This window comes from Trachymyrmex cornetzi, unplaced genomic scaffold, assembly GCF_001594075.2.
Source record: "Trachymyrmex cornetzi isolate Tcor2-1 unplaced genomic scaffold, Tcor1.1 scaffold262, whole genome shotgun sequence".
NCBI lineage: Eukaryota > Metazoa > Arthropoda > Insecta > Hymenoptera > Formicidae > Trachymyrmex > Trachymyrmex cornetzi.
The window spans coordinates 497172-569260 of NW_017297292.1; the positions used below are offsets into that span (position 1 = coordinate 497172).

A 72089-nucleotide genomic window follows, 5' to 3' on the forward strand; every position below is an offset into this window, starting at 1 on the left:
ACGTAATCAGTGGCGATTGGAATCTCCTCGCACTTCAAAAGTTATCACTCGTATTCCTCTGTTACGAGCAGTTGATTTTTATTAGTGCGCAATACCTAACGATCCACCCCTTACGTGTATTGCTCGCGGATCTTCTGCCACGCAGTTTCCTGGTATTAATGATCGATAGTCGCATAATAAGATGTTCTATCTCGTAACAATGCGACCTCCGTGTTATTACAGTATGTGCATATTATGTCGCGTCCCACTGAAATGCGACAGATAATTTACAACATAACTTTAAAGCAATTGCACCACGCGTGTATCATCACTGTCACTTTATCTTTCTGAGCTGCTATGTAATATGTTGCGACATAGTTCTCGTATACCTTTCATAATCAGATCAGCTGTATTAGTTAATAAGCTTAGGCACACGTCACTTTGTTTTTGCCATAAAGTACTATATAATTCGAAATAAAATATACCTTTTAATGTCTGTCAAATTCATAAAAGTATGTAAAATTTATGTAAACAATAGTATTGTTAATATCCTTTCAAAAATAAATTCGATAATAAATATTGTAATTGGGACTACAAAATGATCAATTTATTGTATTTTTAGAAATATTTTATATTTTTCAAATATTTTGTATTGTTTTTTTTTTTAACGAATCCGGTCAGAATTCGGGCCATCGAGTAATTTTAGTAAAGCGCAGAAATTCTCGCAAATTGAGTAATTATAACTTGTGGGTGGCTTATATTGTATATTTAACTTTTCACTCATTTCAACGGGAGTTTTCAAATAAACTCGAGCGCTCGATTAAAATGTTAATCAATTAAAAGGTTTTCGATAAATATAAAAAGAGTTTTATGCATAAAAGAATAGGAGTACATAATAAAAAATATTTTCGGTCACGTTACTTCAATTAAGTGAAACGTCAATTATTCATCGGAAACCTTTATTAATCTTGTAAATTTTTATTCATATAGTTTATGTGTCTATCACATTTTGTCAATAATTTTCTATACTGGAAAAGCAGGGCATACTGCTGCCTATATAACACAAAAGGGATAAACATGTATTTTTCCATCATGTTTATGTCGTTTATCGTGTATAAGAGGGATAAACTATATATTTACAAATATATACGATACGTTATCCTTGCGTGTAATGTCGGACGGATAGCACCGTTGTTACCTTTGGTATACAAAACGGAAACATCAACGTTGACGATTCGGGAAAGGAAAAGTCTAATTGTGCCAGGTACATACAAAAGCGATCAGTCACCAGTTGTCATGGTGGTCGCTATAGTTTTCTTTCAGAACGCTGCAGCGTGCGCGGATAACGCGGCGTACTCGTGTAGATGGTCTTGGGTCTCATGTCCTTGACCGCCGTAGACTCCGCCTGAATGATCATTCTTCCCGGTAGTGTGTACTACTGCGTGAAATCCCTCCTTGTCCGCGTGATAGGTGACGACCCGGAGGCTACCACCTGGATCCTTCACGGTATACTCCCCGGTCACGCCGTGTCCTGCGTGAAAGAAATAGCCTTCAAGAGGTAGAAAGGAGTTTCTTGATGCAGTTCGAGATTGTGGATAATCGTGACAGGAGGTAGAAAAATGGTTAAATCTTCTTCGTTTGATGTTATTATATTTTTACTTTCTTCGCTCGCAATCTGCCTCTTTTTTGTCCAACCCAAGTTTTTTACTATTCAAGCTTTTAAAAAATATGGAAAAATTCAGGGTAATTTTTTAACTTCCCTATTACATTATCAAATAGTTTTTTAACCCAAATGTTAAAGCTTGTATTCAATAAAAGTTGAAATTTTAGCAAAAATGAGGTAAAAGTAAAAATTTGTTAAAATATGTATAACGTAGCAATAAGGGAACTGGATTCCACTCTCTTTTATTTCGAAGTTTGGAAGTGAAATTTCGCTCGTGCCAAAAAAAATTCAGATTGCAGACGGGAGGTTAATAATAACTTTTTATGTTATCAATAATTATTTTATAGAAAAATTCTGTTTAACGAAACAAATTTTTCTAATGACTAAAATAATTCCAGAATTAGAGCAACCTATATATAAATATTATTTATTAATTTCTATTATTTCTTTGCTTTTTCAATTGTTATGCATAAGAATAAAAATTTAAATTTATTTTAAAACTATTTTATTAGAATCGCGCGCAATGTTTAGTTATCTCAATATATTATATATATAATTTTAAATAATTCCACTTTTACGTAGTTATGCAAAATGTTAAATAAAATGTTTGAATCTTTGCATACGTATCTTTTGATTAATTCAAAACTAATTTTTTAGAATGAAGGTTTAATAAGGAACGCTCTTCTCTCATAATTTTTTAAATATTTATATTACGTACCGTGACATATTTAAAACTCAAAAAATTCTGTTCGAATAAAATTTGCTTAAAGCGCAGATGAAAACCTTTTTTATTTATTTGAATTTTCGAAGCGTAATTCCCGAAATGTTTTTCAGTCGCTTGTAGTTAAAAAATTGAAAGCTTTCTTTCACTAAAGAAGAATTGATTCCAACTTGATTAAGGAATACATTTGTAAAGTTTGTTCTATTTTGAGGTAAGTTTATATTTCGACACGGCACGCTTGTACAGTATCGTACCGATGTGCCGTTGAAGTCAGTTTACAATTCGAGTCAACTTCACAACTCAAGTAAGAAAACGTAGTTCCAACTGAAGAGTTGACACGAATGTACACACACTCACACCCATACACGTACGCATAAGCATTCGCGCATACTTGCTCGTGTATTCTCGATGTGTCGGAGGGTGCGCTCGTGGACAGTCTTCGCAGAAATGCAATTTTCTTTTCACCCATGGCAATTTTTGCCAACGTCAGCGGAACGTCGTGCTGGCGCCGGTGGAAATCGGATAAACGACCGTAGCCACAGGTAGCCAGCCATTCGAGGACTCGGCTCGTCGCGTTGTCGTCCCGCGAAAGTCACGGAAGCATAAAAGTGACTCGTCCTTTTTCACTTACCATCACTGGACTCCTTCTGGCCGTGAAAGTCGCCAGTATGATGATCCTCGACGCCGTATGAGAATTCGTACTTTGGCTTCGCCACATAGTCAACCGTGTAACCGTCGTGATGGGGAAGCTCGTGGTGGCCCAAAAAGTTGTGCTCGCTGAGATGGTCCAAAGGTACGTGTGGCACTTTCACCTCGTATTCAGGTCCCTGTACTGGCCCTTGAAAATGCATGTACGAGCTAGCCACCGAGACATGATGATGGTCCAGCGGTATCACGCCGGCGATTGATCGATCGACCAGGGCGAGGCCAATGGTTAGTGCGACGGTGACCTGCGACACAAGAAGTTCATGTCGATGGTGTCGTGTTGTCCGGGAACTCACCTCTGGACACGGCGGAAGGGGCTTTCGATGCTCTGGTAGTTATCGATCATGATTGTAAATAGCGCGCGTTATGAACCGAAGAGTTCATTTACATGAGCGCTGGATATATTTACCCGTCTTCGTAATTTTCCTGGTCCATTGCGATTTTCTTATTTATGGGGAAAAAGCTTCTTTTAGAAAAAATTTTGTTGCAAAATAAAATCGATTGACGGGAAGGAATTGCCGAGCGAAGGAAGATGTGATTTAAACATTTTTATGTGTTCCAATGTCAGATACTTTTTTCGTGCGCCTGTATAAACAGTCAAACAAGGTGGAATATTTCAAGCTGGTAAAATATGTTGGATGAGTCAAAATTGCACGGAAATGTAACCGTGATCTATACGATCGATGTCGCTTGTGTATACAAAACACACTCGATCCCATGATGAAACTCTAGACATTTACAATATACGTCGACATCGAGTAGCGATGGCCGGGTCATCGACCTCTCGTTTTTAATTACGGGGATCCCGACAGCTCGGTCGTCAATGTTCAAACCAACGTAAACCAATACGATGGAGGAAGTGATTCGATTGAAAGAGCGAAATGAACGTACGATTCATCGGGAAAAGTTTCTTCGTCTTTGCTCGTACACAAAAAGAACGAGTTTGCTGAAATATCTAAAAATTTAGCTGTACAAATTTGCATAAAGTAATTATGTAAAAAGACGTTCAAGCTAATTATCAGAATGTTAAAACTTTTGACAGCATTGCTTATTATGTTTGAATTATTTACATAATTATTTTGATGGTCCAGCAAAACTACTTTTAAATCTGTATCTAGTTTGTAGTTTTTAGATACTTCAAAATCGTTCTTTCGGTATAAATGGCGTAATACATTTTATATAATTAATTAAAAATTAAGAGATTAATTAAATTAATCCTAATTTTTTTAACATTATTACATGAAAAGTACGATTTTATGTTAAAAGACCTGACATTGTGCTGGATACAGATCTGAAAATAATTTTGTTGGACCATCATAATAATTTTTTTAGGGAACCTGAGCGTGATGACAATGCTGCAACAAGTTTTAACGTTCCAGCAACTACATAGCTTGAGGCGTTTGAGTGTCCTGCATAATTACAATATTTTGGTAGTCCAAACAGAATTACTTTCAGATTTATATCTAGCTAAACTTTTAGATATTTTAGTGAAACTGATTTCTGCTTTATCAGCTTCCGCGACTAAAAATTAAAGTTTTTCACTTGATATTAAAATCTTTTAACTTGTAATTATAAATTGATGTAATCAGCAGATTGTTATATTATCTCTTCGAGCAAGATTGAACACGCAACGTAAAACGATAAACATAATATATTGTAAATTATTCAAAATTGATACTTGATTGAAAATATTGACTATGTTACTAGCAATAAGATACAAGCATAAATTATCATTTTATTTTATGTAAATTTTGTCAAAACTAATGCAACATGCAGACACTGTTTTATCATAATGATTATATATGTAAAATGCACGTGGAGAAGTACAGTTTGCGTTATTGCATATATAAGTATACGCTCAAGTTAGGAATATAGTAGAATATATGCGAAAAGAGATAGAATATGTGCATGTTAAAATGTACTATGTAAGGTTTTACATGCACTCGTCGAGTTATGAGAAACTTCACAATATCATGTATACTTAATGTAACATTATCAAAAAGTCATATATAAATGTTACATTATAATTCGCTCAAAATTTGTAGCATATAATAAACAAGTTGAATATAATAAACAATTTTACACAATTATCATCAGAATAATAACTTAATTTAAAAGCTTTAGTGACTCTTAATATCAGTTTTTCTCACAATAGAAGTAAAACGCGAGTTCGTTAAAATATATAAGCAGAAAATGTATTCACTGGTATACGTATACACACACATGTACGTAAGAAAATAATAGAAGCTCTTAGCTATAATAAAACAACTAACATAAGACCTCTGAGGTTGAGAAGACTTCAAGATTAGCCAAGCACAAAAGAACGAGCGCTTAATACAATTAAAGAGAAACGTTTGTTAAAAGTCAGCGTGCACTTTTTAATTTTCATGAAGTTCAACCCCAGAATCCTTACCTATCTCTTGAGCACGCCCAGCTCCGCTGTGAAACGGACACTATATCTTTTGCAAAAACTTACGCTCGTGGCAATCCAGCTGAACGAACTAATTACATCGAGTAGACTTAATGTCAAGGAACACTTTAATCCCATTTTACATTCACGACATTGCTTAGGTCTCCGAGAAAACCGCGTTGAGCTTATACCTTCCCAGTGTCGAATTATTTACTTCCTTCCAAGCACGTATTACCGGGCCAATTATGCGTGCTTAATTAATGGCAATTTAGAATCCATCGCCCTCCACCTTTATTCCCTTCTTAACCCTTTATATTTCACTCTCTCCTTCTGCTTTCTTTTTTCTTTTCCTCTCCTTCTATCTCTTTCTATATCTGTTTCTATCTTTTCGTCTCTGTGTCGCGGAGCTGTTCTTTAACGAGCACTTTCTCTGATCCGCGTCACGTTTCCTTCCGTCGCGACGAGTTTCGACACTCTACCTTGAAAGTCATCTTCACCATTACGATATTTGAGGCGGCCAAGTGAGAACTGCAACTTACCAGCGTATTTTCTAAGCTTTTATACCGGCACGTTCTGCATACACGTCGCTGCGCATACACGCGTGTGCACATCCGCGCCCGGTTCCGGTTCCGATTGCTTATGCAGATGTCCATGTGAAGATGTACTTCCGAGACAGTCAGATAAATATGGTACGAAGAGAACATGCTACTATTAATAAACGAGGAAGTAACTAACAAACAAACTGTGGTAATAAGATTAAGCGCACTAGAGAGCTTCACTTACATTTTAGTCTGTAATGGACGGTATCAAAATAAATAGAAAAGACAGTATTAAAAAAAAATAAAGTATCCCACTAATTTGAATACTATAACAATATCTACAAATATATAAATTAATATATAGAAGCAAAACAAAAATAACTAGATACTTACATTAAAGATAGATTTTTGACTGTAAAAACTTAGAATTATATTTACTAAAAATCTGATTTAAAAAGAAAAACATATTTTTAATGTATAAAAAAAATGCAAACTTCAAATCCAATTATAAATAACTCACAGTTATATAATTGGATTTTAAAAGAATCATTTCGATTTTTAAAAATTCTGAAATATATATGAGGGTAAGTTATTTATAATTATTTATCGTTTGTATTTTTAATGTTTATTATTTTACATATTAAAGACAGATATTTATTTTAAGTTAGATTATTTGTAAACATAATTTTAAATTTTTATGGTATTTTATAAAGATCTCTCTTTAATATAAGTACCTACATATTTTACTTTATTTTTACATTATAATATTAATTTTTAACATTATAAAAATACTATGGCAAAATGATTATAGAACGAAAATGAATATTAAAATATTACAATTTTTTAAATATGATGAACAAAAATTATTTGAATAACATTTTTTTAAGAATCTATTTTAGTTTCTTGCGTATATGTGTTGTTTACAGTAAGTAAAATTGTACTGACAGTCCTGCACAAGCATTCCACTTTGCAAGAGTCGATGCGAGTTCCAAATGGCGTTTCACGATGACTCGCGATGTCATAAAACCGATTACGTATTAATAGACAGCACATCTTCGCGTAGCGTGCATTGAAAAATGATCCAAGAGATCGCATTAAATCGCTTCCTTCCTCTCAGCTGGCATCGCGAATGGCTTCCTTCTTCCTGTGAAATACGTACTACAACCGTGAGCTTTCCTCAAGACGCGATACCTAACGTGTTGAGAGAATCTATTTTTGTTTGTGAATACTTATAGATTTTTATTAAATCATGTAAACCTGTTCTCAAAGTATTGCCAATAATTATTTAGAAGATACAAAGCGCATTAATAATATTCACATTTACGAAGCATCCATATTTGCACATGATGCGATATAAATTAAGTAATTAAATTGAATTGCGTAACTGCATATATATGCCTACCTGCAAATGATCATCAATACTGTAATTACATTCGTATAAAATTGTTATTATAGAACGCATTTTAATTATATTCTTATCAATTTTTGAAATTTGTTAATATTCCACATATAAAATGAATTGTATACCTAAATATTATATTCAATACCATTAATAATTTGCGAGAAAGTTGCACGTTACTAAAAGTTATACTAATATTAATTTAAATTTATTTTGTTAACTAAATATAACAACGGTGCGTGTATTGTATTTGCGTGCTGCTCTTGTGCTGCAATATTTTTTGAAAAAGAGTAAATATTGATTGTGCATAAGAGTATTACGTTAGTTTTCTGCTTCGAATATTCAAAAGATTTATTGAGGTTGTATCGCCACATTTTTGGTGCTATATTTTTTAATTCTTATATAAGTCAACTTATTAATTAATTATTTTATAAACAAGAATCATTCTTTTATTTCTTTCTGAATTAGTCTTATCATTCTGAATTATTCTTAAATCAATATTGACGAGACGATGCGCTTCTTATCGAGATTATCCGGCTCGATCGAAAACAGGAGCTCCATAAAAGACGCGTTCGCTCGAATAAAAAGCAATTCTTAAGCGCAATTGTCCATTCGCATAAGATTTTATTGCTGTCTGTTGCGTCTGAAATATAATAGCGACAAAATGAATAGTGAATGAAATAAGATACAATGGCGATTTGCCGAAAAGTTTAAATTTTTTTTACTATAATGTAATAATTCTCGACGATTAGTCTTCTAGTTAATTTATCTGTCTAGTTTATGAATTATCAAGGAAAGAGTTAAAAGACAAAGACTTGCGTGCTTTGTAACAATTCGCATTTTATATTTAAAGAACGACACTGACGTTAAGCTTAAGCAGCTGACACAGAATTTTTTTCTTTACTGCAGTTTAAAACGCGAGATACGCGGCTTTCACGAAGGAGAGCCAACCGGAAGTTAGCTAGCGCTCGATGGAAACGTCTCTCCGCCTTCTTTGTCGTGACGAAGAAATGTCGGGTTGATATATCTGTAAAAATTCTCTTTACCTTCTCTCATCATTGCGCACGATACGCGAAACGCGCAATTAATATTAAATTCATGCGTAACTGCTTTTTGCTTTAATTCTGTGGCAGGTCTCCCGATTAGCGCCGATGATTAGCATATTCGCTAAAGTGTAGTGAATTATACGGTATCACGTATACATGCGAAAACATCCATGCGATTCGTCTATTTGAAATAACAAGCGGCGCTATGTATCTATAATATGATAAATCTGGTGCAACAACTGAACGTAAATGCGACCATGCGATTAACAAGCTACCGTTTATACAATATAACGCACGGATTAATAATATAAGTATTACTATAATATATTATTATCGTAAATGCTCATTACTCGCGACATATAATTTGATCGGTGGGATTTATGGCAGCGTCCAATAAGGTAGGATAGACATTAACGATCGACCTCGCCACATTTGATAACCCGATTAATGGACTACGGCTATGATAATGAACGTGAAGGGAAATACAGCCGCCAGTGCTCGCCATACGCACCGCTAATTGGATTTTCTTTGTGAAGAAATTCTGCGGATGTACGTAGTAAAGAGCTCCACTATTAGCCCGGTTCGATAACCCTTTGAAACGACACAAACGGCTGTTTCGATGATGAGAACGACGACGAGTGTGCGATTGCGAGTCCGCTATTCTTTAGCGAATATAAATGTGTTCAATTATGAGCGCGCATGCATAGGCAAATGGTCTCGTATCTCTCTACATCAAACGATTAAATGTATCGTTATCGCATCTGTGCTAGCTCTCTGCATATTTCTCCATACTATTGTGGCTGTCTGAAGTGGAAGCACTTCAAGGCATGGCAAGTCGAATGAGATGTTATGTATGCATATAACAATAATCAACTAAACCAGAACCGTGAAACAATGACGTGATATCGTCATGGAGAACGTCCCGCTGCTGCGCGTCTTATATACCGGAAAGCATTAAATTGTTTTTTATCTTCATCTTGAAAATTGAAGAAGATTACATTGCAAGTATATTAGATGTCATTCCCAAGTAATTTATTATACCTACGAATAATAAATTGAACGTGCCACTCGTTATATCTTCGTGCAACCAAGTTTTCAATGTACGAAAATAATATGACAGAAGTAATAAATAAATTGAAGTTCAAACTCATTAACGTGAGAATTGAGCGATTGATGGTGTGCGAGTATTGTAGCTAGCCGACATGTCAGCATAAATAATTTAGCACATACTACAATTTGCGATTTCAGGTATAACCGGTATAACATTTGTAAACGTCGCGTCGCCAGCTGTATTATGCTTTCGTTCCGCACGTGATATGCGTCAGAAGGTGAATGAGACTCGATTAAACTAATTGGCGTTTCCATCGCGCATATTGAGAGATGTACTTTGCCATTTATGAGCAATCAATTTAATGGGATATCTAATTATTGTAATGCAACTCTTAACTGTACTGGGGTATTTATGATAATTACATTCATCAAATAGACACTTCTCTGCAGGCAACATCTCTAACACTTCAAATTAATTAGGGAATCTGTGAAAAGTATAATAAATGATATCCGATGCTTAAGACGTTTTTAGGTTTTTTTTTTATTTTATTCGATCACTTATATATGTCTAGCTTTTGATATGGTCTTATGCTTGACCTTTGCGACTTTTATATACGAACCTAATTACTTTAACGTTTTGGTATGAATTTGAATTTTATTTAGTTAACATTTATCGATTATCTAATTATATGTTGTTAAATTATTTCTTTATATATTAGTTGAAAAGACTTAATAATGAGTACATGAAAAGAACGGTTAAACTATCTAAAAATTTAGTTTGATAAATTTGAAATGATTTTGTTGGACCATCAAAATAATTATGTAGAATGATAAGCGTTAGTGACAATGCTGCAAAAACTTTAACATTCTAGCAACCAGTTTGAATGTCCTACTTAATTATTTTGAAGCTCCAAATAAAATTATATATATTTTCAGATCTGTGTATCTAGTTAAATTTTTAGATGCATCAGCAAAACCATTCTTCTTGTTTATGAAACGTTTTTATTCTTAAAATATGCATATGTCGTATGAATAAACTATTAATTTATTTTTAATATCTATAACACACTGTGCTCGTTTCTTAACTTACATGATATATTTTATTAATGCTACATTCCCACTTTAAAATTTAGAAATGTCAATGATCTCGTTCTTGTAGCACGTGCGTGACTCTTTTTCTCCTTTTCGCCGTATCAGTTAAAGATTAATTATAATTCTAATTGCAACCGTACAATTTGCCCGTGATAACTTTCTTTGAATTTCGCGTGTTGTTTCAACCCATTCATTAAATCGTGTATCGCACGAAATCCCCTCGTCAAAATTCCGCGAATCGAAATAGTTTGGTGAGCAAAGTATCGCGCGTTATATGAAAAGATCAATCGTATATGTGGTCCGAGCTGTAAAAGCTGCGATGTGTGCAACTTCGTATCCCCAGATCGTAAATCAAGAAGCTCGATCCCGACGCAGGTATGATTTCAGGAGGTGATAAGGGGCTTCCGGGGCTGAGAGAAAGAAGACCTACCTCGCAGAGGGAAACCTGTTCAGAGGGAAACCTGAGTCTCCCACATTCGCGGATTCGTTTAATCGCGAAGCGCTCGGTCGCAGTTCCGACAACCCGTGCACGAAGGATCTGACCTAGATCGGCTGAATCTACTGCAATTTACACTTGACGCGTTTGCTGACAGTGGAGAGGAAAGGTGGTCAGTAGACGACTCTTCCGTCGGTAGGCTATCCCGCGCTGTCGGTTCTCGAGGGTTCATTCCTCAAACACGAGCGACGATTCAAATATCTTCGAGGCGCATGTATTTCGCAATACAATACACACATTGCAAATGCACTGAGATAAATAAATTAGAGATTTATATTGTAGTACAACAAAGAAATAATAAGTTAATGACTAGACTGCGGAAGTTTATGCAAAATACTTAACTGAACGTTTTGCATAAAATGCATATTTTGCAATTTTGTAAATTTACAGATGGCAATCTCAATCTTTTTACTTCACTTTTTAATAACTCTTTAACAAACAACGATTGACCACTAAAACTGTCCGATAGTTAATATTCAGTTAAGTATTTTGCATAAAGTTCCGCAGTCTATTAATGACTAATAAATAAATACGAATGATATATCATATTATAATAACACACCATTATCATAAAGCTAACAAATTACAATGCTAAATGCAAAGAACGATTTTGCTGAAATGTCTAAAAATTTAGCTAGACACAGATCTGAAAATAATTTTGTTGGGTTATCAAAATAATTATAAGACTAATAAATAAATACGAATGATATATCATATTATAATGACACACCATTATCATAAAGCTAACAAATTACAATGCTAAATGCAAAGAACGATTTTGCTGAAGTGTCTAAAAATTTAGCTAGACACAGATCTGAAAATAATTTTGTTGGGTTATCAAAATAATTATATAGGACGCTCAAACTGGTTGTTAGAATGTCAAAACTTTTTTCAGTATCATTCATCGAGCTTGAGTGTCCTACATATTTATTTGGTGTCCAATAAAATTATTTTCAGACTACATCTATTTAAACTTTTAGGTAATTAAAAAATTTATTTTTTGTAGCTCTAAATAGATTGAGACGATCTTAATTATTAATTAGTTGAAAAATACAAAACTTTAATTTTAATATAATTTAAATTTAAAGTTCCATTTATTTCAACAAATTTATTTCGAGGAAAGAGAAAGAGAAAAATTATTAATAAAGATAAAGATTGAAAGATACATATTAAATTATTTTAAATACGATTCCACGGTATAATAATAACGACCAATGGAAAATATAAAAAATTAAAATATCCTTTAGGCTTTAGGTTCACCGAAATCAAACAAAAGACGAGACTGCACCCGAGAGTAAAAACTCTCGAATAAAAAACAATAGTAAACGTCGGTGATAAGCTCGTAAAAATGTATTTACGTGGATTACGTGAATTCCAACCAAGAAGCGAAGTTTTTACTCTCGGGTGCAGACGGCGAGGTCGCACTGGACGAGATCACGAGTCAGAAGCAGCTTGCTTTCCAGCGCTTATTGCGCCCCAGTCGTCAGAAGCTCAATTAAAATTCCCACGGAAATTTCTCATTCGCTCGGGATACTTATCCCGACGGGCGACCGTAGCCCGACGTAGTACGACATGCTAACATCGCGGAATTTCTCCGGGCTATTTTTCTCCCGGTGCAATTTCAACGGCGTACTGTACGTATCACTCGGAAACGGGCACGTGGGTTAACGGCTAACGATAAGGCTAACGTAATTCTGTCCGCCCTTTGCGCGAGATATCGCGGTCGTAGTCGGGGTGGTTTAGAGCTCTGCTTCGTCTGAAGTGCCGAGTGTTCGGCGATTAATCTCAGGTACAGAATGTCCGGCGACTATGAAGCTTTTAATTTTTACGTTTTGTCACGTACCGCCTGTTGAGAGCGCGCCCGAATTAATTTCCCGACCGCGAGTACTGCTTTACAAATTACTAAGATGTACACAATCACTGAATAATTCTTCTCTTATCTCATTTCTGCGGAGATGAAGCTATATACGCAACACTCATTGATACTGCTATTTTCTTCTGTTATATGTGTCGAATGTCGCAAATTCATCAAATATATTTGCTTGAATAAACTGACAATTGTTAATAAAAATAAGTAATTAAAAGATTACATAAGGAAATATTAAGTTTTTTATAAGACAATAAAGATTTTATTTTAGTAACACCTAAAGAAAGCTTTGGATTGATAATTGAGTGTGGAATCGTTAGGTATACTTATCGTTAATGATAATTTTTTTTAGGTCATTTTTACGCTCGATCAAACGTTAACAGCCCTAAACGGTAACAAAAACACGGACAGAGAGGAGAGCTTTCAACAAGTTCGCGATACAAAAGCGATGAGATCTTAACGAGCATCCCCGCGTAGTTAATCAATCTTCATTCCGGTACTTAATTACTCACAAACTTACTCACACGGCGCGCGAAAAGGCGTATCGAGTGTTGTTTCCATTACGGTAACAAAGCCCTCAAATAATCGACAATTAAGATAACACTCGTATATCGCCATAGATGATCTTCTCACTCGCTGAAATGTTATTAAATGCGCAATTTAAGCGTATCAAAACGTTGACCATCTCTCTGATTTATGGCTTTTTATTGCACGCTTATAAAAACCAGCAAATGATATAAATCTCACGTTAAAGAATTTCATTCTTAACAATTTATCTTTTATTTATTATCGTATTCAAATTATCTTATTCAAATATTGATATATTAATCAATTGACTATGTAAATCTTTAGTACAATCTGCCCTCTATTTGTCTCACTTTTTCTCTCATTTATGAATTTTCTCATCAATTTGAAATTAATATTTTTCTTAATTAAAACACGAAGCGATGAGAAAGATTTTCTTTATTGGAATATTAGATAGTATAATTTCCTTTTCATATATACCATATTCCAATGCGATAATAACGCTTTTTTTTTATTAAACAATACAAATATTCGAATAAAATAAATTCTCTTTATATAGGTATATAGGGTGTTAAAAAAACCATTCAGCACTATTTATTTGAGAATTACAGATCCAATAAAATGATCTCCCTAATAATAATACTCATCCAATCGTAATCGGCTGGTTGATGTCGGCTCGGTTAATTCCCGATGAAATTTTTTATTATGGAACGTGTATGGAAATTAAATCGTAACATTCAGAACGTGGTTTGTAAACACTGAGGTAAATCTTCACGTTGCATACGACATGTAGAAGCGAATAAGTCAGTTATGATACTAACATACAAAATTATTTATATCTTAGGAATTCAACCTAGAATGAATTTTTGACCTATGTTCACTAAGGCTTTTTTACCCAGTATGATGTATACTATCTACCATATAAATACGGAATAATTTTGTTTGTACACCCTGGAAAATAATAGGACGGTATATTCTTTATCATACAGATTTCATAAGTTTATTAACGCGATAGCCACGTGTTCCTGCGAATAATTAATACATCGGCGTGCTGTCAACGTTCCTTCACGGGTTGGTAGTGCTGCTACGTAAATCAAAGTTCGAGACTCTAATACACTTGCACTTGTCACGCTTGCTTGCTCAAGCGCAACACCTTTGCTCTGTGTGTAAAGCGGCACTTGTCACGATCTTAAGACCTGTTGATCGAACGAAATCAAGTTTCTCGTCCCGAACAATGTTCTACATGTGCTTAGGTGATACGCAACTAACGTTCTTCAATGAACTTGACCGTGCAACTAACCTTTCTGAAGCAGCCTTTCAGCTCTTGATTAGTCATATCTAAGGATATGCGTGAGAAAAATGTCCGGTTGGATTGGAATTCTGGTTGAAAATGGACAAATCAGAATTTTCTGATTAAATCTACTAGAATTCTAATTGAAATAACCGAAATTCTAATTAATATAATCAAAATCTTCTGATCCGTTCATTTTTAACCTGACATCTTACTCAGTGCGTTACGTTAAACCTTTTATTATTTTATTTTCCGATTTTATCGTTAGTGAGTGATGTCATATTTGCATCGCTTGCTTGTATTAATGCTTTGTATTGATGCAAAAAATATTTTATTCATATTTTATTCAAAATATTTTGTTTATATATATATTTTGTATAGACTCAAAGCTTGTTGCATATGCAACAAGTCATTGATGCTTTCAAACGTGCTGAACATCCATGCAATTTTATATCGATTAACTCATAGAAATGTAGCCGACGTTTTATGCATTTCGTGCTATTAATTGCAGTTGTTCCGTTTCACAGTTACTTATCGATTATAACAAGTAGCACGTATAAATTCCATATATACGTTCGAAAATAACTAACTGTGTACGAACGCGACACATATAAATATTTAAAAAACATATCTATCTTCGGAAAAATATCGTGCACTTACACATTCTGGAAAGATTACTTATTTCTTTGTTTCAGCAAGTAATGAACTGATATTTTATGTACAGAAAGAAAATTTCTTTAATTATGAAATACATCAACAGAAATATAGCATTTATTTATTCACTACATTTAATATATTTCTTTTCTTGCAGGCTTCGAGTCTTAATTAATACTTCAATCCATAAAAATCCCGTTGAAATTTATAAATTATTAATATATAAATTTATATATATATATAGTATGTTAATTATTCTGTAATATGAAGATCCTGAAATCTCTATGGATTTATCAATAAATTACTATTTCGTGCGAAATAGCACGAAACTATCGGAATGACCAGTACCTACTTGCGTCAATAACCAGTTTCTCATTAATGGCAAAATCAAGCCACAATTACTCCAGCCATGATTAGTGCGCGAGAAAGATAAATAGCTTCGTAAACACGTCGCGACAGCCTGTGCTAGCACTGCTCTATTCATGGTTATTAATGATCGAGATTAGAATTTTATATGACTTGATGTATCATGCGTAATTTCCCTTTCACACGTTTCAACATGGTAATACGCATGTTTCTAATATATATCAGCGCATTTATCGTCCTTATCGCATCGTGCGGCGCGAAAAATTGTATTACACGTGCTGCGAACTGTCGCATCGTGATTCATTTCTCGCAACGTTGTCTCGCGAGATTATCAACGAAAATTTATTCGGTCAATGAGCGTGTGATCAATTACACTTTTAATCTCGTTACTCGTAATAAACGGCTAAGTCATTCGTTGTATTAACGCGAACATCCGTCGAAGTAATATAAATAATTATACGTGTATAACACAGGCATGTGAACATTACACGTATCAATATATGGATAATACGTATTTGATGCCATTGTAAGTAGAGTTTAATGTCACAAATTATATCCTCTTATGAGCTGATCGAGAGAAGCAGTGTAATTTCTCTTAAAATATGAAGATTTAATTTTACAATATTGACATACTTAACTGTTTTATTAATACAACATTTTTATTTTTACTGCATAATGTGTCAAAATTATTCTTAGGTCGATATTCGTAGTCATAACTCATTGTTCTTATTTTAAGACCGTCTTAAAATTTGTCTTGATATTTTAAGACCGTCTTAAAATTTGTCTTGAGAGATGCTAATACAGCTCTGTAATTAGTTTATGACTATGATGGTTAAATATAAGAATCGACTATAAATATCTCAGAGTTAAATATAATTATCGACATCCAACAATAATCTTTCAAAGTACAAGAACGAAAAATTACTTTTATTTCTACTTTATCGTATCATTCAAAGTTGCGATTCTTTAGAAAAATTTTTATTCATATATATTAGGAGTAGAGCCATTTAAAAATTGATTGATATTACATAATGATACATGAGCGTATAATGCTAATCTTCGAGCATTTAACATGATCGATTTTTCTCATCAATGAGATAACCGCGTATGTCTCTGACTTCGGCACTTAAGGCAATAATAGCCCGCAGCACTTTGCCGAAGTGAAGGATCAAAGCCTTTGTAATTCTATACGACGCTACATGAAAGCAATCCTGCTTGAACGTGTTCCTTGAGAGATCCCGCGCGTGCCACATACCCGCAAGCGGTCAAGTCGAGAACCCCAAAAGAGAGTTCGTCTATCCAGCGTGTACCAATGCAAAAGGAATTTGCGATTAACCCGCCCGCATAGATGAGTTTGTACGGAGGTTAGTAATTGTTAAGCTTTAGTGGCGATATCATTTGTGATCGTGAACAATACTATGTTTAAAGATAATGTGTTGGCGTATATATTATGTGCACATAAAATGGTACGTAAATACATGATGTATTTGTATACCTACATAATGGTGCTTAAGGCTAATACTATGATAAGCCAATAAAGCAAATTCATTACACGTTTACTTGTCAAAATTTATTAATCCTTAACTAAACCTATGAAAACTGTACCTAAATTTTAAAGGACTTGTAGTACAAAAGACAAATAAATTTTCGTTTTCGGCAATTAATAGGAAAAATTCAAAATTTTTTTTACCTATAGTTTAAAATATAATATCGATCATCAGATATCTAAAATTTTTGCTTCGGGTACAAACGACTTGCTGTAATCGAGGGTTAAGAATGTTATCATGATTGAAAGAAAGAAAGAAAAAGAAATAGGAAAACTGTATATTAAAATTAGTCAAATTAATTAGTATAATTTACTTATTATTTTTTAGTATATACTTACATTAAATTTTAATCTAAAGTCACAGGTTTGATTTATCTCAGATCGTTTTAACATTACAGATGAGGTAACCTATTATTTTCTTTTAGTATATTTTTAAAACGTGTCAAAATAAGTCTAAATCAATAATCCAGTTTTATCATAAAAGTGTAAACGTTTCAGAGTCAATTTTTAATTATATATATATTTTTTTGTCTTATAAAACGCGACTTCCATGTTTATTGTGACTAACTTGATAATAAAAAAAAACAAAAGATAACAGCAATACATAAGTCGGAACGCGAAAATCGCGGTTTAGTTCGCTTCGCATTATGTTCTCAGGATCGTCGTCGTTAAAGGAAATAATGTGCGAATTTCGCTGACAATGAGATGGAAGACGACAAAACGAGCGGATTTCCATTTCGTGTGCTTACATCTTGTTCGCTTTTAATTAAAGCTGTTTCTGCCGCCGCTGAGAATTCTTTATCATGTCGTCGTATATTCGTCGTACGCGATGTGAAGAATAAATCGCGACGTGAAGAAGCAAATAGGGAACTCGTAAAAATTGCGGGGAATAATCGCCACAATTAATGCAACTTCCGTGGAATCGTGCGCGTTTAACTTGTACAAGCCATATTTTCTCTTTAATCGTTTTATACGACAGAATTCCTCGTTAATAAAGCAAACGATCCCTGCCTCGCACGTTACAATTGTAATTATCGTAATAGATCGCAACGGCAATATTACATTATATGCGGCGAATTATTCCGACGTGGTTTTAAACGAGCTTCGATAAAGCTGTTGCAGGTTCATCCCTCTCGGCGTCGTGCTCTCAAAAAATTATACGTTCCTTTGTCCGATTTAGCGGACAGAAGAAGATACATTAATCGAGAAAGATATTCTCTTTATTCATGTAGTTAATTAATTGAATGAAATTCAGATCATCATAATAAATTCAAAGATGAACGGCTTTGCAAAATCTATGAACACGCAGGTAGGAGATAATATGTATGAATTCGCAGCATCATTTTGTGATACACTGTGCTAACTTGTAGTTGCCGGAATCCTCGTTTGCATTTTAACGCATCCCAGTGAGAAATGACTCATCGAATCGACATCGATACGATGATGTCGACATTAATTCGGCGTCTAATTGACGGTCCTTTCTCGCTGGTGTACTGCTTAACAAAAGTTTCTATATAGATAGAAGGAATCCAAAAAATGAATTCGAATTTTTATAATCGTTTGATTATTTCGCTTCTTCTAATTTTATTTTTAATCTCAAAAATTTTAACTACGGATATTTTTATTTACGAATACAAATGTATGGTCTCGCTTACAGCAATGTTAACAGCAAATATTATATATAAGTACAATGAAAATTGACCACAGATTATAAATATTTAGTTTAAGTATTAAATTATAAATATTAAATTATATTTCACATTTCCCAAGATTGTCCGTTATTCACATTCAATTGCTGTTCTTTTTAGTTCTTCTTCATAAATATTATTTTCCTTCAATTACTCTCATATATATTTTTATTCGTTCTCGAGCTTGTAAGTTTCAGTGGTTGTTTCTCGTTCTACTGATTCTCAGATTGTTCTTTTCTCTCATGTTTTCTTTAGTCTATTATTCTTACATTTTTCTTCAGATGATCTTTCTTTTGTGCTAATTCCCCTTCCTCTGTAATTTTTTATCTATGATAAAAATAATTACATTTATATCTTTATTTATTTTTTAAGGAAAATTAAATGAGATCAGTATTAATAATGTGTTATCAGAATATGTAATTATTCTACTTGTGTGTGTGTGTGAAATCCTATTAGAATTTTAGAATTTATTCATTTTTTTGATATAATAAAGATTATTTGTTATATAATATCATAATGCAATAAATACATTGAGAAAAAATTACTAAACTTTAATAAATATTTCTTTAAATAGTTCTATTGTAATCTTTACTAAATGTAAACACATAGATATTTATTAGATATAAGAACCATTTGTGTGTGTATCTGATTCGACTATTATTTTTTTCATTTATCTAAATATTTATTTATCGTAAGTGAATATTCTAGGACTATTCAAAGAAATGTTAATTAAAATTTAATAAATTGTTTCTCAGTGTATAAAACTAATCCAAATATGGAATGAAATAACAGAAATAACAATATTACCATAATTAATAGAATGCTTGTTATCGAAACGTAGTCAAGTCGTAAATTGGAGCAAGTGAGTTATGTTTGTGACGATGTGCACTAAATGTTATCGCACGCAGTTAAGATCCTCGCTATTGTGTTGTAATGCAACTCGATGTTTAACGAGAACAAGCGTAAGCACTATCTAAAGCAGATGGAGATCTGTATCCTCTTATGCGGTGCGGCATGATATATTGTGTAGAATCCACTCGTGGTTTTCCCCTCTGATTAAATCTCTGATTGCTGACGATTTAGCTGAAGCTGCGTAATGACGAGCAGGTAATCAGTCCCATCTCCCAAGTGGAGGAGGAGTTAAGTAATTTGCGAAAATAACGCCGACGGTAAGCGAAGCGCGCCATCGAATGGCGGCTGGCTAGGTGCCTGATTAAACTTTCGCTATCCAGCCTATTCGAGGTGTCTTGATTAAATTCGCACCGCGGGTAAGGACCTCACTTTCAGGCCTACGAGAGCGGTTTTCTCGACGTGCCAAGCCCTCGAAGGGAACAAATCTGCGTACCCGAATCCCAGAATCCGAATCTGCAGCGAATCTCGCATCCCGTCTGGCAAACTGAGTTACGTAATCCGCGTATTGCGGAAAATTACGCGTCAAGCCGTGTTATGGCTTTTAAGGTAAACAGGCACTAAACTCCGAAATATAGCGGTACGCCATGCAAAACGGCACATAAAATACATTTGTTATATAAACAATGCATGCGTGAAATTGCGTTATGCTTCGATGCTTAAAGTCGGAACGAAAGATGAAATAAATGATACCAAGGTGTGTACTATACGTACAAATATAAATAAATATATATTTACTTATATGTGTGTGTATATATATTGAAGCATGTATGCATAACTAATATAAAATAAAAATATTTATACTGAATGCAAATATCCAAATTGAATATTTTGTTTTAAAATTTTACAATGTATGTTTATATACTTATAACTTTGTATAGTCATAATAAAAACATTATAAAATGCAATATTTGATAAAATACAAATTTTAATATCAACAATTATATTTACTAAATTATTTGAAATTTTTTGCAAGTTTATAATTTAAGTAATACTGTATAATACTATACTGTTATACTATATATAGTAAATATAACGTCCGATTTAACAAAGCATTGCGAACTGTATTTCAAATAGACTACCTACTCAGCAGTAACTCAAATATTTGTGACCTGGATTAGATAAAAAAAAAGCAATCAAACCATAATGAAAAGTTCCTTCGTACAAATTTTGGATAAAACCAATTGTTTCTGATAAATACAATGGTATTTAATTTAATTAATTAAAAGCTTTTAGTACAAATAATTATTTTAAATATAAAAGCCATACACAATCGTTATGCGTTGTTCAATAAAAAAGTACATGAATAATATAATATGTATCAAAAAGTCGAAAAGCCAATATGTCCAATATATCCGCGGGCGCAAGTTCTCCTAAAATAAATCAATATTGACAGCATAGCCACACTAAAATCGTCAGCATATCGTACAAAATTCGCACACCGTATATGCCTATATTACATTGGTAAAAATACAAATATTTATATATGTATATGATAAATAACCTATTGTGTATGTTGTATGATTCATTGTAAAGTTATTTAAACGTATACATTTAATTTATAAATTGCATATCTCTACTATTAACCTAAAATTATAATTTTATGTATCTTTTTAATCATAACTAAATATGACTTGCACAAACTAAAACATAGGGCCGTATTGTCGAAATGTATCGTATACGAAAATGCTATAATACATGTATTTATATAGATTTCCCTAGTATTTTCGTATGTGATATTTTCCGAGAATAAAGCCCTTGATGTTATAATCCGCTACTATTTGTGTCATACAAAATCATACAGCAGAGAGCTAAATGTGCTACTTCCGACGCCTGTCAAAATGCGAATAATGTTTTGTAGTTTGAAACTTGTTATGAATGCAGCACAGATCTGTGTAATTCTTCCGCTAAAAATGCAATATGAACTATCACAATAATAACCTAAGAATTGGTTACATTATTATGAAACAATTCGATGATTCTTATAAATTATTTTTATAATTATCTTGCAGCTCATTATATCATAATATTCTCAAAAAGCTACTAACATTGTTAAAATATATATTTCTGTTTTTATAGGTATTATCTAACCTACATGATTACACATATATAGTAAAAACGTGTTAAAACTCAACTTTAACTATTATAATACAAATATTAAGCAAAGCATCACATATATTCAAAATTTCTATATCTTTTTTGAAAATAATAAAAATTAAATTGTGTAATTAAACATTCTAAATTTTCTATCTTATATCTATATATTTCAATTTTGTTCTCTCTTAATCATACATGGAGAGAATTTTCTCTTAGAATTTAGCCTGAAAATCATGATAATAGTGGGACAATATAGTATTTCAAAGAATTGTATATGAGTTTCTTTAATTTACTAATATGTGTCATAATAAGATATGTAATATATTTTATTAATTTTACTAAAGGATATAGTAAAATTTCAACATTTTAAAATATGTTACGCAGTTTATAATTCTTTATTATTTTAAAAGAATAGATGCTAAGTAGTCATGAATATATAAAATAGCTTATACAATTTTTACCATACAGCATGATATTTTTGGTAATTTAGTCGCTTATAAGTTTACCATGTAACATAGTAATTGATCGATTATAATCGATATTTATCGGTTATTTTCGTTATCGAGTGTGCCTCTAGCTACGCTAGAACTTACTCACTTCGAAACATTTTACAATCTGTATTATAATTTTTACTACATCATTTATAAAAAGTCTCGTGTATATTTCAAAAAATCTATCGTTACTGATAATATTTCATTATTATCAAGTTGTCCCAAGCTTATTACCAAACATAATGAAATTTGTAATGAATTTTGGGATAAAAAATAACGAAAAATTCTCTCCGTGTAAAATCTTTGGTTTATCTCATAATCCGGATCTCGCAGTCCTCATTTATAATATTATTTGATTTTTCTCCCATTGTGTTCCTTAGTCGTTCCAATAAAATAAAATCTATGCAAACTCGTATTTGCGAAATTCAATTTTGTACACCATGGCATGAAAAATAAATACCGAGTTGCACAATCAACGTTGTTAATCGCTTAATTACCAGCAGGCGAGGGCGACCCGTTGATCCGATATTGGAAACGCGTAATATTTCGCGAAATAAAAAGTGGATTACGCAATTGTATCGTTAAATATTTAATTGTGCCAGTCGTCGAAGTATTATAACGCGAAAGCGAAAAATTACTTAATTTGCAATTGTAACAATTTGCAATCGAACTACGACAAACGTAATCTATAAGCCTGCGATTAGCGATCTGAAGTTCGATATTTAATTAAACTTGAGATAAGGCTTATTGAACTCGTAATACGATACGAAGTGAAGTGAAAGATAGACTTATTGGCAAGCAGCTATCAATGTATTGCTGCTTCATATATATGACTTATTGTTAGCATTTGTAGCCTGGATGTTGCATTGCCAATTACCTACTTCGGTATTTTGTTTTTTCTGTTTTATTGTAAATATATATTGAAAAAAATGCAGTATTTTTCATATGATCATACTTTAATTTAAAAAATTAAAAGATAAACAGAATAAAATAATTCTAAATTATTTAGTGAAATATAAAAAAACTGTGCAATGATCTTTTAATTATTCATGTTATATTGAATATATTATTAAGCATATTGTATTTCTCATTTTTTTAATTATTTCTATGACATATTGTAGACTTGATTAAAAGAAAACACTAAAGTTATTTATTCATTTGTATTCACTCTTCTGGTTCCGACATCTTTTTAGCTTCCGGAAGCGCGCGTGGAAGTTTAATTGCGGTTCTTTGAATCTCATCATATGCTAACCATCTCTTTTCGCGGTCCGTAGAGCGTGACTCTGCGCAAAGTACGAAATTCGATTTAAAGTTGAACACGATAGACGGACGAGGCAGTGGCGAACGAAAGTATTCGCGGTGGGGCTTCTGTTCTCGGTAATATCCCAACGGATTTTTAGACGGCGTAGCCATAAAAGGTTTTGATGTCTCGATCAATCACCTCATCCGACTGATATTGGACGAACCGCGGCAAGCGCCAGCATCAATCTTTGATTATCCATCCTCTAACGCTCACGCTCGATTTCCCTTTGTTTTTATTTGTTATCGCAAGGACGATGTATGAATTTGCCATTATATTATATTTATGTCATGTAACGTCTTTGAACCTTAACATACGGAATTCTTTCAAGTAGAGAAAGATTAAGTGGTATCGGATTAGGTTTTTTCGGGACTTTTGTATAAATGGCCAGCAGACCTATAGAGATTCAATTGCGTATACAACTTTAGCCTTAATTTTATAGTAATTATTACTCTAATTAATTATATACACATGTGTGTACTATAAAAAATTGTAACGAACGGATATAATTATCAATAATATCCATCCTCTCTTCCGAGCATTATGTTAAGAAATTTTTTACGAACGAAACGCAATATATATTTTATTATAGCATTTCGTATTTCATGTCTAGCGATAATGAGAATAAGACAATGTGACATGTATTTTGAGCATAAACAATGGTCATTAGCATGGGATCTTTATTGCAATCTTTACGGGTTTTGACGCTGTAAACGTCTTTATGACAATCCTTGTTATTATAAGCGAATACATATTCGGAATTAACCTGGTAATCCCCGGTTTTCGTTGCCATCCTTATCCTTCCAAATGGGTTTCGCTTCGTATCCATGGCGATGTCGGAACAGAAGAGCCTTATCGGCTGCAGCAAACATTAATGCAGCTGCCTGAGTCACGCTTGAACTCGAAAATATTTCACAAGCCGTGGCATTAAGATAACGAGAACAACGATTTACATATTACATCGTGATATTAAATGAAACGTGTCATGCCTGCTTATGTACGAAAGCGACACTTACTACCGATTGTGAGGAATTTGCATAATGCGAGTTAGAGTATACCTTCGATACTAATTTCAGATATTTTTCTACGAGATAACGATTGTATGGTGATTACTGTTATTTTGTTGCAATTACATATTCTACATAATAACTTCTATTTTCAAAAATTACAATAAGAATATATCACACTTTTGTTTTCTTAACATTCGTCTTTATATCCATTTTTAGTATTCAAAAGTAATCAAAGGTTACTTTAATATTTATTATAATCTATGATGGTAAATTCAAGGAAAATTAAATAATAAATGCAATAATAATCATAATTGTATTATACATTATGCTGAATTCAGTAATTGAAGATGGACAATAACATGCATGTGCAAATTAGACGATATTTTCTTTCCTATATCAACTGTTATTTTTTGATAATTTGCAATCGCTGCATAAATGCATCTATAATTGCGGAATAAATCTTTTTGCAATATTCCTAGAAATATATTTGTTAAATTGCGTTGCATTTAACTTAAAAACACGGATTAGATTACAAAAATCTGATTCTTTCATCAGACATAAATACATCATACATAAATTTTGAAGCTTTTATTCTCGTTGAACGAATAAATAATTGTATAAATTTTATTAATATTTTTGAGTTTTGTAAAATTTATTTTATATCCGTGAACGTTTCATTTTTTAATACATTTTTCTCGATATACTTTCACATTAATATAATTGTGATGAGTGTTATACGTTTTCACACTAAATGTTTTTGTTGTATAATTCACATTACTTAACGTATTTATTTCTCGAATATTTTATTTATCGTATCAGTTCTTCGGCCATTCCAATAATATCGATGACTTTACCGGCTCATATGTCGCGCAAATAAAAACTTCGATGATACAACTATTGCTATTACGAGTATCATTTGGAGAGTCGCGTAACATTATTCATTGCGACGCATAAAGAAACGCGAGCTCGCTGTATATATATAGAAAAAAGCAACGCGTTATCGTATTTCAGTGGAACTCGAGCGCTGCTTTTTTGAATTTGATATACACTGCGGTAGCGGGATGCGTGTCAAATTGCTTCCACTTCGTCGTGACATGAAATTTTAGTGAGGCCTTTTCCCTAACGTCAGATGCTGCGCACACTGCGATAAAGCCGCTTTTACGGTGATCCGGTTCCTCACCGACAAAATTTTACATAGCGCGTCAAACTCACGATGCCCATCAAAATACGCCACATTATGCCGTTCTCATTCGCGAATAGAGGAAGTGTAGCAAAAAGTCCTCCCCCCGCGCTTCACCGTTTCTCCCCGTCGTGTCGAATTTATTTCGGGTTCTTGTAATACCGGCGGATCTTCTGAAGGAATTTTCCGTGCTTTATTCCGATCAACATATGAAGTGAATCCGCGTGATAGAAATTTAAAAAAAAGTTAACCATTAATGGAACTCGTCTGCTTGAACTATTATTGGATAAAGACTGATATATCTCATGAAATATCTTATGTAATACCTATTAATAATCAGGCTAATCTTTATCATTATTGATACTAAATTATTATTTAGTTCAAAGTACTTTTAAAATAGTCTTGTCAAACTGCGAGTTTGAAGTATAATACAATCAAATCATTATTACTGAGAGTATAATAGTGGAATACCATCACTATTTTCGGCTTTATGTGATCAGATTAGAATCTTTTAAATCTCTCGATTACTGTTTCAATGCCTACGTTGCATCAATTTTAAAATGTCCAAACGAACTAACGTTTATAATTAAATTAAAATGCTAAAAACATACACGCCCATGTTTCTCATTCAAATCGTGATTCCAAATCGAATCTACGAGTAAAATTGTTTTCAGAGCACTGCTAAGAACAACTCTACTAGAGAAAATAGACAATTTTGTTATTGAAACGTGACCGACAACTGTCGACTTCTATAATTTTCTATAATTTTCTTATAGTTTACCTCCGGTTTTGTAACAACTTTGCTGATGCCCTACTTTGTGTATATTTTGTGTATTCTGTACACAAATGCGCAATTAAATTAAATTGAATTAACTTAAAAGTGAAAATTTACGTATTTTGATTACTTCATGAAACCTTAATTTATAAACAAAATTTTATCTCAATTATTAAAGATGTAATTTTATCTTTTTGCAGTTATTAAAGTAATGGTCTTTAGGTACATCTATTTTATATCTATTACAATAAAGAATATTTTTGCATAAGCTTTGGTTCAATAAATAATTCAAGAAACGTTTTTAGTTTAAACACAATAAATTAAAATAAAATAATATACGGACACACACACAATGAGAGCTTAACACAGCGCGGGAGTTGATGCGCAATTTATAAAAACCATATTAAAATATTTACATAATGTATTAAAAACAATATAGTATTAAAAATATTGCCTTCCAATACACACTTATTCGATACGTTTCGGTTCGCTTCAAACCATCTTCAGCCAATTCTTATAACATTAATAAATATGTCGAAGAAAAACAATACGTTGGAAGTTGAAATTCTGCTTTATGTGAGATCGAGGATGAGTATCTCCCTTATACTGTCTGGTTGAGAGTAGCTCATTTTGTCTCTTCGCTGTTTAGCCAAATGACTAACTGCCGTGTACAAAAGACATAGTTATCATTGAACGATGTAACAAATTCAATGTTCTTTTTAGTTTTTAGTTTATTCTGAATGTATCGAAAATTTGTCACATACCTCAAATTGCTGGTGACAACCAACCACGCGAGGTATCTCTAAGAATTCCGCGGCGATCGATTAACGAACTTCGATCGATACCAAACTCTCTAGGTTCGTTAACTTAGACAAAACTCGCCGGACGGCTTCCCTGATGTTCCGATCCTCTGTTACAGGTAAAGTTCGTAACTACGTGTGCGTAGATTGCAGCAGCGCCGTAAATAACGACGTTGTCGTTGAAGCACGTACTCGCGAAACAAAAGATTGGCTAACATGAGCGAATAAAAATAGAAAAAATTGAATTTACAGGCTTTTATAGTCTCTAGCACTTAATAAAAATGCGACTATGAAACGGGCTTTACATAAATATTTTCTTGACTTTAAAAGAAAGTGAACTCTATATTCTTCAAGTAAACATTAAATATTACACACGACGATGTGCATCAAAATTGATTTCTACTGCAAAGAACAGAATATTGAAAGCGAAGTTATTTTATGGAACGTTATATATTTTGTATTGACAAGTCGGTTAGCATGCGACTTGTTTTGATGACGTATAACGCGCCGTTACAACCTGCGTATCCACTGTGTTATCATTCGCGCGGCACATAGTACTCGAACAAGCAGGTATAGTATTCGCGAACCGTTTTGCATACCATCTCTCGAAACGTGATAATTCTTTATGAATAATTAATGATTATCATACCAATACGATCAGGTAACTTTTATGATTTGTAAGCGTTGCACTAACTCCTTATCGAAGGAAATATAATATCTCTCGCAATTTGTCTTTAAGTAAAACTGAACCAAAGTGATAAAGAATAAAAATTATAATTTATTGTTTTATGATTTTACCGAATGATAATTCTCTCTTTAAAAAACGTTTCTCGTATTTTATACTTTAACATGTATAAATGAGTGTGTGATTATTCACTATTTTCTATTGAATATTTGAATGTCCAGAGATACGAAATAATAAATCGGAATAAGAAAATGTCGAATTTAGTAACACAGGTTATGGAAAATTTGTTACTTAATAATATTAATAATGTGTGTGTGTGTGTGTGTATTTTGTCTATTAAAATAAAAAAATTAAGTAGTTATTCAGTATTGGTCATTTTAAAATATTTTTCTGACTTATTTCTTACTTAATATTTTAAATAAGTTTTTGAAATCTAAGGTACGACGTTTCGTATTATTTGTCGCAAATGCGTTTCCAAAAGAAATGTGAAGAAGAGCGGCACGCGTCACGGCTACCTGCTTGTACGAGCCTCAGTAAGGGAATGACTGCGCGATAACTTCGCATAAACGTGACGCGTCGCGCCGCCCGACCCGCCCGCCTCTCCGCGCCAAAACAATTCCAAAGGCCGATCATCTTATTGACGAAATATTAACGTATGCTTCAAAATAAATAAAATAATCTATTCGTTACATTTTCAATAATGGATGTATCTTGCAAAATTACGTATTCAAAATATATTTTATGTATGATATTTTCATTGAATATTTTCGAACATCGAGTCAACTATTAAATCAGTTTTAAATTATCGTTTAAAATCGTTTAGCGTGGTATAAAGCATTTCAATAAAAAATGTTAAAAAAATAAAACGTAATGTGTAACGATTTGAGATAAATCGCGAGTTAGCACGTCATATTCGTTAGACGCGATTATGCGATTGCATTGAGAAAAATGTTTGGTTGAAAATGGACAAATCAGAAGATTCTTATTAAATCAATTAGAATTCCGGTTATCTCTCTCAACTGGAATTTTAGTAGAATTAATCAGAAAATTTTCTATAATAGAAGATTTTCTGATTAAAAATCTACTAAAATACTACTATTAGAAAATTTTTTTATTAATCTATTAAAATTCTAATTGAGATAACCGGAATTCTGATTGATATAATTAGAATTTTCTGATGTGTCAATTTTCAACTCAACTTTTTTCTCAATGTACATAGCATATTTTACATACTTTTCAGTAAAAATTAAGGATTATTAAATCCTTAGTACACACGATTGGGCCATTCGTGTTCTTTTCTTTAAAACACTAAGAGCGCTAGCTGAATAATAATTTATATTGTTTCCTCTTTTTTTAAATACACAACTTTAATAAATATTTTCTAAAGATGTTAAAGTATACGAAAGAACCAAATAATTTTTATATACTTGTAAAAATGATGAAAATTAATGGGACACGAATGACTTGTGTATAGTAAAGGAAACTCATCGTGTAAACATGTATGTATTTTTATATATAAATATATGTATAACGCACTTAATCTTGTACGATTTATCCATCTATATAAATTGTAACTTGATTTTACATAAATTAAAACAAAATAACATAATAAAATCCAGTATTATTTCAATATTTCATCGCAGAACAGAAATCATAGATTACCAATTTACATTATAATTGAAAACTCATCTATTTCATATTATACTTTCAAAATAAGATTTTAAAGCATTATTTAAAAATTAAAAAATGTTGATGTGTTATTTAATTCTTATTTATTAAATTATTAAATTATTTTATTAAATACATATTTAATATAAAGCACTGACAGTTTGTTTCGACATAAAAATTCATAAAATTGTATATCGCGTGATATTGACAGTAACATTAATTGCAAAAGATTTATCATGTCATTCATTCTGAATATTTCGCATTATTCTCATTTTATTCGTGACGAATAAATAAAAAAGTACATTACAATAAAAAAATTTAGACATTTTTTAATTGTTTACGTTTCTCGCAATCAGAAAAACAAAACACCTCAATTATTATGTTACTACACGGAGAAAATTTTATATTAAGTTTTAATACAATATTTTAAATTACACTTTATTATGTCTTGTATTTTCGATGGACCCTCACAACATGATTCCGACTTAACTTTTACTATGGTAATACTAATTTTTATCACATAAATAAAGTAATTTTTATTAAAAACCAGTGCGCTTAAGCCATATTCTAACATGAAAACAGTTAATTTTTACTATGGTACGCAAACAAAATTTGCTAGGTATATATTTTTTATTTATCTTTACAATACTAACTTTCATTCAACAAGATTTGATGTTGTAATAAAAAATTTTTATTATGAAAATATAATTTTTACTATGAAAAAGTGTAAAAATTACGTTGTATTATTGTTTTTAAAAAAATAGCTATAGCATTTAAACTTGTAATTTACATGAAGACCGAAGCTACTATCACATTATAGTAATTTTAAATATAAAATTTTCTCCGTGTATGCTTTGCAATATGTCTTTACATTTAAGTCTACACAATGTAATTTTTCTTGCTGTATTGCTTGCGTTTTAGTAAGTATCATAACGTTTTTTACTGGCAGAACTGGTGCGCACAACACACTCAGTACACATTAAAACTGTTATACACTAACTTAATCTGAATGTAAAAGTGGGATATCTCAATTAATAAAATAACCCAATGTATTTTTTATCAAATACCACAATAAAATATATTGAAGATTTCGTGGTTTAATTCGTTTTTATATTTTTATTGAACGTGCATCTTTGCGTCGATTTGTGTACAACGGCTTTAATGTGCACTGAGCGCGCGCATCGGTTCTGCCAGTGAAAAACGCTATTAGTATTGCCTCACATAGAATGTAGAATTTCTAATAATGAACCAAAACGCACGCATTTCAGCAGGAAAAAATGCATCATGTGCCGTAAGCTTTATTCATCAAAACTGTTAAAGGAATGGCATGAAAGGATCGGCGAGAATTTTGTAAATAGATGGCAAAATAGGACTCCTAACGCATGCCAGCTCGTCAGATAAGTCTCTCGCCGGGTTACTAATTTGTCACGATGATGTATTATGATGGCGTAATTAGGAGTTGTCGCCCCATGAGTTACAACGGCCTGTGAGCAATTCTTGGCTTACCGCGCAATCCACAACACTCTTGCGCATTCCTGAGAATGTGACACAATTGGGCTATTACGGCCATTCATTACGGTGTAATTGTATTCGGCTTAATTTCACGTTGCGTTTTCGCAGTCGGGAACAATAGTGTTCCGCGACGTTAATGCATTGTCGTTACTGCGAATAGTTGCGCTCTTTATTCGTTACGCTTTATAAACGCCAGCCAGAGGCGCGATTTATGTGTGATGTTTTTGTAATTTATCGTCACCTTCGCCACGGCCCACAAACGATAAATCTCGCCGCGATGCGTCGAGATTGCGGACTCTCACGCCGACGTTAATCTTCCGCCGCGAGGAACGCCTGACGTCGTCAGGCTTTAATTTAAGATTTTTCTTAATTACAAATTGACAAGTCCTCGTGGACTTTAGTGAGAAAATCTCCTTGATGACAATGACAAATAATATTTTTGATATGTGTAAGCTTCAGCTTTTAGCGATGCCTTCCTGTCTCCTTAATCTGCACTTAATTTTTTATCTTTCCTTGATATTGATTATAAAATTTAAGATATACATCAGAAGATGATAAAATATTATACATAATATAAACGCTTTTAATTGTCATTGCAATTGCGTTCTTTACGCGTAAATAATTCATGTTTAATGACGTGCGAACAGATAAAATTTTTTTACCTTTGAAAACAGATAAGACAATGTCAAATTGTTAAAATTATTAAATAAATTAATATTAATGACGAATAAATGTTGACAAATGTATAAAACTTTCTCATAAAAAAATTTGAAGTTTATAAAATTGAATTAGTACATTAATAATTCTTATACAATAATATGAAAAAAATAGTAATCTAAAATAAATTTATAAGTTTTAACGAACATGATACATATTCCGTTTTCTATATAAATAGTTTTTATTCGTCGTTCTAATTTTATATAAACTGTAATATTTCTGTATTTATATTACAAAATATTTTTTGTACAGATACTCTTATTTTTGTTTGTTTTATCTATTTATTATTAATAATATTCAAATTTCTTTTGTTGTTTAGTGTTTACAAAATTTTAAGGGAATACCTTTACAAAAAATATTTAAAGAAATATATATAAACGATCGAGATTATGATTGCAATGATAATTAAAAGAAAAGAAATTATCGAAATGAATTGTCCCTTTTCAGTTGTCTTGACCAAAAATTATATAATAGAAATTAAGTAGATCGTTTTGATCCTTAATCATATAGTAGGTAGCGACTGGATGTTAAATTGAGCGCTTAATGCCGGACGAATCGGCATTAATATCCGCAAAATTAACCCGATGCCCGGTAATTAAATCGATTAATTTCCATTTCCGAGTGGCTCGCACAATTTTCGAACGCGTCCCGCGATTAATTCCGGGGCCTCTAACGTTCCTGCGATATTTTATATCCAGCCGCAAATCAATGGCCATGGAAGCGAATTCGCGATGCATTTAACGGACACGTGAAGCAATATGAACGTAATTAATTTCGTATTTTTCATTGTACAGCAAGTGTATCAGTTCTACGCGCTAGCGACAGAGTTATCATGTAATATATTTTAAACTTAAATTTTAAACCACACCATACAAAAAACGGCTACTAAGGCACTTTGAGAAAAAGGAGGATATATTAAGCGAAATCTGTTGTATGATATATAGGATACGATGAAATAAGAAAAAATTTGAATTTTTTAATAATATATTATAGAGATTCGGCTTTTTATTCTAAATATAAAGCGGCACATCTTCCTAATAGGGTCGATCAGCTTTCACATGTCTAATATAGGGAACTGAGTAAGAAAATTAATTTCCGTTCCTTCTCTGGCGGAATATTTCAAACAAAACATGAATATTATTATGTAATATGATTGTATATATGTAAAAGGGGTTCGCTTATTATTGATACCCAGGATATTTCTATTAGAATTTCGAATGTTATCCTTTCGAATATCGCTCGATTTTATTCCTGAAGGTTTCCACATTTTAAGTTGAAGATTTACTGCGAGTAATCTCACTGATAGCAAAACTACAATTGCTAAATTCTTTTTATTATCTTCTTATATTATTATAAGTTGATATTTATTTTTAACATACATATAGTACATCTTGTGTAATATTAAAAATAAAATGGAATAAGGAATTGCCAAATCAAATTATTATTGATATTGTAAGATTTATGCATTCGAAATATATTGTATGTATAATTCCTTAAATTTCTGCAATCTACTTGAGAGAAATAAGGAAAAACATCGGACGACAACAAAACAATATTAAGAAAATAAAAAAAAAAAAATAACGTAGTCTTATATTAAATGTGAAAAAAATTGAATTTTGCCGATGCCACATACTCAATTCAATGCCAAATCTTACCATTCTCACAATAATTGTATTTCATTTTATTTTATCTCAATATTATTTTTGCTTTACCCATTTTATTTCAATATCAGACGGACGCATAGGCATCATTCTAGATTGGCTTATCCGTGGAAAATGCGACACATGTAATCTCATGGGAAGTTATTTCGTGACGCTGCGACGTCAGTCGTCGTTACAAGCAACTAGCGTAAACCCAGCAATTTTATTCAGAATTAAGTTGCACCGTTTCACTTATGGCTTTTACTTAGAAACATTGCACGCGAGAGCAAGCGTCATATACACGCAGCGAAGAAATCATTTTTTAGATATGTATCCTTAGGAAATTATAATGTATATTTATCTTGCAAAATTTAAGTCTGCTTAAATAGTAGGTACGTGACGGATCTGTCTTCAGATTTTACGCTAAGAGAAATAAAGATGAAAAAATTTTTATAATATAAAAAGTAAAATATGTAAGTAAAAAGTTTAAGAGAACTATAAATTGTTACTCCTTTTAATTCTTGCATCTCTCACTGTTCAGATTAAATTCAAATATAAAATAAAAAATGGAAAATTGCTGATATGTTTCAAGTTATTTATATAAATACTGCAACGGCAGAATCGCAATGAAGATTGTCGCTTCGATAGCTTTATCAATTTGTTATTTTAAATCGTAATATTTACATACGGATGTGCAACGTGGTCAATTATGATTATATTATATTAATAACTTCAGTTACCATCAATTTTCGCGCATACGAACTCGAGAATTTATCTCACACTGAAAAAAAAGATTGGTTACTGCAAGAATTTAGGTAGTGAAATATGGCATAACATTTTTATATGGCTGCAGCAACCAGTTTTTGGTTGTAGCAGCAAATTTTTAGTTGCCTATCGAAATCGTATACTGTCATTGCGGATAGACTAACACAACTAAAAATTTGCTGCTACAACCAAAAACTGGTTGCTGCAGCAATATAAAAATGCTATGCGATATTTTACTATCTAAATTGTTGCAGTAACTAATCTTTATTTCAGTGTATGTATAATAAGCTTTATCGTACTTAAATATATTTACTGTTTTTCTCAGAAAATATAACCGAAGCATTAAACTGGCTCTTAATTGCTTATTTGTATTAACATTTCCTGATGATAACTAAAAGATTATTCGAAATGTACATTGTACAATTTAATGCAAACGTACAATAAATTGTTTTATATCTATATATAATTACAGCATTCATTTTCAGTTCGTTGAGATATTCGTTATTTTTTTAATTTTGTTCATCATTGTTAATCTTTCGAAAATTTATAATGTGAAATATTTCTCGTCGATAAACATATACCTACGTTTCAGGACGATTGCCATTCGATCAGCAAACGAAACAATGGCATTGTTCCTTAGATTCAGACTCCAAGACGTTCTATATATGTATGAGTGTACATCTAAAGCCACTTAGAGGGCCAACAAATTAACGAAGTTTATGATTTTCATTGCGGACAGGATTCTCTGGTCGTTTGCCGCTGTAAATTAATCTCGCGCGGTAGGTGAAAGGAGAATCTCCATCGGTTCTCCCGCGGGATTGCGTCCGGCTAAGCGTAGTTTATTTCATTGTGGTCGCTCGGCAATCGCACGATGCGGTAAGATAGAGTTCTCCAGGGATTTCAATATTAGGAAATAAGAGATCGTGAAACTGCTATTGAGCGTCAGTGCACCACACTGAGAGAAAAGATATAGTATTGGTAACAAAAAAAAGAGAATTATTCACAAATGGCCGATTATCATTGGACTACTTTGTTAAAATTACAAAACACAATATTCTTTTGTAAGATGAACACAATTTTTTTATTTAACAGTATAAATTTATTTGGTTACTCACGTTTTGTAAATATCAATGTAAAATTTGGTTGCCATTACAATATAAGTATTCTTTTAGTAATTTTAACAAAATAATCCACTATGGTAGAGCAAGGAGTGTTTCGCGAAGCTATCAGAGATGGCGTGTCTCCTCGTAAGAGAAATTCAACGTCTATAAAGTCGAGGCGATTACAGATTAATCTCGTGGACTTCTCGGTTCTCACCACACCATGATCAATCATGGTAACTATTTTTTCAGAGCGATTAGTAATCTCAATTGCTCTAAATCTATATATATTTTTGCTAAGCTAAGGAAATTCAAAAACGCCAAACATAATCACTCTGTAGAAAGTGAGAGATACTTATTGTTATTCATTTTGTTCCGGTAACAAAATGTTCTATTTCTAATTACAAAAGATCTATAAACATCATACAAAACAGTTTTGTACCATTAAATGAGATCAGTTTAGTTAATAAATTCAACAAATTAATATTGTCGTGATAACCAACGGTTTGATTGATCATGTATCAACAAATAGTTTTTGTATTAGTAACAAAACTTTGGTTATTGGTACAAAACATTTCTTTCAGCGCACTAATGTTTCTTTTCTACTATTCTTAGGCATCGTGCCATCCTCTCGCTAGTTGTTTTCTAAATTTATCTAATTACTCTAAAATATTGTCCAATATAAAATATTGACTGTGAACATCTACTTTGCACAGCTTATCCTTCGTTTAGCAATTAGGTAGTAAACGCGATGTACGATTGTTAAGAAATAACTAAACAGTGAATAATCAAGAATGTATAAGTCAAACGTAGAGTCTTTTTCAAATTATATGTAAATTTTATCACAAAGGATCATTTCGGCCATAATTCGGTCATCATCAGCATGAAATTAAGAAATAGTTAAATTAGTACAATATATTAAGAAAGAAATCGTAAACAATTTGTGCTAATTAGTAAAATGTATTATAATAGGAATATACATTTCAATGAATTCGCTCCATTTTATTCTTCGGGATTGTTCTCATTGCTGATTGACATATTTTTTCTTTCTTGATATATTTTTAATTTAAAAAAGCCTTAAAATAAATCAGTGTTCTCAAAAGTAATCCGTTATCGATAGCTTGGATTATCTAAGTTCTATGTGTAACTGGCTATTGAGCAGCGCGACGTGAGTGAGTTTCTTCGATATTATTGGAGTAACGCAGACAATACGATGAGAATCGATTCGGTTCGATGAGTGCTCCAGCGCAATGAGGTAGCTTCACTCGATCTTGGTAAACCACCTCCTGCATAGGGAATTTGCCACCGTCTACCGCCCGAAACCAATCTCCGTCAACCGAACCGTTTCACCATTTTAATCCGCAACATCGCGGGGAACGAGACATTCGCGGAAACGAACTCCGAAACGATCTTACGAAACGAAATCAGCTGAACGTGTGGATATCCTAGATGAAAAGAGAGATCCCTTTCCCCGAATACGCATGATGTTCGCGAGTGTTGGAACTGTATCAAAGTAGTTTAACTTATGAAGCAGTCAAACGGGATGGAAACGTTCCAATATACAAGAAAATTGTGTATTAAAATAAGGAAAGATATATATAAGTCTCTAAATTCTTTGGAACGAATCTTACTCCAAAGGAGTGAAATCTCACCCCAGAGAATTTAGAGAGAAAAATACATTTTTGTTGTTAGCAATTTCATTATTCATCTCTCTCTCCCCTCTCTTTCTTTCCTCTTTCCCTTTTTAATTCAAGACTGGATTTCCATGCAATATTGACAATTCAAAAGCTGAGAGAAGAGATCGAATCAAGTTCTTACAATTCTGCATACTTATTTTATCATTAGCTATTTGCGGAAATTTTATAGAGCGTCTCTTATAAAAATTTAATACTAAAAAGTAGTTAACTATTTATTTTGAATATTACAAATATGACTGCTTCGTGTTTTTAATACTCAAAAAAATAACCAGTATTAAAATGGCTAATATTAATTTAATGATTACGTTTTAAAATAAATTAAGTAAAATTAGAGTTCATTTTTATGCAACGTTCTTCAAATGTCCGTCTTGGTTTGGCCTTCTTTCTTTCTTCTAATATTACAGCTCAAAAATGAGTCTTTGTATCTATATTCATTGGACAGTATTAAATTGGATTTCTGTAAGAGATCGACAATGTGTTTACAAGAGCGACGTATTGTTAATTTCGATTAGCATTAGTCGCGCAGCCTTGTAACTTTTTCGGTTCACCGAAACGAATTCTCGAGTGGTAGGAGGAGAGAAGGAATATAGTAGTCGTGGTACCAACGACGGGGCGTGCGCCCTTGATGCACGTTACCATTAGTGCCGGGGTACCGGTTACCCCGGTTATATGTATCCGCCGGAACTCGATGCACGCGAAATCCGGATAAGCCGTACGATTTGCTGCGCGGCGGGCGAATCCGCGCGACGGCACGATCTAACGACGAAATGAATAACAGAGAAGCGCGAGAGCGTGGCTCTTCTGATAGCGCTGTCGTATTTCGCGAGGAAGCCCCCGACGGTCTCCGTGACGTCGTCGCCTGCCCGGGGATAATCGATTGCCGGTGCATTCAGCGCGACGATACCTCTGCGGGATGCATCGCGCACCGTTATTGTTGGAAACACCCAAGAGTCGCACGTGCGCATTTCAATGGTGTCGTCCGGAAGAGATAAATAGGTGGGCAGCGAGCTTTATTTTTGGCCCGCTTCGTTCGCCCGCGAATTCCACGCGATCGTTCACTCGTTGACTGCCGTGATCCCTATTTGAGGACCGCGTTGAAAATAGCAAAAAGTGATATATCGCGCAAGAGGGAGTTAAACTGCATCCATGATTGTGCATACTAGAGTAGAGAGGTTTTGAGGATTATTTGGTTACATACATGATTATCCGTTATTTGGTTATAGACGAGGTAGAACGTTAAATGTTAAATAAATGTGTTTGATTAAATGAGAGCGGAGTTTTATATAAAAATTGCAATGCCAGCAAATTATTTTCATCAATTAATAATTAATTATTCTCTTGGGAAGTAGAATTGGATTAGAATAATATATGAATCTTATATATGGTCTTTTTAGAAGAATGTTTTAAATTTATGATGCTGAAAATATTGTCTTTTGTAAAATTTACGATATTTGAGTAAAGAGTTTTAAAAAAGCTGTTATCAATTATTTAAAATTAATTTGTTACATTGTTTTATTCTACTACATAAAAATATCCTACAAAAAAAAGTTTATCTTATAGTCTTTGAATGAAATTAATTGAAAGGGATGCATGGAACGATGTATCATCGTAAATTTAGAATGGATCTTTGTAATATCCATTCGCAAGGATCGATGATCGATGTTTCGCTATGCGAAGTTGGTTGTGAAGCGTATTGAGCCGATTTATTGTAGAATCTAGATCGGATGAATATAAATTTTTCAAAGATGCCACACAAGAAAGAAAGGAACTATAAGGTGGACGTAGGGATGACATCCGAGAATTGTAGATTCACTGAAAAATGTATGGCTGTAGTCCATCCCGCTTTGGCGCTGAGAAATCAATACCGCAATACCGATCTAGTAAATGACGCGGAGAAAATCTTAATGAGCTGTAACATGTCGATATTATACATACGGATTAATATGAGCTCGTTATTAATCATTGAAACTAATCCATCACGATAAAATGTACAATATTACGCGTTCTAGCTAATTAAGTCATTAACGTTCATTGTCGTAAGTAAAGTTTATTCATGTATTTCTGGGAAATTTTAGTTAAACAGTAATTTTAATTCCTTGTAAGTTCTTATAATTTCAATCATTCTCAATCTCTGATTCAATTCTCCACACACATTTACATATTTCAAATATATTTTATTGGCCCTCACAAAATTCTAATACTGGCTAATTTAATACTGAAAGACAATAAAATAACTGTTCGAATACTGCTTTTAATGCTTAAAATAATTAATTATTATCTTCAGTATTAAATTGGCAAAAAAATATTAGATTTCTATAAGAGTATATATATATGAAATGTGTATATTATATGAAACAATTTATATACACAAAGAATTTATTTATTTCAGAATATAACAACACATAATGAAAATTACGTTATTTACCAATGAAACTAAAATTACAAAATAACCTATTGTAAAACATTGTTAAAACACTACTAAAACGTAGAAGAAATAAAATCGAGCCAAGTCTTTATATTCCTTCTCTATATAGACCATCTTATTTCGGGTTTAAACGATTCGATTGCGATCTCAAATTCGTTTTACGATCTCTCGCTCTATGCGAATTCTACTCGCGTCTATAAAAAGTAATACTCGCGCTGATCGTTGTGTTTATTCGTCCGGGAAATTCATATAATAAATCTCTTTTGAATCTTCGCCGTAATGTTCTCAATTCAATAAGAAAGGAAAATGTTCGGAAAAAGAATGAAGGATCGATTCGATTTCACGGAAAACGCATCGACGCATGTATATTAGCCCCGGCCTAATATAAAAATAATTCAGAAGATTATATCACCAATTGACTTCATTCTATCCTGCACTTTATCCACCGTGTAGCCTCAACGTGTTATTGCGCAGATACACGGCAGGTTAAGCCGCCACATCGATTTCTGATATCCTGGCTGTAGAAATAAGCCGGCTCCTCGACATTTCCACTCTTTTCGTTCACCATCACCGAAGCGTTTACGCGATTCGGACACTTCTTCATCGGTAAACAATATTTACCGGCGCATACGTGATACGAAATACACAGCGCTGCGGATTATTCTTGGGATTGTGGAAATGTATAGGATACGTATACATATTCGGTACACACAGAAGATTCCGTGGGAACCGCCACGAGATGTATCGATTTTTTAAACAAAAGTAGATACATTATAAAAAGAATGTAATAAGATATTTCTCGTAAAAGTTAACTGATATCGATTTTTAAAGATTTTTAAAGATTTTTAAAGATGATTGAAATGCTTAATCAAGTATATGATATTTATATGCTGAAATGTATAAGGTAATAAATTTTACGCGGAAAAATTAATGCTACAGCCAATGGAAATACGATTTATCGTGTAAAAGTAAGTTGAAAATGTAGAATAAATTTTTTTATACGAGATTTTCGACAGAATAGTCTTTGAAATAAAGCTTTTTATGTGAGACTTTGTTTTCGACAGAATAGACTCGATAATTAATAATATTTTTTAAAGCTCAGATACTTTTTGCTTATTTTTTTTATGAAAGATTATTATCGTCGTCGATTGTACATCATTTTCTTTATGTACATTATAAATTATTTTCTGAATGTAATATCTGAAGATAAAATGTAAAAGAATACTGTTTGGCAATTACCTAATCTATGACATATTAAAATTAAAAAATTAATCACTAGGTACTCTAGATACAAAGTAATTAATCAAAGTGGTTAGACAAAGTAACAAGGTTTCAATTTCAATCAATAATTCTAAAATTTTAGTCGAATAAATAGTTTTACTTTCCATTATGTGAAACACGTAATATTTACTTCGTGTTCGAGTTCAAATATGGAAAAAGACAGGCGTTTTTCTATCATTCCGATTTCATTGTCATACGAAATAGGTAGCCGATTCAACACAACGTTTATTCGACGAACGATCGTATGTCGGAATGATCGTAAAACGGCGGAAATAGAAAAAGAGTGTCTCGTGCGCGACTGAGCCACATCCTCGGTTGTCTGACCGGCGACGTCTGTAACCATGCTCGACTACTTGGCGCTACCATTCGTCACTCGTATCACGTAGAATCGAAATTGATAAAACGATCGAAACTAAACTTGAGGATCTTGCAAACTCAAAAAATGCCATGAACTACATTTTTCAAACATCGACATAAGATTGTTATTACGATAGATGCATATACATCATAAATATATGATAAATTCATATGATTATTCGAGAATCCCGATTTTTGGAAGGAAATATTTTAATTAAAATATGACTGCAGATAAATATTATTCCTTACATAATTAAGGGAAAGAAGGCGGTTATGGAATTGATTCGATTCTCTCTGAAATATTGTTATTAAACACAAAAATCTAAGAGACACGAATTTTTTCATATCGGCTCGAAACAATTCCTCAAAGCTAAAGCTTATAGGTATATTTGATTCCTATTAGCGAAACGGTAAGATGCACAGAAAAATGTTTTAGACAAAACTTTTATGGTTTTTTTTTATATACTTGTAAACTGCGTATTTAGATTCTTCAAAAATCTAATATTTCGAAAATATCCTTATTTCTATTATATTAATTTTGAGAGATTGTTTTACCCTTGAAATTGGACTAATACTTAAAAAATACTTACATCTCTTAGATTTTTGTATTTAACACCAATTTCAAGGAAAATCAAATTGGTTCCGGGCAGTTGTGAAATTCCTTGTAAATTCAATACAATAAAAAAGTATTCTGTAATACTTTTTTATTCTTTCTCAAATCTTAGCAACATTGATGTTATTATTAATACAAATTTATATATGTATAAGAAAATAGTATAATTATTTGAAATTTTTTTATAATATAAACTTATGTGTTTTAGCATGTTGTTAGTATACGTAGAAATAAATTTTTATCAGGAATGTTATATGAAGTTTAATAAATTTTATCGCTCTTTTAATAAGTTTATATACGTGCAAAAACATGTATTTGCCGCATGACGTTTAATGCACTCGGACATTTTCGTACTTCGGTACGATTTTTCGCTCGAATAACGCATTCGCTATAACCGTAGACTAAAAAAGAGATCAAGCTATCGTCGACGACGCGCTGACTCACGGCTGCCGTTACGGTCCTCCACTTGCAGTTACGATAAGATTTCGTATGGTTGTCCTGTTGTTCTCATAGAACTGCCGAGTCATTGAAGGCAAACGAGCTGCAGCACGCGGGGGATTTGCCGACAATGGCGATACTATCGCAAGCGAATTCGAAACTCGATGATTCAGTCATTTTCTAGAGCATTCCAGTGCACGCAGTCGTAAATCAAACGAGTATCGCGACAAGCTTTCTCGTTGCAAAAATTGCTGGAATAATGCTTTCAATATATGAAGTGACACATATTGCGACGTGACGACTGGAAGTTCGACAGCGCATCCTGTGAGTTGACAATTATTGTTATTAATCACAAATTGTTATATATATTTTTTTGTAACGCGTTTATCGCGGATAAAAGCAATTTTTTATGAAAATTCTCTACGTTTCTATTCACAATCACAATATCACGCTCTTTTATAATATTTATAAATCACACGAAAATGTCAGAGAACAACGGAGAAAACAATACAAAAATTTATGAAAAATATAAAAAACATAATTTTAATTTTTAATTATTTGTTCACGCACTATAAAAAAAGCATGTATGAAGTGTATGATTTCGTACTTGTTCTTGTAATTTTATGTACATATTTTACTGTGCGTATGAAATTCTTATAGAAATCTAATACTAGTCAACTACTGAAAGACAGTAAATAATTACTTATTTTAAGTAGATATTAAGAACACTGTTATTCTAAAATTACTATCTTTCAATAAATAAATTGGCCAATATCACATTTCTGTGATAGAATCAGAGAAGCTACAGTCAACCTAAAAATATAGAAGCTATGAATACAATATATCTACGCGAAAAATCGAGCAGTTAATTATTAAAGCAGAGTTGCCAAAATTCCTCATCCTAAAATTTCATAACTTTTAGCTGATTTTCAGATAAAATTTCATAATTTTCCCTGACTTTCAACAATATTTTAAAGTTTATCTTACTTCCATCCTGATTTGAAAACTGTTAAATATTTTGTTGAGAGAACAATTTAACATAGCAATGTAAATTACTATAATTAACGTTGCTAACACTGATAACATTTAATTATTAAGTTAGTATTTCAACACCACGTAGGTGTGATGTACGAATATTAAACTTCTTTAGAGTCAAAAATTTTAATTTTCCATGCAGAAAATTTTGCATAATTCCTTGACTTTTCTCTGATTTCCCTAACTGTTTTCAATTTCCTTGAATATTTCCCTGATTTCCCTTATTTCTAGTTTTATGGTAACCCAGTAAAGACTTACAACATTACAACCAAGAGAGAAGAGGAGAGGGGGAGAGAGAACCGAGCGATTAAATGCAAGATAATGAAAGGGCGGCGGCGTTCTGACAGCTGGTGTGTGATGACTTCCGTCGAAGCGACCAATCGATCGAAGTTCTCGTGTCACGAGTTCGTCGGGAACAACGATAGGGCGAGATGATAATTAGCGCCGAGCTTCCACGATAATTTCCTGATTTCTAACGTGATCGTCCGAGTTGTAGATCGAGACGGACACCTCGTCAACACATGCGTCGTGTCGTTCGTTGCCGTTCGGCGTTACGATACGATCCACCGCGGCGAAATCGTAAACCCGCGTAAATTCATGCGACAAAGCCGCCTGTTCGTGACGAATATGATTACGCGGTGCCCGAGCGTTGACATCGAACGAGCTCTCTTCGTGTTGTTGAGGATCGAGGTGCGATACAATCGTGATTTATACGGTGTACAAGTGCGTCGAGGCGCGAGGGTGAATACACGAGGCGCTCTTTTCATCCCCCCGTAGCAGCGCGACGTTAACGATATTTATAGATGTATTAAAAAGGAGACAAATTTATTAAAAGAGAGAATCAACTCGCTATACAATTGGAAAATTTGTGTTAAATTTAACACATTTTATGTGTCCCAGCGATTCACTCAAATTTTTGTGTTTATTTAACACAAGGTATTATTAGAAAGTAATACAAATATTATATTTAAAAAATTTAACATTATTTGTAAGCAAATTGTGCAAGCATATTTTTTCAGCAAAATTAATATTTATGATATACTGATTAAATTAATACATATTTTATTCGTTCATCTTAGAATTTATATTTTAAAACATTATTTTTATATTAATTTTTTTTGCTCACTTATAAATTCTGTTATTTTGTCACTAAGAACCGTTAAATATCGATTTAGTACAAAATATTTAATTGACATAATCATATTATGTTAAATTAACATTCAAATAAAAATTCAACACAAAATTTTAACAAGGATTTGAGTGGATCGCTTCCAACACGAATACAAATATTTTTTACTGTGTATTATCGGTTTTTTATGCAAGGGGATATCAATGCTACAATGGATATTGTAACGAGAGTTGATGATTTACAGTGACTGCCAAAAGTTTCCCGCCAAGGTAATTTTGTCGTATTGCTCAGATAAAAAATTGTTACAAATAAAGATCTAGTATATAAGTACTTATTTAATATATTCTAGTATTTAAAATATTATATTCTTAAATTAATTATAGAGCAAAAATTTTATTGACTTATAAACTGGAACAGATTAACAAAAAATAAAATTATATATTGGCTGGAAACTTTTGGCAGTCACTGTATTATATCTACATGTTCTCGGATTATTCGAAGTAAATAGAATCACAGAAGCGTGGTATCAGTTGATTTAATTATATCGGTTATACGCAATTAGTATCATTCGGGTAGTGATTTTAATAGATTAGTAAAACGGATAAATCGAATGTTGCAGAATAAATGTGGTTCCGAATTCATGTATAAGTTAACATCTGCAGCTATTTGCGCAGCGGACCTTGAGAAACGCAATGGCGAGTATCATCGATCGTAAAGGCTTGATGGGCCATCATGGACGAATCAAGGTGCCGCGCCGCAAAGTCGTAAACGCGCCACGTCGTTTCACCAGTCAATTACCGGTATGCGCACTTGTCACGCGAAAAGATTGCAATATATGCCTGTCACAGATGTCTCCCGTTCATTATTAATAGTTTGGTAGTGCATAACACTTTGGTCTAGTTTGGTACCATGGAGTTAAAAAGAAAGTAGAAAATTGTACATTATTTGAAACATTTTCAGAGGAAAATGTTAAATTTAGATTTTTCCATCTTGGGAATTGCAGAAATATGTTTAGCACATTACGTCAAATTTTATCTACCTTATACAGTTTTTATCTAGAAAATTTAATATCGTATATGTCCATTAAATCATGTTTAATTACGAAGTAATATTTATTTTTTATTATAAAGAATGCACGTATGCAGTAAATTTAAAATAGAAACTACAGAAAGAACGTTTTGCTGAAGTTTTAAAAATTTAACTGTAATATAATACACATCTGAAAATAAATTTGGACTCAAAATGATTATATAAAATACTTGAATTTATTGCTAGAATGTTAAAGCTTTTTACAGCAATGTCATCGATGGCTCATCACGTTTTAAGCGTGTTCAACATAATTATTTTCAGATGCAGCGCTAATTAAATTTTTAGATACTTAAACAAAACCATCTTCTTTCCATGCTCACTAATAATCCAATCTAAATGTGCATTTAGAGCGTTGCAATTTATGCACGATGTAAAAAGATATTGTTAGTATGTAAAACAACTTCTACAGAAATAAGCTCTACAGAAATATAATCTGCCGCATCTTAGGGCCGGTATTACTTCCCTTTCCCTTAATACCATTTTATCGCTATGTTTGCATTCTGTAACAAAACTCCGTCTTTCTCTTCTTCTTCCTTTCCACAACTTGCGGACAATTCTTAACAATTCTTTATTCCCACGCGCTTGACGATGCGTTTTCTTTCCTAACTCTCTGCTCGCGCTTCGTCTCTCCGCCTACTTATCTGTCTCTTTGTACTCTCTTATCTCTCTGCTCTATTTCATATTCTCATTTTTCCCACTGCGTTCCTCACCCCTACATTACTATCGTGCATTCCTCGCTTGCTGTATATTGACGCAAAGGCGCCGTCGTAAAATTCTGCTCGCTGGAATAGTAAATCCTCCAAGGCGCGGCCGGGCCGCATAAAAATCACCGAGTTTCGACGATGACGCTGCGGGCTTTTGAAAGTAAAGCTCATCTCCCCAGCGTACTCGACGTTATCAACGGCCATCGTGGTCGGACCGCGAGCCATAGCGGCGAGCCTCGAAACACCGTGCACCTCGCATGAAGCTCAATCCAGACCGCAGGGAGCTTCTATTTTCTGCACAGGACACAACACGGAGATGCGCCACGCGAGGTGCCGTCCGAACTTGCACCGAAACCATTAGTTCCCCGACAAACTGTTGCGAGGGCATTATCGTTACTTTCTTGGATTTCCAGCGTTCTCGCCTCCCGTAATACAATGCACGAAAGGAATGTTCTCTGTAAAAGAGACCGATAAAGCTCGTTCCGGACGATTTATAATTCGTGACAGAATCTGAAAGGAAATTCTATATAATTCTCTTTGCCATAATATAAAAAAAATTGTACAATTGAGATTCTGTTCGTGAAGTTCGAATATTTTAATTACAATGTAAATTATATTTTCTTATTGATCTATACCTTTGTATGAGATCTCTTTATAAATTCTATACAATTCTATATAATTCTTTTTGCCACGATATAAAAAAAGAACCGTGCAGTTGAAATTCTATTCGCGCAAAGTCAGAATATTTTAATTACATGTGTAAATTATATTATATTTTCTCATTAATTTATAAATACTTATGAGAGTTTATATAAAATATCTTTGTACATATTTCGTGTTATATTAAAAAACTTAATAAATGCTATGTTATACAATTGCGATAAACATTTGTTCCGCATGATAGTTTAATTCATTACCGAGCAAACCGTTTCTGTTTTATTCGGAAATAATCGCGATTTTGCAGCCGCTTAAAAAAAAAAATCAAAACTTCCGCTGCCCGTAAATACCCACGTAAATAAATAACGTAGTTAAAAAATCGTGTATATCCGTTTATTATGCTCGAATTCAGCCGGTGCGCGCGGTGCTGATCCCTATGCACGAAAATTCAATTCGAGCCGTAAATCCCATTATATCCTCTCTTCTGCGGATTACAGGCTTTAAAATGCCGCGGAGCGGGCTCGAATTTTCTCACCCGTCTACGAATCAGCGGTGGTGTTCGTTGTGGAAGAAATAATTTTTCTTTAAGCCGGTATATACCGGACTGAGGACGGCGACATTTCGCCGTTGGTATATCCCATCAAACATCATCGTTTGTTTGCGTTGGGCCTTAAAATCCGACGGAGAGACGGGCAAATTAATCGCGCAGTGTACAGTGTGGAAATGACAGTTCGTGCGACACAAACGCGAACGATGGATAGAACTGATGTGATCGCTGTTAGGTTGGAACATGGTCCGTTTATGTTCACACACGCTAATATGCGTCAATCGCTTTTCCATTTGCGAGAAATTTCATAGAAGACTATTGTAAAGTCCTTAATGACAGATCGCCCGATTTTGTTTGATTATATTGTAAATTCAGTATTTATGAAACTGCGTATTATTATTAATCGTGTAACACGCGTGATACATTTTTACGTAAAATAAATTTACTCGTGCGTTAGATTTAAGTAAATTTTTATCGATTACATCGTTTAATAAATTATGCATGTATTATGAATAATAATCAGGAAAATATTACAAAAATTTGTATAATCTGATACCTACTTTTCTAGATGATATTCCCATGTAGAAAAATCGGTTAATTAAAATTCATTGTATAAGAAATAATATGGAAACAAAATTATAATTTTGAATACAGTATGCGAGAATAAAATGCAAAAAAACAACAGATAGAAAATTAGACGATTAACTCCGAGATACTATATGATAGCTATAAAAAATATAAGCGTGCTTAACAAACTTCAATTAATGTTTATTTTCTTTCTCTCTCTCTCTCCTGCTCTCCGACTGTCCCTCTTTTTCTGTACTTAAATACAAAGTCGTACGCTTGCCAAAAATATTCCACAGAATAAGCACAGTCGTAACCGAATGTCTGAGTGAATTTTTCTCTCAATCGAAGGTGCTCAAATATCGCGCAGTCGTGCATTTATTTTTGCCGTTCCATTAAATTAACACTTCCCTTAATTCGAATTGCAAATATTCAGCAGCCTGCCACGTCGAATTTGCCTCAATAATGAAAACTGGCTACTTTATGCGCGATATGCGCTTTCGCCTCGGGTCAGGCGCAGCGGATCGATCGGCGTAAATTGGAAAATCGCGTTGAGTCCCGTGTAACACACCCACGTATTCAACCGCGCACTAATCCACTCTCACCAGTCCTCCTGACAGTGTAAATATCTCCGTGTGTCCCGGCTCGCTGAGTGGCTCGTTCTCATCGAAGTTCGATTCAAACGGAATAATTCGCTACCTCCGTTAGCAGCTGGCCAGAGACGCGTACGTATGTAAATAGTTATCGTTTTTCCCGCATGGAAATGTCCCGCGACGCTCTGCGACGCGTCCCCGGTGATAATTAAATAATCGTGGTCACTTATCGGGTTCCAATGCTTCACCGTCAAAATGGCGAATTGGTCATTCAACGCGATTCTCACTCGTGAATTTTATGATTCTCTTAAGCGACTTATTGTATATTCTCAGCGCTCTTGATTTCAATGATAAAAAAAATGCTGAGAACGCTACGTGAATAAACCGTATCTCTATTATTACGAAAATATCTGTTAATAAAATGATTAACCAAATCAATATCGATACAATAACGGAATGTATATATAATATTTTATCATTATTGTTTATCATATTAAAAATTATATCGTAACATAAGCTATTGTAAAAGAATGAAAATATAAAGGAAGATAAATAATATGCACAGCGCAAATTTATCAATTTGTTAAAAGTAGAACGTTGTCGCAAGCCAAAAGAGAAAAGAAATGAAAATGAATATTAATTGAAGTTTACAAAGCATGTTTTTTTTTTCTTTTAGATGTATCTCGGGTAATTTTCTATGTCTACTATTTTCTTCATTTTCTTTTCTATACTGCATTTAAAATTATAATTTCTTTCGCCATATTTATTTCTAAATTAAAATAGATTTTTTAATTTACCAATTTTCCTACGCGAGAATATAATTTCAAATGGAACAACGTGCAAAAACGATGTTGACACTTTTGCCTTTTGCGACTAACTGTTACATAAGATAGTTTAGCAAACTGCCGACGGCCTGAAAATGGAAGCTCGGATAGATGGGAGAATAGTTGCCGTTCCTTACGTTGAAGAATCGTTAACCCTTCGGAGTTACTTCGTTGACGCCGCTCGAGGCGTCCTGCCGAGGACGATGAAAAACACAAGAATTTACGAAGAATGCTTTCAGCAAACTTTAAGTAGCCTGAGTAAAAACAAAGGAGAATGCGAATTCCGAAGAAAAGAGGTTGACGTATTCCGGGAAATAAAATATTTTTCTTAATTAGTATTATAAGTCGCAGAATTAAGAAACTTAATTCTGGTGTCCAGATGATATTTAATAACCGAAAATAATTTTTGGATGAATTTAGTTTTTCGCTTTAATATCTTCGTAAAATTAATCACAAAATATTATTATAATCAATCATTATAAAAAAATCGTACATAGCGAATTTGTTGTTTCTCTTAAACTCGGTTTTAATTAGACTTCTTAAAAACTTCTCGGTTTTAATTAGACTCAGTTTGAATTATAAAAAAAAAAGAATTTCTCTTCAAGATATTATACAGATAGATACAGAAAGTTTATTGAAGCGTAAATCGAATTTAATAAAAATATACGGCAATTTTTTTTTTGTGTTACCGGCTTAATAGATAACACAATCGAATTCTTATTTTTGTGCCACTCGCAACAAAAATTGAGAATTCGACTGTAATGTTTATTAAGCTGATAACAAGGATTTGTAATTTTATCAAATAAAGCAAGATTATATCTCGAAATAATATTTAGATATTAATCAGAAAAGTTGATTTTTCGATATACATTTTAATAGATTTTCTCTAAAAAAGGGAACTCTCTTTTTATTAACTCAGTTTTAATTAGAATTATTATACTTCAAATTTTTAAAAGAAGAATTTCTTTTACGGAGAAAGTCTTTTGAAGTGGAATCGATGATCACAGCTATCTTGATTAATAAAAATATTACTTCGAGATACAATCTCGCTTTCAAGTCTATATTTAATAGAAATACGCGACAAGAGTCCTCGTTACCGATCTAATGAGCGACATCACACTCGAATTCTCAATTTTTGTTGCGAATGGTATTATACCTATTCAACCCTTTTGACGAGCCCCCCCTTTCCCCCAGCTCGAGTTTCAGCATCGAAAGCACTGGTATTGTCACCGTGGCCAATTCAGCCCTGGGCAGGCCGTTTCACCGTCGCAGCTCGTATTGGAGAGATTTTGCCGAGTGTGGACCTGCCGCTCTCTCGTGACGTGTCACGCGTAAACACGGGTGCGCATACACGTGGACGCTCTGCACAAAGGTTATATGCCGTCTCTTGCATCTTTCTCTCTTTCTCTGTTCTCTCTCTCTCTCTCTCTCCTTTCCTCTGCCTCTCTCGTGTGCAGCGAACGATGGACGGTATCGCGCACCAACCAGCAAGAAGTTGGTTCTCGTGTTCGTTGGGTGTTACGTGCCCGCGACGCATATCAACCGTAACTTTCTACCGCTTTTTGCGGTCCCCGCCGTCGACATTCACGGTGAAAACTGCTGATTTCCAGCAGCGGGCGCTCTCACGGGGCACATATTGTGTACCCTGCAAAACGAGCGTCGACTCTCGCTGAATCGAGACGAAATTTCATGAGTCTGTGTGCGAAAGCCGGTTGTGTACCAACATGAGCGCTTCACGCCTATGCTTCACAGGAAGTGTTTGTCTCGCGTGTTGATGACCGATAAATGTATGAACTTCATACTAAAGGGAATGTCCTAGTCATCGACAAGTGCCACCTTAATCATATGTCCTTTGTGAGATACAGAATGGAAAGTCGTATTGACAGATGTTAAAAACATGATTGACATAAATAGATTTAGATTGTAATCGGAAGTTTATGTGAAATGCTATGGTGAATTTGATCATCTGCTCTTTATACAACTGATCACAACTCTAAATTTTTTTAACGTTAAAATGCAATACATGCATGACTATATCTATAAGGGCGAAAAAAATAACGTAACTATCTTGATTAATAAAATATTTATACATGTTGTCAAATAATGTTATCATATAATTTTAAAAAGGAGAAAACAAAATAAATGATAATTTTAAAAACAGAAAAAAGAAAAAGACACTGCAAAATTGGACACACAATATTGGACGCACAATATTAGACATTGCAGAATTGGATACTGCAGAAATGGACACTACAAAATTGAACACGCAAGATTAAAACACTGCAAGATTAGGTATACAAGACTGGACACGCAAGTTGAACACATGTTAAACACGCAAATTGTACACGCAAGATTCAAAAGGAGAAAAAGGTATTTTTTTATTTTTATGATATTTGCGACATCGCGAAATTGCAATAGTTTTTTTTTTTTTACGTTTAATCGTAAAAACTTGAGGACCATAAAAATAGGATATATTTACGAGTGGGAAGAAGGGGATCGAAAGTATGATCGACATGTTGTGAGAGTTTCATTCCCATAGGATACCGAGCGACTGTCTATTTTGTTTATCCATTTTGTTACACTATTTGCTAACGATGCGAAGTCTCGCAGGACTATTTATAATGCACGCTCAAAAAATTTACACCTTTTAAATCTTTACGATATTGAATTTTTAATTGCTTTTGTAAAATGCGTATCACTGTAAATGATAAATACTTTATCTGCACTATAGAATTCACATCAGATAAACGGAAATTCATATAAAAGTTATCTCAACTATGCTTTTTAATGGACTAAAAATTTATTTTCGAACCCCCCCCCCCCCCCCCCCTCTCTCTCTATAGGATTAATGAATACACTGAAACTTAAATAAAATTCCAACAATAATCATAAAAAATATATTGGCTTGAAATAAAAGTGTTCATGGCGCTATAAACTTTGAAATTCAAGTAGCTGCGACTTCTCGTTCAAAGGATCAACATTTAAATTTAAAATTTATTTGAAAGCTCAAAATCTATAAAATAAATACAATGAGATATAAACGACTAAAATGAACGAACAAAAAAATAAAAAATTTAATTAGGGTGATTAAAAAGTAATTGAAATACATAGGTTCGTATTTTTAAAAAAACGACAAATAATCACAAAACATTTCGTATTTACAGAGTCTTCATCAGTTGCAACATAGTACATAATTCTAGCAATGTATCTTTTTTTATATTTTAACAAATTGTATTATATTATTATTGTTATTTAAACTATGTTAATTTTATATAATAATTCATGAACAATAACACGAATGTGTGTATACGTATAAATATATACGCATACACACTCAAAATAAATTATTTATATAGGCTGAAATTAATTGTGAAATGTAGAGAAATTATAAAATGTTAATATTACGGACTCATACAATAACATATAAATTTGAATATAGATGGAGATATTCTTGCAAAACAGCTGACTATCGTACGATGTATCCTACGAAAATAAATCATAGAAAACTGAGTAAAGAGACATGAAGATCAAAGCGAATAACGAATACCAGAAAAACTTGATTTTTTGTAACGTTTCGGTGTAGGTACTTCATAAATATTGCAGTCATAAGGGGAAGAGCATTACCAATGTGAGAGAAATACGGGCACACATCATACGTGATATGCGAGATATGTATTTTTAGAGTAAATTTTCGTGAACTTTTTCGAGTAAACGTAGAGTAACTCCGGTATATACGCCGAGCTGGGATTTACGCCGCGGAGGTCAGAAAAAATAGGAGTGAGGGTAATTTTCTCGCAACTACTCTGTTACATGCCTTTATGTTATATTGAGTTATAATTTCAGCTTCTTACTGTTAATATTAATGAAATTATTGTGAGTTGAATCGATTTGTCACTGTGTGTGTAACAAGTAGCATCATCATAAATTATAATCTACATAAAATGATTACTGTAAGGCGTGTAAAAGATCTAGTGGTTATTTCGTGAGCAGGTTGTATAGCAAAGTACAAGTGCTTTGCTTTCGTATTCTTTGTTTAGTTTGTTGAAACCCTTTTTGTCATATATCCCATCCATTATCTATATATAGCAAAAATGCAAGATTTCAAAAAATTTATTTTTTAATACAAAAACTAAATATTTCGGATTTCTAATATTTTTTTCATAGTAGTAGATAGTACAAAGTTTTTACTGATATAGTTCGTTTATTTTAAACATAGTAAATAATACTTAATAAATTAAATTTTGATAAGTGCGTATATACCGGAGTTATCCTATATGTTAAGAAAACTGAAGATCTGACTTCAGATTTATAATCAGTGATCCAAAAAATCGCTATAAGATATTTTTCATATAAAACATTTTTTAAATATATGGTCCACTATATCAAATCGATCATTTTGAATTTTAGAAATCTAATTTCAAATTTGTTGTTAACAGCCAGCAAAATAACCAAGTATGAAATTTTAAATTGTCGAACTAACATAACCTCGTGTTTCAAAGCGTATGGACTGACACCTTAATGAACTTCGACTTTCCCGTAACTCTTTAAAACTAATTCTAGACTCAATTTGGAATTAATTTGTGATTGATGTCTCATCATAAGATATCATTTAGCATACAATTCAATTCTGAAATTACTGAACAAAATACAATTTTTGTAGTTACTCTCTTTAAAAGGTTCAAGAAAATTAATAAAATCTTCATTTTTTACAATCACGTTCGCGTGTGCTAAATTGCTTCTAGGATGACAATCATCTCGAGGAAATTAATGAGATACTTTTCCCATTACAGTGTCATGATGTATCATGTTCTTGATACATTAGCTTTCAACGAATGATCAATATTTCACTTGAAGGAAGCTTAAGGAATAAAGCCTCTTTGCGCGAAATGGGAAAAAGCTTCTTAGGAACGCCCGGTATGCCATCTTCTCGACATCCGATAAATACTTTCGACAAGTTACGTGTGGTTAAGTACACGTTTTCACATTCTAGCGCGACGCGTTTACCGAAGAATGATCCTCCGAGAGTTTTAACGAGACATCTGTTCCGTCTTACGTAGTTTCTTCCATCGTAAACTCACTCTTTCGTGCTATTTACCAAGAAAGAAAACTTACTCTCACTGTTCTCCGTTGCTTTCAAAGCGAAAATGAACCGCGCCGCTTGTTAAATATTGAGTTTATTAAAAACGTTGATTGTGAGAGTAACATTGACGTAGATCTACCCTTTAATTAATTTAGTACAGAGGCCTGCAAAATTTCAGTCGGAAAATAGTGGATTACACACATAAAAGAAAGTTCCTTCGATGTTAACATGTTTTTTTTACCTCGTATGCCTCTTAGGTTGTCAGCGATATAAAAAACGCGCCGAAGTTCCTGTCTCTTGAGCGACTATATAGTCTTAAAAGTTTACTATATAGTCAACAGTATATCTAAATGTAATATTCGTTATTGTATGTAGTCGTATATGTGATTAAATTGATTTATTTCCCTTCCATTAAAATTTAATTTCGAATCGAGACGAGACGTGAGTTAATCTTCTGTATGTTTTTACTGCAGTTAATCCTCGATGTAAGTATTTCGCGATTCCAGTTTTTGCACAAACAGCAGGAGTTTTATATAAATAACCAGGTTTAAATTAAAGTTTAATTTACGTCAAAGCAATCCGATACATGTAATTATATTATTTATTAAGAGATTATGAGCAACGAGTAATATTAATAATATTATCCATTAATTTCCTCAAAACGGAATCTTGTAATACCGGTATTGCTTTTCATAAGCAAAATGAAAAATTACCTGCGATGTCAAATTAATAGTAACAATAAACAGATAATTAGTTGATATGTATTATAAGAAAATGTGAGAAGTTCCAGAATTATCGATTATCGAGATTGAGCGATTAATTCTGTCTTCCGCATATTCAGTTAATATTTTGACGACACAAATACTCAATATTGAGAGAAATTAACCCCTTAGAAGCCAAATTAATTGACTTTACGTGATAGAAGGTAGAGAAAATTGATGAAGGAATAAATCAATCATGTACTGTCTCTTAGATACTAAAATTCAAACACTAAATGGAATCGATCAGTTTGACCTCTGATGCCCATTTCGGCCAATATAGCTTAATTGCGGTCCACTTGTTAATAATCTTTTTCTAGTTCTAGAATTAGAAAAGGTGAAGAGTAAGTTGAACCGAGATTAAAATTAACTCTTTAAGGCCCAGTTTCACAACTCACGGTTAACTCTTAACTGAGGTTCAACTTATTTGTCACCTTTTTCCAATTCTAGAATTGAAAAAAAATAATGAATAAGTTGAACTTCGGTTAAGAATTAACCGTCAGTTGTGAAACTGGGCCTAACACACGCGATTATGGGTTATTCGTGTCCTGTGCATTATTTTCCTTTGAAATACTTGAAGCCTTTAGCTAAATAATGAATCTTATTTTTTCTGTTTTTCAAATACACAATTTTATAAATACTTTCTAAAGATATTAAAGTATATGTAAGAATCACTTGATAATTTGTGTAAAAGTGATGAAAATTAACCCACGATACAACCATGTAATAAATCATGTGTAATAAAGGATTGGAATATCATCGTGTATCCTACTAGAACACAAAATATTCTAGCAATATTGCAGCAAACATTGGAACGTTCCATCAATATTGCCGAAATGATCTATGCTGTATTAAGAGTTAATCTACATTGGTAGAAACAGGTATGAGAGGTTCTCATATATTGATCATGCCGCTGGCCTTACAGTGGTATTAGCTCGCGGAGTGAATAAAAGAAAGAGAATAACATTAAAACCTCGACATTGTCGAAATATCGTAAGCTCCACGTTATGTGAGGCAAGCAACCCACAGGCGGCTTCGGCGATCGCTAAAGCCTGCTGTGTCGCGTCGGCGCCACGTCGTCCTGTCGAAAGCCGGATCTCCCGGCTTAAAGCACGCGGCCTCGCGATTCCGATAAAGTTTTCGTTACGGGATACATCGCTCGTGTGTACGTTCGAGAGAGCCCGTAGTCGATTTTTCGCCGCACAGAGAACGGCTCTTCCGGCGGCGCGCGAGAGAAGAGAACGAGAGAACGAGGGGGTGAAATGCAGAGTGCGGGGCAACGCGGTGCAATAGTGGCTTATAAGTACACTCATGAATAATGCAGCAGCGCGAACAAAAGTGCGCGGTGTGCGCGCGCGAGCTCTCTCTCTCTCTCTCTCTCTCCTCTCTCTCTTTCGCACGCGTCCCGCCATATAATACTTGTGTATTTTACAAACACCGCCTGACGTTGGCCGCATTTTCACGACACGTCGCTGCATCTAGCCGCGTATACGCGCGCGTACGCGATTTAAATAACGCTTATCATTTTCATTTTGCGACCACGGGAAGCCTCGTCCATAAATTAGCATAGACGATCCCTTATGCGTTCATTTCGCGCCTTAGGGTCCCGGCGGCGGTCCGCTTGCCACCGTATTGACGTTTATTTCCGGTTGAAGGTGCGAGGACAATTTCCCGCATTACGGTGCGATATGTATATGGGTTGAATGTAAATAACAAACTGACAGTTCGGCGAGGACTTCGTGAAAAAGCCCGCGATGAAGTCGACGTTAAGGCTGCATTCGAGGAGCGCGCTATCAGCGCTATTTGTTCATCTATCATTGTTATACGTCTAATAAACAATGAAGATAGAATGACACAAATAGCGCTAATATAGTGTCTCCCCGAATACACCCCTTGGAGCTGTCTTCTTTAACTATAATAAATACACTTCGAAACATTTTTGATACTTAAAAAATGTAGGATGGTTGACTTTAGTTACGCGTTATTTTTTATTTTTAATCAGATGCTTAGTAATTGCGATTCTCGCGTGACAAATGCTCGCCATTCCGTTTATTATTTACGTAAACGGTGAATAAATTGTCACCGCTGATTAATTGTTCGATGACTGTGATGCAAACGGTTATTTGACCTGATTCGTCGTTGCAGAATGGCGTTTTACATTTTTCTTCTTTTTCCGTGCCATTTTTCTGCTTTCCTTGTCGGCGAGTTTAGCTACCAAGTACTCGCAACGTTTCGTGCTCCTAAAAGCTTAAGAAACTTCTTAACGTCTGCAAAAGCGCCGTTTCGCCACGCCGTTTATACTTATAAAAAGAAGCAGAATTATGACCCGCCGCGTTTGCACGGAGAAAGCGGAAGCGCGATTACGCATTACTGTTGTTTACCTTTTTAAAACCACACGTGACAGAAAAAGCCGATGTAAACCCGTTTGTATAGGTATTAGTTTCTTCTTTCAGTTTTATATTCACATATTACGGAATGACTTTTTATGAATTTTAATTTAGAAGTCAAAAAGCTATTTTGTAGAATCTCATCTTTTTCTAAATGATAATATATTGCACGCGGAACAAAGCGAGAGATAATGAAATTTTAATTACTACTGCTTGGAAAGAACGGTTTTCTAAGACATAAAAATTTAGTTACATATCTGAGAGAAAATAATTTTACTGAACTATCAAAATAATTAGAAGAAAAGAGAAAGTTATAGACTATTTTGTTTTATAGAAATAACTCGGTAGGTATAAATTATAGTAATTTTAACAAATTTTATGATAATAATAACTAAAATTATATAGTCATTTTCGGTTGCCAATACATATATTTGTTGACAGAACTATATTATTATAGTTACTATTACTAATATTATAGTAGTAATAATCTTAATTATAATAATACGTAATTATAGCTACAAATATCAAACATTTTTCTTAGCGTTTACATATCGGATACATATATTTCGTTACCAAATTTAGATCGATTATGTCATTTGAAAGCCATATTCAAGGCCTCCAAGATGGACTAAAGTTACAAAATTAATACCAACTTCTCAAAATTATGTAAACAGTAGATATACACTTATAAAACTGTCTGCTTCGTGCAAAACTAAAATGCAATTTTTACGACAACGCAATAAACTCTAATGACCAGTGGTCATGAAACGTCTTAATAAATTGTGAAGAAGTAATTTCGACGGTAATCTCCAAAATGCAGCGTGAACTATATATTGTAGTATTCCACAATTCCCTATTCTATAAGGTAACTCCGGTATATACGCCGCACCTATCAAAAACTTAATTTATTAAGTATTATTTACTATGTTAAAAATAAACGAACTATATCAGTAAAAACTTTGTACTGTCTACTACTATGAAAAAAATATTAGAAATCCGAAATATTTAGTTTTCGTATTAAAAAATAAATAGATAATGGATGGGATATATGACAAAAAGGGTTTCAACAAACTAAACAAAGAATACGAAAGCAAAGCACTTGTATTTTGCTATACAACCTGCTCACGAAATAACCACTAGGTCTTTTACACGCCTTACGCAGTAATCATTTTATGTAGATTATAATTTATGATGATGCTACTTACACACACAGTGACAAATCGATTCAACTCACAATAATTTCATTAATATTAACAGTAAGAAGCTGAAATTATAACTCAATATAACATAAAGGCATGTAACAGAGTAGTTGCGAGAAAATTACCCCCACTCCTATTTTTTCTGACTTCCGCGGTGTAAATCCCAGCGAGGCGTATATACCGGAGTTACCCTAACCGTTTCCATTTCTTTATGCTCGAGCTGATTGCTAGAATATCAAAATTTCTTGCAGCATTGCTCATTGTGCTCGAATTTTTTACATAATTATTTTAATGATTCAACAAATTAGGTACTTCCAGATCTATAGCTGAATCTTTCAACAAAATCGTTTTTTTCATACTTATAGAATCTTTCTACGTAATATTGTACGCTTTCATACATTACGCGCCTCCAGTGCGAAAAGTGCACCGCAATTGAACAACATCCGCATTCACAGTGCTGATCGAACGGATTGAACGTCGGTCATAATCGAGTTTTTACTTCCGTGATGTTACGTCTGCCACGCCGATCCGAATACGTCGAAGTAAATCGGCTTTCACCTCTCGCGTAATTCCCTTTGAATTGTGCGCATTACGAGCGTGCGCGTGAATAATCGTGTAACGCGATTCCGCCGCTTTCGAGCGATTAACGGCGATCGTTTAGGTCTGACGGATCGTTTAATCCAAAGTCAAACATCTGTCGACGCGCGACTGCGTCGCTTTACGTTTCAGCTGAGCGGCAGCCAATCATAGTGACACGAGACGCTCGTGGCGGCACTTCGACGTTGCCTGCGCTCTGCCTGAGACACCGGCTGATGTCCTCGGTAACCGATTTGAATTGACAGAGGAGGAATTAAATTGTCGAGCGATCTGTTAGTCACAAGGGGATTACATTATTCCGTTTAATTCTACGTTAGGATAGCTGGACGTGACGTTACTCCGTGTCGAATTAATTCCAAGGGATGAGATTTGCTACATTTCTTGCAGAAATCTGGACATTCCGTTTATACAGGATAAATTATCACAATATGGAGCCAGTTAAAATTCTCTTGTTATATGTTGTTGGATATCAAAGCAGCAATCGTATTATTTGTATCATTTTATAGACTTGCAATTCATTACAAATATAATGTTTGATATGATACAAATGTATTTCAATAAAAGATATCGCATCAATGATGTATGTGCAAGATAATAGAAAACCGCTAGCAATAGGAAAAGAAAACTAGGAAATAGTCTACAGCAGCTATCCGATTCGACTGCCTGCAGGCATGATAGATAAACCTTAAACCTGCTCTGAACATATATCAATCTCTTCGTAGCATGGAGATTCTATTTTCTCGAAAGGCTCACCGTATCTCATTGTTGTAAAATATGTTATTTCTCTGTCACGATAAGAAAAGAATATTCTCCTGAGAATCTCTCGGCTCGACGTGTGCGTATTGGTGAAAACGTAATATATCTAGTGGCGGCTCAATAAAATTTGTAATCCATGAGAAACCTTGTGAATTGTCTAGTTTAAAAATAAAAAGAGAAAAGAATTCATTGTTTGATAAGTAATATTATAACTTTAAAATTAATGTTTGCAAATTGTTAGTGTTTAAACATTAAACAATTATGACGCTCAGATCATGATAAAAATTCGGAAATATATATATTATTATATTAGATAATTATTTTATTTTAGTTAATATATATATATATTAATATAAAAGTAATAAATTATTAAATAATAAATTATTTGTAGATACGAAGAAATTTCTTTCGTAATTGTATTTTATAATGTATTGTAAAGATGATATCAATTTTTTATAACTGCGACATCAGATAATTATATTATACACCACGTTTCTTATCCAGCATGTACATGCAATAACGAGCAAGGGCATTGAGTAAAGAGTGAGGGTGCACATCAAAAGAATAAGCTGTCTTTTGCAGGTAAGTTTATACATAATCAATACATCTATTCTGCTTGCTTATAAAACGCTTTATTGAGGAAGATAAAATCAATTATCTCGCGATCATGGATGACGAACATGGATATTATTTGTTTTTGTTATAATGAGATATTTCGAATATCTGTTGAATTTGATAAAAATTTTATATCAGTTAATGCTTGTTCTTTGTTATACTTTGTACACAAAGACACATACAGTTCTTTCTCTTTTTTAATGAAATGTGAAGCAACATTTACGAACAAATTATATAGCCCATGAAAAAAATAATGGAGTATAAGCTCGCTTACAATTGACGCGAAGAAATTGATGGGCATGGCATTACTCGCAGGCTAGCCATAGCGCTATCTTTCTTATCCACGTTAATTAACATATTCTGATGCATTCATCAACCGCACAGCTGCACCCTTACATTTGCATACATTCACCGACAGTATATCAAAGTCTTTGTATTCGAGGCCTCCTGGAGCGCTGCTTTATTGGTATAATAAAAATAAAATGTGAGAGAGAGAACAGCCGAAGCGAACGCAAATAAATAGGACGCGTAGTAGCGATGGCTGACCTGTTAATCACAAGCTATTGATCGGTCTAATTAATACACCTTGTTATATCAATCGGTGTAGGGAAGGTTCACTCTTATTGGCGACCATCGAGGGTGCATCATATGAGTTCTTTGCACTCGCAAACGTACCGATCCCGTCAAGTAACGCCAAGTGACCCGGAAATCATGGAGTATCGATTATTCGCCCTGTTCAGTGGGGCAATTAATACGGCCTGTGTTTGTAGTTTGTAGAAAAAAAGGTGTATAATCAACAGAAAAAATTTTGGTGATATAATCTTTATAAAATTAAAAAATATTTTTAAATTTCTTGAAAAATTAAAGATAAACGTAAATTTAACAGATTGTATTATGAAATCGTTTTCTAGTAAAAGTCATATGTCTATTTCTATTAATGTAGATTATTTTTAATCTTGATTTAATTTATTTTTTATCTTACTCTAGTTCTGCTGAGAATAAAGAAAAAAATTAAGATGAAAGTTAATCTAATATATTGATAGAAATAAAATGTTAGTTGCTTTGAAAATTAAATAAAATATAAAATTTTTATATGAAAAAAATTCACAAGAATAAATGAGATGTTTAGTTATCTATTAAATGTTGCTTTTTACACTCGCGATAAATTATTTGAAATTTTTATCTTTACATAAGCTGTAAATCTCGAGAATTGTACACGTTGGCGTCTCCAATTTTCTCTGTTTAACCCCGGCGCGCATCAATTTATCGCGTCCTCCTTTGAGCATTCTTCACGACTGCACCGTTCGCTAGATAAAAACGCTGCTCGAGACGATAACTCCCTTAATACAAGCTGTTCTCGTATCGTGCACCCGATAAAGGCACGCGTTCTTGTCTAGGACGGGAGGAGCTCTTTCCACCAGCGCGCGCGCGGGCCGGGGCTTTTCCACGCCTGTAAATCTGCCTCGCTCATAAAGAGCCCATCGTGCCGAGCGAGCGAGTATCTTCTCAGACGCCGCTATTGCGACTTGTCGATAAGAAGAAATATTCTCTCGTACGAGAGCTGGTGCGCGGCTCGTGCACGAACAAGTGAGAAGAATGGCGTTCACTACTGGCGCGAGGGATGGTCGTGAAATCCGGGGGTGTCGGGCGCCACGCGCGGCTGTGTGTATGAAGAAGATGATACGTGGAAACTACCACGTACCGGGCGTATCCTGCCCGGATCTCCTCTACCTCCGGCAGCCGTTATATATTCCAATTCGATAGACACGTTTTTCCAATGTCTGATAGGAAAATGGCTGGCTCTATCGGTTCCCAGTCGTGGATTACCCGCTTGCGGGATAACGACGGCGTGAGAGAAAGGGAATGGATAGAGCCGAAAACACGATTTTTCCGTGGGAACCTTTAGAAATTCTTTCGGCACTTCGGCGGAGCCTCTGGCACAGTCGATCGATTAATTTCGCCGACGTGTTTACGTACAGAGCGAAGTGAACGAATTACGGTAACTGGATGAAGCTCTTCCTTCCCATCAACATATGTCACGATACGCGTTAATGGAATATTGGTAAAGCGACACGTAACTATGTATTCATTGTCTCGTGATAAAACATCGTAGAGGATTTGCACAAATTAATCCGTTATTACGAAACTCCTACAAAGCCCTTTTTCGATGTTACCGGTAAATTGTAAGGCACACAAAAAGGGCTTTGCAATTCGGTTTATTCTTTGGTGAATAATTGTTAAAACTTTCTCTCTTTTTCTCCGGCAGCAATAAATTTGTCTATTGTACTCCGCGTATATGGAGGATTTCATTAACCCACCCGGTCCGGTGTAATAAATAGAACGTCAAAGAATATAGCGTTTAACTTTTATTTTTTAATTATACGGTAGGTCATTATCGGAAAAAAGTATCTTCAGCAACGCTCTTTGTACATACATGCGCATTTTGTTCCTACACATTGCGGTTTCCACGTTGTCAAGATCTCGATGCACGAGTGCTCTTCGTTAGAATTAATTAGCGTTAAAGCGAGCCTGACATGCTCGCGAGGTTGGATAACTGTGATGCGTGCTACTTTCAAGGGGTTACCTCTCTTTAATGGTTTACCATAATATATCTAATCTCGTACCGCATAAACGCGTACACGTACGGCCTTAACGGCAGCAGGGGAAAAAGCCGGTATATTAAATGTTACACTTTACATGCATAGTACATTAAGGAATTAAATGACTGCCTGTGTAATTTGCATAAAACGTCTGATTATACCATTACCCGCGATTATTGCACTAAGTCGGTGATATATCAGTGACTGAATGAAGTAAAAACGGACCGCAATATATGTACATACTCGTATGCTGCGATAAGTCTAAATTGCATCAATAAACAAATAAATAACGAATATTAACTGCATCTACATATATGTATAATCAACAGGCTACGCAATGACAAATATACGTATAATTTTATTATTTATCCGGCTATAATAACTGTATACGTTATCTCTAAAACTTTTTAAATTCCCCTGAATGGCAGAAAATTTTATTACGCGTAATTTCATTGGTATATTGAATCTGTATATTTTACATACATTACTGACACTTTACATACATGACTTAAAATGACCCATGATTGATTTCCCGTAAATCCCGGATTATATACAGCAACAATTCACATTCGATATTTTTTTATCGCAAGGTTTTATAAAGAATTACGAAAAATCAATTGCACCACTTTATTAACTATGAATCTTCGAATATATTTTGGAATATGTTGGAATAAAAAATTAATTGTTAAATGCACTCTTATAAAATGGATATACTCTGTTGTCGAATAAAATCAAATTTTGACGCACATACACACAACTACGAAACATTTTTAAATAATTTATAATCTAATTTACTATAAAATGTGTAATCATAAATAATTTTATTAAAATAGATAGAAATTATAATAAAAAGAGAGAAGTTATGAAATTAAAATGAATAATGCAAAAAATTAAAATCTTTAGTTATATAGTAACACGTACATAAAGTTTATGTATATGCATCGTATAAAATGTTTAACATTATTACATATAAACTTGGTAAATTTCAAAAATTTAGTAAACACAGAGAAATGATTAAAAAACAATGTTTTAATTTTTTTACACTTGCACACAGAGCGTTAAAGCTTAAAGTATTATATCTCTGATATTTTGTAAACGAATGACAACATCAAGTTTGTTATAATATAATAAATGATATTGATAAATTATTAAAATAAATAGATTAAGTTATATTTTTAACATTATTATGAGAAAAAACGGAATTATGATGTATACATGAAAGAGACAGTATTTACACTACTCCTGATTTTTTAAATTTCTTTACCATTAATTTCTCTCCGTCGTTTCTCCGAGTCTACAATTCCGTAATAAAAAAGCGAGAAGAAGTAAAAGTACGAGATACTTTATCTTGCGTTGGTAATCGGAAAGAACGGAGATATTCGCAGCACTTGCAATAGCTTCTAACTAAGGTATTTCACGGGGTTGAATTTGCACTCGACATTTTTTATCGCGAGGTTTTACAAAGAATTACGTAAAATCAATTGTACCGCTTATTTAACTATAAAATGCGTCGTATTCTTCATGCTTTGTATCCTTAGAAAAATCTTTTTGAAAGTCTTTAAAGAAAGCCCGTAACGTTTATTTTCACTGCTTCAATCATTGCCTTTCGCTAACATGGTACTTGAAAAATTCCAATAATATCTAATTTCATTCTCAAACATCATCCTCAATTATTATGGATTAGTTTCGTCACAAAAGCTTTATAAAATTCTTTGACGTTTCCGTATTTATTTAAAATTCCCTTTTCCAAAAGTTTTAACGTTTCCATACTTATTTAAGATTCTCTCTTTTTCACACGGAAAAAAGAAAGTAGCTGTCGTGACTAAAAACTACACGTGATAACTAAATGGCAGGTGTAAAATATGGACAGCTAAAATTTAGGTATCATAGCTGATGTCTTAGCTGTGATATCTATATTATAGCAGCAATAGCAATAGCATTTCGCTGTAGTTTATAAATTTATAATTACGCGACAGCAAATATAGTATAACAAACCAAGATTAACTACGACAGAGAAAATCTTTTTTTCTGTCAAAAGCTTTAACCGTTACGTGCTCGCGTAATAAAAGTTTTCGCAAACAGAGACGAGTCTTTTTAATCAAAATATACATATAAATAAGCAGTTGGATAAAAGGTTTAATGCGAACCAGGCGCGATACTTGATGCACAATATAAATATTTAAATTGTCTATTTAATTTTCATGTATTTTTATTTTGGCTCAATTTCGAATCATCTTCATTTAATACTGAGTATATTCTGCAGTAATATTGAATCTCAAGTTCTCCGTCACATGTCGATTTGTTATCTCAGAATGTCCTTATTATCATTTATATATGGAGCAAAGAACGAGAGTTTTATAATATCGAGAGCATACAATCGTAATACGAAGAACCGCACATATTCGCGATATAAAGATGTATATAAAAATAATTTTTAGAGTTTATGAATCAGAGAAGACAGTCACTATTAGTTTGTTTAAACGTGAAATGTAATTGGAAATTTTAAACGTACTTAGATATTTGAACATGAGTTAGGCTAATGTAATGATCGTTCACGAAAATTGAAAGAGCAAGTTCAAATATTTATGTTGTACACCAAGTATCGCGTCTGACTCGCATTAGCCCCTTTAACCAATTATTGGTTTTTTGAAAGTTCTACGAAACATCTGTTTATAAATAAGTAAATATTTCTTTGTTATATAATCTTGAATAAATTGTAGCGAAATTAAATTTATACATCACAATAAATACACACACACACAAATGATAGATTTTGTATTATTTTTATTTAAGTCAAATTTTTAAATTTTTTTTTGAAAATCTTTTTATCATGTTCTAAATATTTCTCAAACATTCTATACATAAAAGGAAGGAAATAAATACAGGAAAGAATGATTTTACTGAAACATATAAAAATGTATAGTTATAGAAACAAATCTGAAAATATTTTTGCTGCACCATCAGAATAATTATAATTCAGATCTCTCAAATTGCCTGCTAGAATGTTAACATTTTTGGCAGTAATATCATCGTGTTCTAGATAATAATTCCTATACTCCAACAAAGTTATTTTCCGATCTGTATCTACTCAAATTTTTAGATTCCAATAAACTGTTCTCTTCATGTACAATTTATTTAGTAAAATGAAATTAATGTTCTACTTCCAGACGGAGTTTAACAATAGCAAATTTTAAATAAGACGGTTTTGTCTTTTTCTCTCATTCACTTTTGCAATAAAAAATTTAAACGTGAGCAAATTCACTCTGGCTAAATTGACCTTACGCGAGTGCTTAAGAGTTAAAAGCTTTTCAATACGTAACAAAGTTACGCGGACACGGGAAAGGCAGGGTTACATTCGTCATGTCGGTCAATATTCAACTATCCGTCGCGCTGTTCTCTCGTGCTGTATCCCGTTTTCGCGCGCGCGTATTCGTGCGCTTTGTACAAAATATACCCGCGCGTTGTAGTTACACAGTTGTTCCGTTCTCCCCGATGAATTTCAATGAAAACCCACGGGGCGAACGTCGGTCCTACGCGTCGTTCCAAATGCCCCAGTCGCGCTAACCACAGCAGTCGGCCATCGGCATGTCGTTTGCGGCCGCTGTTAATTCGTCACTCGTTTCTGACGACCGCAAACAAGTTCGGCCTCTCGATTTTCCCACCGTCATTGAATCGCACCTCGCAATTAGGCGGTGGGCACACGAGCCCACTAACGACGGAAACGAGCGTGACTATTCGACTTCCGCTCGCGTGCATTTGGATCTTGGAGGATCCCACAACTCGTAGTTCTCAATTAGAGAGCATTCACGAAGGAGACTAGCAATTGGATCAAGCGATCAAGCGATGGATGAACGAGCATGATTCTGCTGTTCGGAATGCGGTATGTCAATACTGTGAAATAATGGCTGCATTGATAATTTCTTGCTATTTCAAGAAAGAAGAGAAACATTCTGTCCTATCGGCAAAAATATAGAGATTTAACTTGCCTCTATAATCGGACATATACTTTAGAAGAAGATAATGAAAGGAGCACCGGATTCAGTATAGAAACAATGATTTCAATTTCTAGCGAATTTGAAAATGCAGTCAACATCTGTAATTTTTTATTGAGTGTCAAAAAGTTTTGGCATTCTATTATATAAGTATATTTATATAAAAACTTACACGGAAACCAATGTATTTTCAATTTATCCAATATTAATAATTGTAACTTTCTGTAAACAAATTGTAAAATACATAAATAAAAGTTTACGACGTTGTTAAGCTTTGAAATTGTCTACATGACAGTAACAAAAATTCTTGTTTTTGAATAAATAAATTGTTTATCATTTGTGTGAAATTAAAGAATAATCAAGTCTTGTAAATAAAAAAATAAAGAAATGAAGGAGTGAAGAAATGAAGAAAAAGATGAAGTGATGAAATAATTAAATAAAGTATTGTCGGTATATTGAATCATCGCGTACCGGCATATAACGAAATATTCGTGGCAACTGAAACGAACTGTACCCATTGTCCACCTCCAGCCAAGCGCACGTTTGTTTTCCATATTTCATAGTTACGAGAATATCAGTATTCGGCTACATTCGCTTGTTCCGCGAATCTGTTGCCGGATGCTCGACCTGGTATTCACTGTAAATGCACGACTTTTATTTGTCTCTACTAAATGTTGAATTGTTGGTAAGATAAAATAGCAAAGTAAATTTAATTACCGTATGTCATTTTGAGTGCAAATACATATTGATCTCTATGTGATATGAAAATTGATGATTTCCCCCATTGCTTTATATTTATCTTCTTACAAAATCAAACTCTTTCAATGATTTCGCATATCTAATTGCATTCGCATTCAATTCCATTTATTATACATAACATAAATAAAGAAAGCATGACGTTACATTGCATGATAAAATAAATTATTTTATCTTCATTTTTTTAAGGAATAATGGTTTTATTAAGACTTGGCTGGAGGGGAAGATAAATTTTGTAATATAATCCATTTACGGTGACATCTTTCTTAGCTAAAGAATCAATTAAGTTCTAGGAGCAGAATACTTCGACAAATGGCCGTTATTTATCTCAATCCCGCGGTGGGATTTCTATTCGTTCGTGGTATTATAATACGGAGATCCTTGAATAGTATAGATCATCGTGACGCGATGTACTTCCCGGTGACGCATTAAAAATATGGCCATTATTTTAAATTCAATGGATACAAAGGATCAGACAACCAGGGATATTCATATTCTTTCATGCATACTTGCGGGTGTTCGTAAATATTTTAGGCGTGTACCAGCGCGACATGTTTTTGAGTGCGGTCGACAGTGACACATAGCCTTTCTAATTGCACATATGTACTGATAATATTTATATTTTTTCAAAAACTCTTTTAAGTTGCAGGTTAAAAATTTATGAGAGCAACAATTCAATAAAACCGAGCGCAAACTAACATCTTTTCTTGAAATCTTCTGAAGTTTAATTGAACAGCATGTGTACAAAAGGAAGCAATTACATATATGATGAAACTGAAAAATATATTTCTAAAATTCTTTAAGAAGAGAAACGAGTATTTCTATTCTGTAAACGTACACAATAATATATATAAGAATTTTATGATCTTTTATTTAATTAAAATCAGATGTGAATATAATATTAATAATTAACTAATTAATTGTCAACTATTAAATTTAATAAATGTATAAATGACGTATAAATAATGCATATTTGTTTTATATTGTATAAAAAGTAATTACAAGTTGCACTTTAAATTTTTTGGGGTGGAATCTCACTTTAAAGATTGAAAATTCTGCCATTCTTTTTCAAGAATTGCAGAATTTTCAATCTTTAAGAGTGAGATTCCACTCCAAAGAATTTATAGTCAATTTTTGAATACAAAAGTTTCTATTGCACATTAAACTACAAAATTTTCAAAATTTCTTCGACTTAAAACCATTATACTTAGAACTTCATTTCTTTGCTGTTTGACTTCCTTAAATTTTAAACGCGAAAACCATCGCTGTTTCGAAACAAGCGGCATTTCATTAACTTGTTCTCTATTATTCGTAGTTGGAGAGAAAATGCGCGATGCCTGGGACACTCCGAATACACGCCACGAATTTTCTCCTTTCTAAGTGGACATTTCTCTCCGTTCCTCTTTCTTTTTTTTTTTGGTCTGCATCACAATTTTCTTGAATGAACGACGCGATACAAGGAGAAGAGTGTTCCGTGCACGTTATTACGCGACAGATACGAATGGCGCTGAAGCACAACTGCAACGGTAAATTGTTGCAAGTCTCGTTTACATACGTCTTATGTACACCTGTATGCATTTTCACGTGGAAATTCAACCACCGGTATACCGGAACGCGTTCCGGTAACAGTCCCGCGTTACCGGGACCGGCAGAGAAACCGCGTGTGGACCTCGTATAAGCCGAAACACAAATAATGGGCCGCGAACGAGGGAGAAACGACGGGCCCGAGTGAATTATTCCGTGAGAATAATTACCGAGTGGCGAATAAATCATTTATCACGCTTTTGTGTTATGTGCCTGAATTCGAGGCGGGGATGTGCCCACGAGAAACGAAATTAACTCAACCCTTAGCGTTCAATCGGATAGCGATATATGACGGTGATTTGCGAGCAGCTTGTCAAGATAATATTTGCATCTCTCGAGTGTCATTCTAATGTCCGTTTAGAGAGAAAATATTTTTTAGCAAGTTGCAGTTCTTTGTGTTATAAAAAAAGAATATAAAAAGTTGAAGTATTTTGTTACAGTCTCAATTTTTATCTTTTAATATGTAAAGATATACATATACATTTAATATTTGATTATTATTAGTATTATTATTATTAATATCACAACGAATTAGTTAAAGCTTTTATAAAAATACTTGATGCCGTTTATATACGTATGGATCCTGATAACAAACTGCAAAATAATACATACGCGGCAGGATTAACATACTTTTTCTACGTTATAATTATGAATTCCGGAAAAATAAAACGTGTATTCGCGGAAACGAATATTGATCGTATTATAATTAAAATATGGAATTTTGCGTATTTAATGAAACTACGCAATTCTGTCATATTTAATGTCGAGATTATTAAAATCTCATTTTGTTAAATTTGTCAGAAAAAGATTAATATATGAATGTTTCCAATATACACGAAATATTATTTATCCCCAAAAATTATTTGTTTTTTACTTCGTATTTTTATTATTACTGATAATAAAGATAAGTAAAAGTATTATGAAAAATGGTTATGAAAATTTTCAACTTATAATTTTTTCTGTAATGATTTTCAGATGACCTGCTCAATTTTTAAATAATCTCTTAATAATAGAATTATCAGCTTGACATTTATATTCCATCTCGAACTTTAGATCTTTCCTGCTTCTTGAGATTTAATTAGATAAAGTTAATCACATTTTTTCGTCAATCTAATTTTAAGAATATTTATAAAAACTTTTTAAATTCTCTCTCTCTCTCTCTCTCTCTCTCTCCTCTTTTTAAAGAAAAATATAATAAGGCAAAAAATAAAAAGATTTGAAAATTTTAAAATAAATAATTAATAATATTGATTATATAGTAATCAGTGAATTGAGCTCTATTATTAAGAAGAAATATAATAAATAATTAACTGATCGATTTCAAATCATCGAGTATCAAAAACTACAGAGAAGAACTTCAATAATTAATTAATAGTATTAATCAACTATCTAAAATTTAAAAGCTGTCTCTTTTAAAATATTTTTTAAATAGTAAAAATGTACGGACACAACGGTATCATCATGTAGATATGTTTGATCCAATAACTCATTTGACGCTCACTCGAAATACTCGATCGTCGCGTCGTTCATTAATCGGCGCTGATTTAATTGCCCTTCCTGTCAAATCCGAAAGGACGTTTAATGCATCGGGTCAACGTGCAGCCAAGTTGGCGAAACGAGATTCGACGGCGCGGCGGCGCGTATCCGCGCCGCGCCGCGCCGTGCTCGTGACAGGAGACGAGAAAACAGACTTTCCGTCTGATCCTACCGGCTTTGCTGCGGTTGCGGAGCAAAGTTAAGCTCGTTAGTTTCAGCTTTGCGTTTCTTTCACGCCATTCCGATAACATTGGCCCCGTCCCGCTTTTGTTGCACACGACCGCTGCACTATACTATGTACATGTACGTGTGTTTAAGCGCATAAAGAAAAGCATGCAAAACGGCAAAAGCCGGTACGTCCTGCGGAGGTACGACTCAACGGTGGTGACCCGTTTGTGCAGGATGTAGCGATGAGACAACAGGTGTAACGCTTCGAAAGGCAAACGTTTCGGACGTACCCTGATTTAGGACTTTGACCTCATCGGGTTTGTAGACGATTGTGTAACATTGGTTTTGTATAACCCATGTTACACTACGTATTGGAGATTGAGGATTGCGAATTGAAGATTAGAATTTAACCAACCAGATAA

General features: G+C 33.4%; 1 protein-coding gene across 2 annotated transcripts; it reads right to left on the reverse strand.

Moving 5' to 3' along the window:
• Nucleotides 1–670: 670 nt before the first annotated feature.
• Nucleotides 671–48879, reverse strand: LOC108761770 (cuticle protein 19). 2 transcript variants are annotated; one of them, XM_018508486.1, is made up of 3 exons: nt 48828–48879; nt 2995–3313; nt 671–1510 (listed from the first exon to the last, which is right to left on the reverse strand). In XM_018508486.1, exons 2-3 carry the CDS (start codon nt 3212–3214, stop codon nt 1299–1301), a joined length of 432 nt encoding a protein of 143 aa, XP_018363988.1. In that variant the 5' UTR covers nt 3215–3313; nt 48828–48879; the 3' UTR covers nt 671–1298. The 2 variants fall into 2 exon arrangements, with proteins under 2 accessions (XP_018363988.1, XP_018363989.1); XM_018508487.1 differs by lacking the exon at nt 48828–48879 and adding an exon at nt 5545–5564.
• Between the last annotated feature and the right edge of the window lie 23210 nt (nt 48880–72089).

What these genes read in the sequence shown, in the direction of transcription:
- LOC108761770 (XM_018508486.1), bottom strand. Translation starts at nt 3,214, where the DNA reads ATGCATTTTCAAGGGCCAGTACAGGGACCTGAATACGAGGTGAAAGTG. An exon ending in CCAGAAGGAGTCCAGTGATG is followed by an intron (nt 1,511 to 2,994) that starts GTAAGTGAAAAA and finishes TCTTTCACGCAG; the next exon opens with GACACGGCGTGACCGGGGAG.